At 35.8% G+C, this 61,598-nt stretch overlaps 1 long non-coding RNA gene across 1 annotated transcript; it reads left to right on the forward strand.

Moving 5' to 3' along the window:
* Positions 1 to 20,904: 20,904 nt before the first annotated feature.
* On the forward strand, positions 20,905 to 52,168 carry LOC131509898 (uncharacterized). The gene is made up of 3 exons (XR_009260766.1): positions 20,905 to 20,984; positions 27,475 to 27,555; positions 51,177 to 52,168. It is a non-coding gene; the product is annotated as an uncharacterized LOC131509898 (long non-coding RNA).
* The last annotated feature ends 9,430 nt before the right edge of the window (positions 52,169 to 61,598 follow it).

Raw genomic sequence — 61,598 nt, forward strand, 5'->3', positions numbered from 1 at the left:
AACTACTTGACTTGATGTACAAGCCATATAATAAACCTATTGTGTTCTGCAGTAAGTTTCTAAAATACATGATTGAGTAACTTATGTAAGGCAGATAAATAAAACTGTGGAGACAGAAATGAGCCATCAAGATAGGAGATTGTCATACTTAGTCACCTGTTCAGCCTACTCCCTAGTGTGGACTCAGGGAATTTGCCACAGTTCCCACTCCCACCAGTCATCCTGGGCTTCATCCCATTTCACTGAGTTTACGTGTGTGTGTGTGTGTGTGTGTGTGTGTGTGTGTGTATGTGTGTGTAGGTAGGGGGCTTAAGTCTAAGTTGGGAAAAAACTGAAAAAAGTCCTGGAGTGTGGAAAGCATGTCCTGCTTGTTGGTGCTTTAGCCAAGGGAGGAGCTGGATTTCTAGCTGGAAACTATAAATCTCACCAAAAGTTGATCCATGTTGTAGCAGCAACTTTGGGCAATGGATCTTGCGATGAGTGCACCAAACCAAGTGGAGATTAAATATTGTGTAGGCAGGGCTCAGATCTATGAAGCTCCAGGTTGTTTGAAAATACTGTTTATTCTGGACATCTACTTCAAAACCAGGATTTTTTCTGTAGTTTGAGATATAGTTGAGATACTGCACCATATAAGTTGAAGGTGTACAGCATAATGATTTATATATATTGTGAAATGGTTACCATGATGAGTTTAGTTAACCATTATCTTATATAGGTTCATAAAGAAAAAGAAAAAAAGTGTTCACAAGTTGGATTTTATTACTTAGGTGAAAGCATAGTATTTAAGATTTAGCATTTAGGCAGATGCCCTCCATCATTTGACTCATATTTTTGGGTTGTTGAAATTGTCAAACATGATATCTCAGTTCTATAAAATTATAATTTACAAAATCTTTGGGAAATTCAGTGAGGAATTTGTACAGTCATTTATTTCTAAAATATGAGTTCTTTGTTTTGAAAAAATAAATTTTAATGGGTTGGTATTTTCTTTTTTTTTTTCATTTCCTCATACCTAATGGTTGTCTCTGTTTTTTGCCCTAGATTATAAATGATCCCATGTATTCTAAAGTTTTTATTTTATTTTAAAAAGTGATATATGTATAATTCTTAATAGCACATTTTAATGTTGCTGCGTGCTATCTACATTTGTTACCTTTGGTGATTAAAACTTGAAGACAGTAGTAGAGGCCTGGATTTGGGTGCTGTGGGAGAATGGTATGTTCACTGGTGGTAGGAAGGCCAATGCCAGGAGCTTTCAGCCCTCTTTAGAGACAGATAATGAATTTTTAAATGAGTTTATATTGATGTTTGTTATTTTAACCTAAATTACAACATTCCCACCCCTTCCTGTTATAAAATTCAATCCATTTATCCTTTTTTTGAGGTACCAGCTCTCTCCTATTACTGATAATTTTCCTTTAAAAACTATAAGAGATCATGATCTTCTTTGTTTATTGAACTGCATTTTTCCAACAATAGTTCATGTTCCTGTGTTTATTCCATCAAGATTTAGATGCATAAACACGTTAACATGAAATATTGAGTACTGATTATTGAATTTCTAATATAATTTTGAAGTGTAGAAAATTACTTATTAGTCAACACTCTTTTTTTTAAGATCTATGCTAAAATGCAGTCTGAATGTAAGTCTTTGACTTACTGCTCAGACTTAAGTCCACTATGAGCACACACCTGCAGGGTAGCACTGTGACCTCAGCCAGCTCAGCTTTCTTGAAGGAGCAGGTTAATGATAGAGTTGGGCAGCTCTTGCTCTGTGGAATACATGGTTGAGTGGCAACTACCAGAAGCAGGTGGCTAGGGAAGTTCTATTTCAAGCAATGATGAATTGTCCATTTTCCCCCTAATCATATGGTGAAGAAAAGGAGCAGAAGCATGAAAAATAAATACATAAAATGAAGGACACTTGTGGAGTACGAGGACATTTGAAACAAATGAAATGGAGATGGGTTAAAAGTAATTCACGAGTTTGTGTGCAGATAGCTGTTGGTACAGGCATTCAGGAGCACTAGCAAGTGTCATAACCAACTAGATATTAAAGAACCAGAGAATAGTGCACACTGCCTACTAGGAAGATCCTCTCTCACCATTGATTCTGCCAAGAAAGAATGAATGAATGAATGATTCAATGAAGAAAGGGATGCTTTAATGAGTCACTGAAATGGTTTTAACTCACTTGAATACTGTCAAGATCTAAAATCATGGAGGTGTAGCTGAGAAGTCATGGGTGATTCAGTTATGGATATGCTAGACCTTATTATAATTACATTGTGTTTTATTTTAACCTGCACCCGTTTTGTCCAGTAACAAAAGTGACGGCAGGTGTGACATTGAAAGTGCAACACTATGTATGTTTCAAAAAAAGCACTTTTTTTCTTCTCTCCCCCCCCCCAATTCATGGTTATTAAAAAATAGAGCAATATATGATCTACATAATGTCAGGGATTAGACCTATGAGCTAAGACACTGAAGCTGCTTCTGCATAGTATACAAGATTAGTCTACGATATTTTTTGCAAAAATTTCTATTGTATTTTAGCAAATGCCAGGACACCGTGCTACGTGGTAGAAAGCACTGGCGAATATAGTAGACATGATGTTTACATTTTAGAATTTATATTTTAATGAGGATTATAGTCAGTACCTAAGTTAACACAAGAGAAAATGTAATAATTTGTAATCACTGATATTAGGAAGAACAGTTACCATGTTAGAAAACAACATGTGAGTGTTGTGTGTGTACATGATTTCTTTATTAGAGAGATTTACGGTAAACCAAGTTTAGACAGAAATGGTGTGTTCTCTGATCCATAGATACATGATCAAAATGAACTCATGAACATATATTCCAGAATAAATTTGCTGAAGAGAACATGGCATTTCTAGTTCAGTACCACGTGATCATAACATACTTAAATATCTTTCATATTATTGTTTGTGTCCAGACCAAACTGAGTAGTGATAACAATTCTTAGAAAACACAAAGTAATAAAACTAATAAATTATTATATGTTCAGTTTATCTAAAGGTTTGACATTCCATACATTTCAAGTAGAAAATCAGATATTTTAGTGCATGAGGACAATGGAAAGCACAGTATTTAATTTCCTGCATGAACACAAAAAATCTTTGCTTTTAAATGGCTTCCTTCCTTCCTTCCTTCCTCCCTTCCTTCCTTCCTTCCTTCCTTCTTTCCTTCCTTTAATTGTTTTGCACAGTGACTACTTTATTTTACAATGGTAGTGTGTAATTTTCTTAGTTGGATTTAGACCATTTCCCCAGGAAATGGTTTGAAATATTCCCATTAATTTTAAGCTTTGCATTTGCTTCATCAGTTTTCAATTCCATGTCAGCAATAACCTTGTCTCTGTGCTACAAGAAAGAAGGAAACAGCTATTAAAATACTTGCTTATGTCCCAGAATTGCTTCAAATACGGAAAAGTCTTGTACTGATTGATAGCAGGCTTTCTATCAATGCAAGAAGCTGTCATTTGTAGGATTAATATCATTATTGATAACAACATGCAGTTTGAGTTAAGTAAAAACGTCAGAAGTGATTCTAGATATATATGAAATGTTGGTAGCTTTGTAGGCTAAGGAAAATGACATCTTTGGAAACAGTTTGCAAAAAATGAAATAAACATGTTACCAAAAAGTAGAAGTTAGCAGCAAAAGCATAGGCCTAAAACACTGTTCATTTTTCACTATGAAATTACATAGACTTTAATGGGAAAAAGTGCCAACCTCAAGATCAGATAAAAATCACACTGGAGAACAAAACACAAAAAGTATCTTTCCTTAAAATTTGTTGTTAAGGAGATGGCATTTATGAAAAGAATCTTTAAATGCATTACAGTTATTAGTGGCAATAATATTTGTTATGCAGGAGCAACATGGCAAATGCATGCTAATCATTTTACATGTATCCTTTTCATGACCCAACTGATGCCTGGGAAGGATAGGTAAGTTGACTAATGTCACAAAGCCACTATGTGCTGATGTCACTGAGTAATGTTGGGAGCTTTCCATGTGTACATGAGTTTCATAAAATGTATTTGGTTTTGCTATTACAATGGCCAAAATTCATAATCTTTCCTCATACACACACAGATTTATTTAAGTACAGGGCTCTAATTATCTTACAGAATCTGCTTCTTTCCCTTATCTTCCTATGTTAAGAGCCATTGGTGAATCTTCTGGGATACACATTACTATCATTCATTATGCTTTCTACCTGGGAGGTACTATGCTTAATGCCAAATTTATTTATTTTTCTTGCAGCTTTACTGAGGTATAATTGAAATAAAACATTGTATAAATTTAAGGTGTACAACATAATGATTTGGTATACGTATATATTGTGAAATGAGTCCAATAAGGTTATTTAAAACACCTATCACTTCACATAAACCTCTGTCTTATGCCAGCATCTCATTCCCATCCCCATCTTTGAAGACTTCCTGTGTCCTTGCAGACAATGTTTAGTCTATACCCACATTTATGTGTTCAGAGCCTCTCCCTTCATTCTGTCTTGTCTCTCTACAACTGAGGTTATATGCAGAGCATTTGGGCATGCACACTACCATACCACTTAAAGATGTATTTTCATTTTTTCTGAGTATAATTTTTAGAAAAGAATCTTTAAATGCATTACAGTTATTAGTGGCAATAATATTTGTTATGCAGGAGCAACATGGCAGATGCATGCTAATTTTTAATTATTTAATTATTTAATTTTTTAATTTTTAAAATTAAAAAATTTTAAAATTAAAAAAAAATCATTTAATTTTTAATTTTTAAAATTTATCTATTTATTTTTAGAGAGAGAGAGAGCATGCAAGCAGGAGAGGGGCAGAGAGAGAGGGAGCGAGAGATAATCCCAAGCAGGCTCCGTGCTGTCAGCGCAGAGCCTGACATGGGGCTCGAACTCACGGACTGTGAAATCATGACCTAAACCAAAATCAAGAGTCAGCCACTTAACCATCTGAGCCTCCCAGGTGCCTCTGGAAAATTAATTTTGAAGTGCAAAATCAGCAATGGGAAAAAGTATTTTTTCCCACAAAATGAAATCCTATGGAGAACATTAGGTCCATTTTTTTGCCCTCCCCCCAAGCCCAATCCTCTGTCTCCTGAGTGGTCTATAGAAACATCACTTTGGCATACATCCTTTCAGACCTTTCTTTTCACATTTATATATTAAATACACACACACACATAATTTGTTACAGTTAAATATAAATACATACATATGCATTTGGTTACTTGCTTTTCACTCTGAGGTGTGCCTTAGAGCTCTTTCTTTCTGAGTGCCTAGCTTTGGATTGTTTTATGGGCTCACTCCTCTGGGGACATTTAGGTCAACATTTGCAATTATGACAGATACTGCTGAATTGCCTTTCAACATCTGTGTACTGATTAGCCCTGCAGTGTGTGATAGGACTAGTGTCCCTTTTCCCTCCTTTTGGATGGCTATATTGTACTCCATGGTATGCATATACCAAGATTTATCTAAACATTTCCCCATAGATGGGTATTTATAGAATTTTTGGTCTTTTCCTATAATAAACATTATGTAGTGAACATCTGAATTTTTAAAGTACCCTGATTTTCGCTGAGATGTGTGGATGTCTCACCATTCTGACAAGTGTTGTTGCTGAATCAAAGATTATTTGAGTCTGTAATTTAATAGCTCTTGGCAAATCCACTCCTACAGATTTTGAGAGTGCCGATTTCCTCCTATTCTCACTGGCAGGGTGTGTTATGGAACTTTAAAACTTTTTCCAATCTGATGGGTGAAAATATACTTTGTTACTGTAATGAATATCACTGCAAGTGTGGGTTAATTTGTATCCTTTTAACATGTTGGCCAGCCATGCACATTTCTTTTTCCGTAAATTGTCCATTTGCATAATTTGTCCTTTTTGCTTTAAGTTTTTTTCTTACTGATTTGTAAGAACTCTTCTAATATACAGAAAATTAGTCCTTTTTATTTTAAGCAAAAACTGTTCCCCAGATTCTTTTTATTCTGCCAGCTTTAATGCTAAATATTTTACATAAACTATTGTATCACATAAACTCTGCAGAGTTAACATAATTTCCAATTTGAAGTGAAGAAACTGAAGCTTAGAGAGCAAGTTACTTCCCCAAAGTTACAGAATAATTAGATGGTAGAGGTTGAAAAAGTGAAAATCAGCCATCACATTACAAAAGTTGATCTCATGTGCTGACATATAATAATGGTGGTGTTGCTGGTGACAAAACCAGTCCACTAGTATTCTTTCCACCTGGGAAAAATAAGCAATGTAGAAATAAAGTGCAATAATACACTTTCCTGAAACAAAGCCACATCTTGTCAAATATATAAAATTCACCAAGTGGCAACTGAGAGTACAATCATTACTTCAAGTAAGAATAATTTTGATGCTGTGACGGTGGGTGAATATTTAATGATAATGAAGTTGTATATATAATTGTAAAGTATCTCCCACCAATTACATATTAATTGAATAAAAAAAACCCCAATAACTTTACGGTGGGTAGATGGGGGAGCCACCAATCTTAGGACAAACCAACAAACCTACATGTCTCCTGGTAATATGTACCGATGAGGGTGCAACATTACTTCTCCGTTTTCCTGCCAAAGTGCATAATCTCAGTCTCAACAAGGGGCAATATCACTCACATCAAAGTTGAGGGACGCTTAATAAAAATATTAGTTTGTACTTTTAAAAAATATTAAGGTCATTAAAAAATGTTAAGAGATACAGGAGTTAAGATGGTGGAGTAGCAAGGGGACCTTGGATTTGTCTTGTGCCTGGAATACACCTAGATCAACGTCAAACCATTTTGAATACCTAGGAAATCAACCCATCTGAGAATTAACAGAACAATCTGCATAACTTGAGGGAGAGAATGGGCAGGTAAGTGATGTGAAGAGATGAATGGGGGGAGAGAAGAGCTGGTGCTGCAGAGGGGAGGGAGCTGTTTCCACAGAGAGGAGAAAAACAGAAGGGGAGAGCAGAGTGTCAGACTTACACAAGAAAGCACCCCCCTGCCCCCGAAAGCAGCTAGAGAGAAAGAATGAAAACATGCACACGGGACACCCCAAAACCATTGACAGGGGAGAAGGAGAATACTGCCAGTTTTTTATAATGGGAGCACAGAGTCTGACGTTTTAAAGATCATCCTTTGGTGGTGCTCTTGTGAGGAAAAAGGATGGAGCCCAGGGAGTAGGCAGCACAGTCTCAGAATCCCTTGGGTCCCTTGGGGAGAAGCTGTTCCCCTGCTTGGAGTGTGTTTGGCATATGCCCTCTCCTCAGGCAAAAGACACAGAAGACACTATTATGCTGCCTGTATAGGAACAAAGATTCCAGCTGTGGGCAGCAAACATGGGTACCGGTTGTGCTTTGTGATTTACCATAAACTCTGAGCGGCTACCGCTGCATGGGGTGTGACTATTTCCTGGGACAAGCCGGCCCTGGCCACAGCACAGTGAGACCCTCCCCAAGAAGATCACTGCAGGTCCCAACCACAGGGATCTCTGAAGTGTCAAGTTTTGAAATACAACCACACCTGAGATAAAATTCTGGAGAGCGGCACTGCCTGGTAGGTGTACAGCTTGGACATAGAAAGGGAAGGTAAGGAGCTGACAGAATTGGAGGACACAGGAGGGGTGACTGATGGCTCATCTGTGAGGTTGCGAATTTCCTGCTCTGAAGACTAGACGGTGAAGTGAAGTCATTTTCACCCTTACCCCACCAGCACTGATGGACCTCAGTGAGCTAAACAGCACCACCAAGTGGAGGACGGAACAGTTACACAAAACCCTGCCCACCTGCAGCCTCCAGCTCCTCCCCTACAAGACCAGCAAAAATCCGTTCCACAAGCTTGGTCTTCTGACCATAGACTGCTGCAAAGTCTCAGCTCTAGGGGACACTGGATCTAGCTTCATTTGGGTTTTTTGTTTGTTCTTTTGTTTTTTGTTGTTGCTTCTAGTTTTGTTGTTGTTGTCGTTTGTTTTCTTTTGTTTCTTGGATAAAGAGCAACATTTAAAAAAGTATTTTATTTTTAATTTTTTTCTCTCTTCTTTTCTCTTTTCTCTTTCTTTCTTTTTTTTTTTCTATAAAGTTTCTCTTAAGCAGAAAAAAACACCTAGGATCTAGCTTCTTTTATTTGATTTGCAATTTTTTAAAATTTTTATTTCATTCTATTATTATTATTATTATTATTATTATTTCTTCCTCCAAAATGACAGGATGGAAGAACTCACCTCAAAAGAAAAGAGGAATAAATGGTGGCCAGGGATTTAGTCAATGCAGATATAAGTAAGATGTCTGAACTAGAATTTAAAACAACAATTATAAGGATTCTAGCTGGGATTGAATAAAAGTATAGAAGACACAGAGAATTCCTTTCTGCCGAGGTAAGAAAACTAAAATCCAGTCAGTTGACATTAAAAATGCTATAACTGAGGTGCAAATCCAAACAGAGGCCATAAAAATGAGGATGGGTGAGACAGAGGAATGAATTAGCAGTACAGAAGATAAAATTATGGAAAATAATTAAGCTGAAAAGGAGAGGGAAACAAAGGTCAGGGATCATGAAGGCAGACTTATGGAATTCAGTGACTTATTAAAATCTGATAACATTTATATCATAAGAGTCCCAGAAGATGAAGAGAAAGAAAAAGGGGAAGAAGGTTTATGTGAGTAAATTATATGTGAAAAATTCACTAATCGGGGGAAGGACACAGATATGAAAATCCAAGAAGCACTGAGAACTCCCATTAATTCAACAAAAGCTGGCCATTGCCAAGACATATCTTGGTAAAATCCAGAAAATACACAGACAAGGAAGAAATCCTGAAAGCAACAAGGGAAAAAAAATCCTTAACCTAAAGGAAAGACAGATCAGGTTTACAGCAGATCTTCCCACAGACTCTTGGCAGGCCAGAAAGGAGTTGCAAGATATATTTAACATGCTGAATGGAAAAAAATATGCAGCCAAGAATTAATTATCCAGCAAGGCTGTCATTCAGTAAAGGAGGAGAGAGAAAGAGTTTCCCATACAAAAACTAAAGGAATTTGTGACCAGCTAAACCAGCTGTCCAAGAAATTTTAAGGGGGACTTTTGAGTGGAAAAAAAAAAAGACCAAAAGCAACAGAGACTAGAAAGGACCAGAAAGCATCACCAGAAACATTAACTCTACAGGTAACACAATGGCACTAAATTTGTATCATTCTATAATCACTGAATATAAATGGACTAAATGTTCCAGTCAAAAGACATAGGTATCAGAATGGAAAAACAAAAGACCTATCAATATGCTGCCTAGAAGAGATTCATTTCAGACCTAGAGATACCTGCAGATTGAAAGTGAGAGGATGGAGGACCATATATCATGTTAATGGATGTCAGAAGAAAGCTGGAGTAGCCATACTTACATCAGACAAACTAGATTTTAAAACAATGTAACAGATAAAGAAGAGCATTATATAATAATTAAGGGGTCTATCCATCAATAATATCTTACAATTATAAATAATTATCTCCCCTAACTTGGAGGCACCCAAATATATAAGTCAATCACAAGCATAAAGAAACTTACTGATAATAACACAATAATAGTAGAGGACTTTAACACCCCACTTAGAGCAGTGGACAGAAAATCAATACGAAAAAAATGGCTCTGAGTGACACACTGGACTGGATGGATTAACATATATATTCAGAACATTTTATCCTAAAGTTGCAGAATGCACATTCTTATCAAGTGCACATGGAACATTCTCCAGAATAGATCACATACTGGGTCACAAATCAGCTTTCAACAACTACAAAAACACCAAGACTATACCATGCATATTTCAGATCACACTGCTATGAAACTCAAAGTCAACCACAAGAAAAAAATTCAAAAGCACTTAAATACACAGAGTTTAAAGAACGTCCTAGTAAAGAATGAAAGGGTTAACCAGGAAATCAAGAAATTTAAAAAATACATGGATGCAAATGAAAACACAGCAGTTGAAAACCTTTGGGATATAGCAAAGGTAGTGTTAAGAGGAAAGTATATTACAATTCAGGCCTATCTCAAGGAGCAAGAAAGGTCCTAAATACACAGTCTAAACTTGCACCTAAAGGAACTAGAAAAGGAACAACAAATATAACCTAAAGCCAGCAAAAGGGCATAATAAAGATTGGAACAGAAATAAATGATATAGAAACAAAAGAATGGTAGAACAGATCAATGAAACTAACAGCTGGTTCTATGAAGGAATTAACAAAATTGACAATCCTCTAGCCAGACTCATCAAAAAGAAAAAAGAGGGGTGCCTGAGTGGCTCATCCAGTTAAGCCTCCAACTCGGCTCAGGTCATGATCTCACAGTTCGTGAATTTGAGCCTGCTTTGGATCTCTGTCTTGCTCTCTCTCTCTCTGCCTTTCCCCACTCTCTCTCCCCCTCAAAAATAAACACTAAAAAAAAAGGACCCAAATAGAATCACGAATGAAAGAGGAAAGATCACAACCAACAGCACAGAAATACAAACAATTATAAGAGAATACTATGAAAAATTATATGCCAACAAATTGGGCAATCTGGAAGAATTGGACAGTTTCCTAGAAACTCGCAAACTACCAAAGCCGAAACGGGAAGAAATAGAAAATTTGAACAGATTCATATCCAGCAAAGAAACTGAATCAGGAATCGAAAATCTCCCAACAAACAAGAGTCTTGGGCCAGATGGCTTTCCAGGGGAATTCTACCAGACATTTAAAGAAGAGTTAATAACCATTCTTCTCAAACTGTTCCAAAAAATAGAAAGACAACTTCTAAATTCATTCTATGAAACCAGCATTACCTTGATTCCAAGACCAGACAAAGACCCCATTAAAAAAGGAGAATTATAGGCCAATATCCCTGATGAACATGGATGCAAAAATTCTCAACCACATATTAGCAAATCAAATTCAACAGTACTTTAAAAGAATTACTCACCATGATCAAGTGGGATTTATTTCTGTGCTACAGGGCTGGTTCAATATTTGCAAATCAATCAATGTGATACACCACATTAATAAAAATAAGAATAAGAACCATATGATCCTCTCACTAGATGCAGAAAAAGCATTTGACAAAATACAGCATCCATTCTTGATAAAAACCCTCAACAAAGTAGGGACAGATAGAACATACCTCAACATCATAAAGGACATATACAGAAGATCCACAGCTAATATCATCCTTAATGTGAAAAAACTAAGAGCCTTTCTCCTATGATCAGGAAGGAGACAAGAATGTCCACTCTCACTTACTATTTAACACAGTACTGGAAATCTTAGCTTCAGCAATCAGACAATAAAAAGAAATAAAAGGCATCCAAATTGGCAAGGAAGAAATCAAACTTCTACTATTTGCAGACAACATGATACTCTGTGTAGAAAACCTGAAAGACTTCACCCAAAAATTGCTAGAACTAATACATGAATTCAGCAAACTCAAAGGACATAAAGTCAATGTGCAGAAATCTGTTGCATTTCTATACATCAATAACAAAGCAGCAGAAAAAGAAATTGAGGAATAAATTCCATTTGCAATTGCACCAAAAGCAATAAGATTCCAGCAGTAAACCTAAGTAAAGAGGAAAAGATCTATACTCTAAAAACAATATAAAACTTATAGAAAAAGTTAAAGATGACATAAAGAAATGGAAAAAATATTTCATGCTCATGGATTGGAAGAACAAACATTGTTAAAATGTCTATACTACCCAAAGCAATCTACACATTTAATGCAATCTCTAACAAAATACCACCAGAATTTTTTCACTGAGCTAGAACAAACAATCTTAAAATTTGTATGGAACCACAAAACACCCTAAATTGCCAAAGCAATCCTAAAAACAAACAAACAAACAAACAAAAAACTGGAGGCATTACAATTTTGTATTTCAAGCTATATTGTATTGGTACAAAAACAGACACATAGATCAGTGGAACAGAATAGAAAACCCAGAAATGGGTCCACAACTGTATGGTCAACTTATCTTCAACAAAGCAAGAAAGAATACCCAATTGGAAAAAGTCTTTTCAACAAATGGTGTTAGGAAAACTGGACAGCGATATGCAAAAGAATGAAACTGGATCACTTTCTTACAGCATACACAAAAATAAGTTCAAAATGGATGAAAAATCTAAATGTGACACAGGGAACCATCAAAATCCTAGAGGAGAACATGGGCAGCAACCTCTTTGACATCGATTGGAGCAACTTCTTACTAGACACATCACTTTAGGCAAGGGAAACAAAAGCAAACACAAACTATTGGGACTTCATCAACATAAAAAGCTACTGCACAGCGAAGGAAACAATAAAAAAAACCTAAAAGGCAGCCTATGGAATAGGAGAAGATAGTTGCAAATGACATGTCTGATAAAGGGTTAGTATCCAAAATCTGTAAAAAAAAAAACTTCTCAAATTCAACACCCCAAACCAAATAACCCAGTTAAGTAATGGGCAGAGACAGGAATGGACATTTTTGCAAAGAACACATCTAGATGGCTAACAGACACATGAAGTGATGTTCAACATCACTCATCATCAGGGAATTACAAATCACAACCACAATGCCACTCCTGTTAGAATGGCACAATTAACAAAACAAGAAACAGATATTGGCAAGAGTAAGGGGAAAGGGGAAACCTCTTGCACTGTTGGTGAGAATGCAAACTGGTGCAGCCACTCTGCAGAACAGTATGGAGGTTCCTCAAGGAATTAAAAATAGAACTGTGCTACCAACTAACAATTGTGCTATTAGGTATTTACCCAAAGGACACAAAAATACAGATTTGAACTGGTACATGTACCCCAGTGTTCATAGTATTATCAACAATGGCCAAACTATGGAGAGAGCCAAAATGATCACCAACTGATGAATGGATAAAGAACACACAGTATGCATATACAATGGAATATTAGCCATAAAAAATAATGAAATATCGCCACTTGCAATGATGTGGATGAGGCTAGAATGTATTATGCTAGGCAAAATAAGTCAATCAGAGAGGGACAAATACCATATGATTTCATTCACGTGTGGAATTTAAGAAACAAAAGAGATGAACATACGGGAATGGGGGGAAAGAGAAGAGAGGGAAACAAACCACAAAAGACTCTTAATGATAGGGAACAAACTATGGGTTGACATAAGGAGGTGGGTGGGAGATGGGCTAGATGGGTGATGGGTACTAAGGAGGGCACTTGTTTTGATGATCAGTGGGTGTTGTATGTAAGTGATGAGTCACTGAATTCTACTCCTGAAACCAATATTGCACTGTATGTTAAATAATTATAATTTAAATTAAAAAAGGAAAAAAAAAGTTAAGAAACTGCTCCACATACAACAGACTAATGAAACATGACAACTACATTTAATGCATAGTCCTGGATGGGATTTTATTTTATTTATTTTTTTTTTTTTAAATTTTTTTTAACGTTTATTTATTTTTGAGACAGAGAGAGACAGAGCATGAACGGGGGAGGGGCAGAGAGAGAGGGAGACACAGAATCGGAAACAGGCTCCAGGCTCCGAGCCATCAGCCCAGAGCCTGACGCGGGGCTCGAACTCACGGACCGCGAGATCGTGACCTGGCTGAAGTCGGACGCTTAACCGACTGAGCCACCCAGGCGCCCCCTGGATGGGATTTTAGATTGGAGAAAATAGTTACAGTACACATTTTGCAACAGTGTGTGAAATTTTTATATGGACTGTGGACTAGATAATTGCACTGCAACAATATTAAATTTTCTGATTTTGGTAATTGTACAATGGTTATGTAAAAGAATACCACCATTCTTAAGACACAGGAGTATTTTGGATAAAGTGATACAATATCTGCAATGTGTTCTTAAATAGTTACAAAAGTATATATGTAGTTAGCTTTCTATACATACATACTTGGGTACATTTACAGACACATACATAATACCTTGTGGCTAACCATTCACGTGATTAGATAAGAAATATCTACACTTGTTTATTTAATGATATTATATTTACTGGTTAAAATATACTTTTTACAATTATCTCAGTAAATATTTTTCTGTTTTTGGTTTCATATAAATGTGATAATATGCCATCCCCACATTGCTAATCATCTTTCAGGTTAATATGTTTCTATCTATATTCACATAAAGAACATTTTTTATATTACTATGCATGGATTTTGCTTCAATAGCTTTCTAGAAGATGGGGCTGACTTCACATCTGTATATTTTTTGGCTGGACGATTCAGTGTTTACTATGCATTAGAATCATTTAGGAATTTGTTAAAGTCAAGATTTTGATTGAGAAGGTCTGGGTTGGAGCCTAGGATTCCTCATTTCTTCCGAGTGTGCAGGTTATGCCCTTTGTGAAGACCACTCTCTTGAGACTTTATGTATTTCCTCATCCCCCTCACAATGAATTTCATGAGGAAGTATGAGCACAACATAGGCACAACTAGATTTACTTCAGAAAAGGTGAACTGGGGAGTTATTTCATTTTGAATATGTTTTGATGAGGAAAAAGATTGGAGTAGAATGGAAGAGCAAAGTGAAATTGCTGAATAGAATTGTAGCAAAGTTTGGAGAAACAATTTGTGCAATATAGCAACTGCAGTGATAAAATGTGTGCAGACATTTCTCAGGAAATGTGACCCAGACCGATGCACTCCATTATCCAGAATCTTAATTTCTTGCTTAGGAGAGGTTTTTGCAGGGTTCCATACCACGAAGAAATGTACCCAACATCCAGCAATTCCTGAGGCTCACCTACATAGAACAAGTTCAAGAATATTTTCTTGCGTAAAAATTGTCCTGGTTTAATTTGACTCTCTTTGTATTTACCAGCTGCATTTACAACTCTATAGTTATTACCATTTAAATGCAAATGACTCTTTGGTTTGCTTATTTTTGTTTTCTCTATCTTATATTTAAAAAAAAATGTGAACCCTGAGTTATCTGTGGTTTGTTGGTTAACTTGGAAATACAATAGTGGAATCTGTGCTCTAGCATATAGTGTGCAGAAGATAAAAGCTAAACACAGAAAAAGACATCTGATCTACTTCATAAATCCGTCTAAAGTATGTTTTGCATTATGGATGTTTCTGTCAGTCACTTGTGTTAGTTCCATAGAATTAGAATCTTGTCTCCTTTGTAATATCACTGATGACAGGTTACTCTTAAGAACAGAAAAGAATTGAATTCTGTTCTTCAGGTTTTCTTTTCTTCCCTTGGATATTTATAGGTGTGTTATTTACAGCATAATTTCATCTATTAGTTATTTATGTGGCTTCAGATCTCTATCAGACACAAGCAGTATATCACTAAAGCATCTAGATTACATCATGATACGTATCATTTGATACCTTAGAATGTTTCATCCTTTTTGTTTTGACAAGGCACATATATTTTATTGTGAATTCTTTTTAATAGTGAAAAGACTTCTAATGCGACTCTAGTGAAATTAGAGGGAAATATATGTATCCTGATACATCTAATAAAATAATGAATACAACTTCCACTCGTTCCTAAAAGCTGTATACCATAACGTCCTTATTAAAATGAGGGATTTTAAGTACTTTTGGAACTATCAAATTGATTGCTGATTTTAGGAGAGTGTGTTTTTAAGTCACATAAAATTTAGACATTAAAAATAGTATGTTTCATAGTAGTAAATTTCACCTCATTGATTTATCTCAAAATGTGCAGTTTAATTAAATTAAAGGTGCATGATTCCACTTCAGAGAATATAAACTAATGTCCTGCTTAATAAAAAAAAATTAATATAACATCTTCTCATCTCAGCTTTTTGTGACATGTATATAATGAGAAGAACAAAAGTTGTTGGGTGTGCTGCTAAGAATATCAAAAAGAACCGGGACATAATAATTACAAATTAATGTTAAGGTTAAGAGAGAAAACCAGGCACGGTTGACTGTAAGTTAGGCAAGAAATGTAAAATAATGTTGGTTCTTGACTACCAGTTCTAGAGGGTTCTGCATACTGCAGTGAGCTTTCTAGAACTCTGGGGAAGACTTGATTCTGACCCCATCCTGTTCTTTCTCATGCACCTTATGTGTGATATGGGAGAAACACATATTCATTCATCTTCTCAGAGATTTTTTCTGATTTATGATAACCCGTAAGTCAGTCTTTTGTGAGAATATCATGTTGAGTAAAAATTTCCCATGCAAATTGATAATATAGCTGATACAATTTCAGGGAAGAAAGGGAGAGAGGTATAGCAAGGAAGCAAGAAAAATTAACAATGAAATGAGAGAAAAATAGATAATTGGAAAGAGGAGTTTTTAACTATTACCAATAAATACTTGTTTGGGAAAATAATTTATTGACCTTAGAGGATAAATGAATTGAAAGAGAAAAAAAATCGGGGCACCTGGGTGGCGCAGTCGGTTAAGCGTCCGACTTCAGCCAGGTCACGATCTCGCGGTCCGTGAGTTCGAGCCCCGCGTCAGGCTCTGGGCTGATGGCTCGGAGCCTGGAGCCTGTTTCCGATTCTGTGTCTCCCTCTCTCTCTGCCCCTCCCCCGTTCATGCTCTGTCTCTCTCTGTCCCAAAAATAAATAAAAAACGTTGAAAAAAAAATTTAAAAAAAAAAAAAAGAAAGAGAAAAAAAATCATAATGTCATTAGCAAATTAGGGATCTCTTTTGATTCCTTCTGCTGCTACTTACACAATTTCTCTTTTCTCCTATACAGAAAAAGTTTTTTAAGACATTGCAGCAGCATCTTGTGTTCTAGGATTTGAAAACTTCTGTGGTTATAATTTTGTACATGATATTCAAATATCAAAATATGTAGCATCTTTATTTTCTACAGTTAGTTTGTCCCCTCCACTCCCTTTCCTCCCCCAACCCTCTCTGTCACTCTTGCTTGGTTTCTTTTTCCTTCCTTCTTTCCTTCCTTCCTTCCTTCCTTCCTTCCTTCCTTCCTTCCTTCCTTCCTCTCTCTCTTTCCTTCCTTCCTTCCTTCCTTCCTTCCTTCCTTCCTTCCTTCCTTCCTTCCTTCCTTCCTTCCTTTCTTCTTCCTTGCTTTCTTGCTTTCTTTCAAGATTTAACCTTGCTGAAAGCAGGTTGGTGGGGGGACTTGAAGGTAATAAACTTACCTTTATTTTAAAGAATGTCTTTTTGATTAATCAATTTCTGTTATAGCTTTTTGGTAAACATTTGAGTTACAGACTTTCTTCTCTCCACCGTTTTTCTAGCCAAAAGAAATCTTGACAAAGGAAAACTTTTTCGTCTCTATTCATGTTAATGACCATCTCAACTATTTCTAAACTATAAACTAAGGTATACTTTTGTGTGAGACTAGATGCTGAGATTCACAAATAGATTTGCAGATTTGGCAATCCTCTAGAAATATTTTCAGAATCTACTAGGAGTTCTCTCTAACCTATCTAGGTATTTCTCTACTCAACCACTTTCTGAAGATAGTGGGAATGAACAAATACTTGGTTTAACCTCTTTTCTCCTCTAATTTCCCTCACACTTCTTACTGGGTTGGGATTTTAATATTGTCATGGAAAATGAGTGTGATAGGTGAAATGATTATTTGAAACATGGCACTAATTAAACTCTGCTATTATGTGTGGTTACAGGTTCTGGTGGAGATGCCCATTTGTGATTATGCTTTTCTTCTGGTAGCCTAAAACCATGAGATGCCTCTGGCTATAATATTTATAATCTATGAGAGATTTATAGAGTAGTGTGAAATAAAGAGTGTTTATATAGTCTAACCTCTCCTTCTTAAGCAGTAAAATAAAATTATTTAAAAGTACCATGGTCTGGGGCACCTGGGTGGCTCAGTTGGTTAAGCTGATTTTGACTCAGGTTATGATCTCACTGTTCCTGGGATCCAGCCCCACATTGGGCTCTGTGCTGACAGTGTGGGGCCTGCTTTTGGGATTCTTTCCCTCCCTCTTTGCCCTCCCTGGATTGTGCACTTGTGCATGCATACATGCTCTCTCTCACAAAACAAATAAGCAAACATTTGTATTTTATTTATTAAAACTTTTTTTAATGTTTATTTACTTTTGAAAGACAGAGAGGACAGAGCACAAGTGGGGGAGGGGCAGAGAGAGAGAGAGGCACACACACACACACACACACACACACAGAATCTAAATCAGGCTCCAAGCCCTGAGCTGTCAGCACAGAGCCTGACGTTGGGCTTGAACTCATGAACTGTGAGATCATGACCTGAGCTGAGGTCAGATGCTTAACTGACTGAGCCACCCAGGTGCCCCTAAATCAGCAAACATTTAAAGAACTACCATGACTTGTTTGTATACTAAGGAAGAAAATGCATTTAATTAACTGCTAAAATTTTAAGAAAATGGCTCACTAAGACTACTACTACATTCTACATGTGACATTTTTGTAAAAAAAAAAAAAAGAGTTAACTATTTCAACAGCTTTTTATTTTTATTTTTATTTATTTATTTTTTTTTAATTTTTTTTTCAACTTTTATTTATTTATTTATTTTTGGGACAGAGAGACAGAGCACGAACGGGGGAGGGGCAGAGAGAGAGAGAGACACAGAATCGGAAACAGGCTCCAGGCTCCGAGCCATCAGCCCAGAGCCTGACGCGGGGCTCGAACTCACGGAGCGCGAGATCGTGACCTGGCTGAAGTCGGACGCTTAACCGACTGCGCCACCCAGGCGCCCCTCAACAGCTTTTTAAACACAAAGTATATTTCCACTTAGAAAAATGGTTTAATAGGATAAATGCTCGTGGAATTTATCAGTCAACATGCCCTAAAACAGCAACATCTTTATCATTGAATTGACATGTTTATTTTTACTTTTATATAACCTAAACAGTAAATATGCCTTTTCTTAAAATTTTAATATACAATTTTCTAAACTTGAAAAATGAATACACTATAAAATTAAATTTCATTTTTTGTTGTTACTTCAATAAATTGAGAAACTTTTTTCTCCTTTTTGATGCTTAAGGTGAATATTGCAAAACTCCAAATTGGTATATTTACTTAATAATGAAGATATTACTTTTTAAACGTTTATTTTGAGAGAGAGAGCCTGTGTGCATGAGGAGAGGAGGGGCAGAGAGAGAGAGAGAGAGAGAGAGAGAGAGAGAGAACCTTAAGCAGACCTCAACTTAGCCACCCAGGTGCCCCTCAAGATACTATTTCTGAAATTTATCTAGTATTTTTATCATTCTGTTATTTTAATAGCTTTATTGTTCTGTTTATCAGTTTACATATCCCTAAAGTCAATTGTTGAAAGTGTACAATTCAGTGATTTTAGTAAATTAACACCCCAGGTACCACATCCCAGGATACACTTCCATCTGAGGCAAATCCAAGTGGTTGGTCACTCTTTACATTTCAGTCATCCTGAGATGGCCTCCTCCTGTTTACAGTTAATCACTCCCATTCTCAGCCTGAGAAAATACTCCTTGGTATCTGTTTCTATAAATTTGTCTTTTCCAATCATTTCCGACAAAAAAGTATACATATTCTTTTGTATATTCTCAGCTCTTTCACTTAGAATAATATTTTTGAGGTTCACCCATGTTGTAGCATTTATCAGTACTTTTTTTTTAAATTATTGAATATTATCCCATTTTGTGGATATACTCTCTTTTATTTTTTTTCTCCAAATGATCACCTACAGGTAGATTATTTCCACTTCAGGCTCTTATAAGTGGTTAACATTTCTGTGAACAATTTGCATACATATTTTTGTGGACTTTGAAACACTTTTCTTGGCTAGATTCCTAGAGGTATAATTTTTGGGTTTATGTTTTGTTTATGGTGTGTATAAGGGTCTTTTCTCTTCCTCTTCCACCTTTGTTTTTTTTCCTTGCAAGTGTACAACCAACTGTTCCAAGACCATTTATAAAAGAATATTCCTTTATTTAAAAAAAATTTTTAATGTTTATTTATTTTTGAGAGAGAGACAGAGTGAGAGTGGGGGGGCAAGAGAGAGAGGGAGACATGACTTGAGCTGAAGTTAGACGTTCAACCGACTGAGCCACCCAGGCACCCCAACCATATTTTTCCCTTATTAAATTGTATTGGTATCTTTCTTGAAAATAAATGACTTTAAGGTAAGGGTCTGTTTATGAACTCCCAATTCTGGTCCGTTGATCTACTAATACTATGATTATACACTGTCTGCATTATTTTAAAGTAAGTTAAAATCAAATACTATAATTCTCCAATGTGTATTTCTTTCTTTCTTTTTTTTTTTTTTCAAATATGTTTTAGCTCTTCTAGTTCCTTTGTTTTCCCACATAAATTTTGGGATAAACTTTTCATTTTCTACAAATAAGCATGTTGAGATTTGATAGAGATTGCACTGAATTTATAGATCAATTTGGTGGTAATTGCCATTGCGACAATAGTAAGCCTTCCAATCAGTGAACATAAAATGTCTTTTTATTTGATCCTAATTGTCTTCTCAATGTTTTGTAATTTTCCGTATATACGTCTTACATTTCTTTTGTTAAATTCACTCCAAAGTAGTTTATTTTATTCTGATGTTATTGTGAATAGAACTGTTTTGTAATTTTATTTGAGATTGTTTGTTGCTAGTATATAGAGATAAATAGATTTTGAATATCGAACTTGTATCCTGTGACTTTGTAGAACTCATTTATTAGTTTTTGTCATTTTTTTCCCCTTACCATTTTTCTACATATAGGATCATATCCCCTGTAGGTGAAAACATATTACTTTTTCATTCTGATCTGCATGCCTTCAGTGTATTTCTTTCAAAAAAATTTTTTCCCACCAACTAAGACCTTTAGTACAATGTCTGATAGAAGTTGACACATGGATATCCTTGGTTTGTTCCAGAGACTAGTGGGAAAGCATTCCAGTGTCTTCTTGCCAACTTTGCCTCTTGTGGGATTTCAGCCATTTCTCATGCAAGGTCATTCATTTATCTTATTGATGTTCCATGAATTGGTCCATTAAATATATATTTTCAAATTTGTTGGCATCATGTTTTTCATATTTTCACAATACAAAAACTGAATACTGAAACAACTAGCTTGGTGTTGAAAATAATTAAGTTTAATATAAGATATAATGAATTAACATTCTAAGGGAAAGTATGATATGAGGGAGAAAGAGAAAAGTATTAATAGAAAAAATAGCAAGCTTAAGACAATATTATAATAACAAAATCCAGAGAGATCATATAAGAAGGCTGAGATGAAAAATAAAATTTAATCCTGAAGGTTGTAAATTTAATGATCAGGATAGGACCTTGAATTTGGCACATTAGGAAAAAGAAAAGTGTTCATATATTTTCTCTGAAAATATATGCCTTATAATTCCATAGAGATAACAGTAAGTAGGGGCTTGAATAAGAAAGACTGTGTGTATAAATTATAAATGAAGCCAAATATAATATTTTGGTCAAGGGCATACTTTGATAGAGAAGACATTAAAGTTAAAATAAAAGTTTTATTTTATTTTGCTTTAATACGTATTATGTCTTATGCATATAAAATATATAACATGTTTCTTATAAAATATGACATATAATGTATAATTATATAATATATATATTACATATTTGAATGTCTAAATGCCTACCATTTGATATATTCTAAAAGCCAGCATCTCAAAGTTAGGCTGAGGACCAGCAGCAGCAGCACCCCACCACATGAGCTCTTATTAAAAATGCAGAACCTAAGGGCACCTTGGTGGGTCAGTGAGTGGTGTCTGACTCTTGATTTGGGCTCAGGTCATGATCTCATGGTTGTAAGATCAGGCCCTGCATTTTTAAGAAATGCAGAACCTGAGGGGCGCCTGGGTGGCTCAATCGGCTAAGCGTCAGACTGGATCAGGTCATGATCTCTCAGTTTCTGGGTTTGAGCCTTGTGTAGGTCTCTGTGCTGACAGTTCAGAGTCTAGAGCCTGCTTCAGATTCTGTGTCTCCCTCTCTCTGCCCCTCCCCTGCTCATGCTCCATCTCAAAAATAAATAAATGTTAAAAAAAAAAAAAGAAAGAAATGCATAACCTCATTTCTAAGCAAGATGCAGAACCTTGGACCAACCAAGATAGCAGAATCTGCATTTTAAAAGATCCCTATGGGGGATACAGGAGTACTGATGCATAGGGGCACTTGTACCCCAATGTTTATAGCAGCACTCTCAACAATAGCCAAATAATGGAAAGAGCCTAAATGTCCATCAGTTGATGAATGGATAAAGAAATTGTGGTTTATATACACAATGGAGTACTACGTGGCAATGAGAAAGAATGAAATATGGCCCTTTGTAGCAACATGGATGGAACTGGAGAGTGTTATGCTAAGTGAAATAAGCCATACAGAGAAAGACAGATACCATATGGTTTCACTCTTATGTGGATCATGAGAAACTTAACAGAAGACCATGGGGGAGGGGAAGGAAAAAAAAAAAAAAAAAGAGGTTAGAGTGGGAGAGAGCCAAAGCATAAGAGACTCTTAAAAACTGAGAACAGGGGCGCCTGGGTGGCGCAGTCGGTTAAGCGTCCGACTTCAGCCAGGTCACGATCTCGCGGTCCGTGGGTTCGAGCCCCGCGTCGGGCTCTGGGCTGATGGCTCAGAGCCTGGAGCCTGTTTCCGATTCTGTGTCTCCCTCTCTCTCTGCCCCTCCCCTGTTCATGCTATGTCTCTCTCTGTCCCAAAAATAAATAAAAAAAAAAAAAAAAAAAAAAAAAAAAAAAAACTGAGAACAAACTGAGGGTTGATGGGGGGTGGGAGGGAGGGGAGGGTGGGTGATGGGTATTGAGGAGGGCACATTTTGGGATGAGCACTGGGTGTTGTATGGAAACCAATTTGACAATAAACTTCATATATTGAAATAAAAAAATAAAAGATCCCTATGGGATCTGTGTTTGCATTAGAGTTTGAGAAGTCGTGATTTAAAGTATTATGCTTTCACCTAGCAACTACAGTACCTTCTCGAGAGGAAGTATTTACCAAACCATATGGTACCCATTGTGGGTATTAAATTATCCTTCATGGAAGAGTCTCACAGTCTAGTAGGAAAGTCAGGCAGGCGGATATAGTGATAGTTGGACTAACACAGTGCTAAGGAAACATGGAGGGGACATTAGTTGGCTTCTTTGTGACTGCCAGAGAAGATAGATCAACATTTTAATTGGACCTTCAGAGATGGGGAGTATTCCCCAAGTCTTCAACTCTTCATCAACAAAAGGTAGGTGGAACTCACAGTCATAGCCATTGTCTACACAGCCTCTGACAACATCTTTACCCCTGCACAATGGAATCTTCACTGCTTCACATTCCACAAGGACCACCCTTTTGCTAAGACTATTTAACTTAATTCCACTAGGATTCAACTCATGATATTTCTGCAGTTGCCACAGAAAGCCTCAGACTTTCTCATACCTCCTGGGTGGTCTCCTGCTCGTCATCTAACCCTGAAAAATCCCTTTTCAATCCCCTTCTCACCATCCCCCTTTTGAGGGTCCTCTTGGTCCATCAGTAGCAAAACCTCGTCAACCTCCTTTTTGAGCATTTCCTTTAGCATTTTACTCTAAAAGGAACCTGATCTCCACTAATGATACTTTTGTTTACTTGTTTTTCTTTTACCCCTATATCCACTAGTCTTAAAGGTGGAGTACTTTTTCTTTGTTTCCTCATTGATAGTTCCATACCTCTCTCCTTCTATTTTCCTTGCAACCATCTTGATTCTTTTTTCTTTTCTTTTTTTTCCTGTCTTTTGTTTCATCACTTCAATTCTTCATAGTGTTAAAATCTAGAAGTATCTGAGCACTTGTTTCATCTCTCAGTGATTTTAAACATTATTTTATTGTTTTCTCCAAATCTACTCGTGTCTTCTTTTTTGGTGATTAGAATACATGTGGAGAGGATCCTGCCCACTCTGGCCTCCCAGTTTCTTTAATCCCCAGTTATTCCTTCGGTTAAACCCTAAACCATGTCAATTCCTAAACCTGTAACCTTTCCATAATCTCATTTTTATACATCTCATTATTGATTACTCTCCCTTCCTTCTAGTTCATTCCTCTAGAATTATATACCCAACAAACTTTTACCTAACTGTGACCTCCCATCCATGGAATCTACTAGTCTCATTGCTGGAGACTTTACATCAGCCCTTGTGCCTTTTTTTCCCCTCTTTCTACACTCACTCCCTTGGTGATTTCATTACATCTCATGCATTTAAATATTATCTGTATGCTGGGGCTCCTGGCCCAGCTGGAGCAACTGAATGATGCTCATTCAGTTAAGCATCAGACTGTTGTTTTCAGCTCAGGTCATGATCTCACAATTGTGAGATAGAGCCCCGTGTCAGGCTTCACTCTGAGTGTTGAGCCTACTTAACAGTCTCTCCCTCTCTCTCTGCCCCTCCCCCAATTTCTCTCTGTCTCTCAGTCAATCAACATGACCTCTATGCTGATGATACCCAAAATAACGTCAGCTTATATTTTTCTGTTGAACTCCTAAAGTGAAAGATGGAGGCAACTGTTTTTGCTTTCTATTTGTTGATTTGTATATTTCAGTTTTGAGAACAGTTTCTGGAACATGGTAGGCCTACAATAAATAAATGAATAGATTATTTGCCCCCCAAAACAAAGAAGTAAGAATACATGGTTTACTGAAATAATTTTGGGTAGTAGTATTGTGGTTGAAATGAAAAGTGCCTGTGTGTATATAGGGATGAGGATATTGGTTGAAGCTGATTTTAAGGAATTTGCACTTTATCATTATCATATACATATTCTAGACCATATCTATATTTTTAACAGTAATAAGAGTTCAATAAATCAAAAGATTAAGTCTTTAATAAAAGATACTTTGTTATTATAGTATTTTAGTGTTTTATAGAATTGTAGAGTCATACATCATCCTCAACAGGGAATTCATAGCCTGAACATTCATAGCATGAACTCAGTTATCTGTTATGTCACACTTATTTCTGTGAATTTAGTAAGCAAATAACCTGGCAAACTATCACTGTAGAAAAGTATTATAGTACGCAACAAATATAGGAAAAACATAAAATGTGCATGGGCAGATGTATTTAGAATGAATAATATAGAATGGATTATCTTGAAAATTTTAACTTGTCAGCATGAGAAAATCCACACTTATGTGTGCTTCAGTGAAGCACTTCATAAGATTTCAGAAAGTATATGATACTTTAAATTATGCAATTTTATTTCACAGTAAAAATATTCATGTGGCTCTAATGAATGACCCATCTTGTTATACAGTAGAGAAGAATGTGAAAAAAATTGGACAGACTTCATTGTCAGAACCCCATGTTTTCTGGTTTAGAATATCATTAAGCTCAATATCACTCTGAACTGTCATTTCCCTTCCTAACAGCGCATGCACAGAATAATGATTGCCAACAGGTGGGGGTTAATTAATCGGATTTCTTGCATGTGGGCTACAGGTGGAGAGCTGTGCTTCCCTGAAGCAGTCATACCTGTTTTTACATGTCCCAGAACTTGGTGTACAGTGTCGTAGAGAGAGCAGCGGAATTATATTAATCAAATTTTAGTTTTTATCTCGTTCCTCTTAAAAAATATGCCCAGATATTATTAACTACATAGTATCCTTGGAAAAGTAGTTTATGGTTACATCTGTGAATAAGGTGTTCATTTATACACAAACTTACTTGTGTTTATTACACGTGTGTACATGTTCTACTACCCAGACTACTTGAAAACTGCTTCTGTACTTTTTTTGTTTTATGTGATTTCAGTTAATATACTCCATGGGATTAATTATAATTCTCTGGTCCGTGTAGTAAAAGAATACCAACTTTGAAAATAGAGACAATAAATCCCCATAGTAATATCACCAGTATTATAAAGGGATATTCTCAATATGTTTACGCAAAAATATTGGCAATTTAGATGAAATGGACAGATATAAATTATTAATCTTCTATCAAGGGCTGGATCTGACTTCACCAGCCCTTGAATCTGGATTGGCCATGTGACTTTTTGAGCCAATGGGGCTTCAGTAAAAGTAGCAGATGCAGATGCTTGAAATATATTGGACATTGAGGTTGTTTTGTTGTTTTTATTGAAAGTGGAAATCTTAGCCACCAGGTGAATAATATAGGGGTTTGTGAGAGGATGAGAAGGCATGTGGAGCGAAACCAGCATAAGTGGGAAAACAGTTTGCCAAACACCATACATGTGAGGGAGGACTTCATCAATCATCCAGCTTCTCACTGCAGAGCAGCTGACAACAGAAACGTGAGAAGGTGCAAGAGAACCTACCCACCCAAGACCATCTAGATTGTAAAACCACCCAGTTAAATGCAGAATTACAAGATAATTTAAATGTTATTTTAAACCACTAAGGTTTGGGATTATTTGGTATGAAGAAATAGCTAACTGACAAAGTAATGTGTTTCTTAATTGATACTCTCTTTACTATAAAAATAAGCAAAAATAACAAAAGCTGTCCTTTGCTTATAAATTATGGCTTGTCATAGTCTGATTAAGTTAATATACTACATACAATGTCCTATCCCCATTTCAGCTGGAAGTCGAGAGAGCTGAAATAGAGATGGAAGGAGATTCTAGATTTAGGGGTAAGGATTAAAAGATGAAACATGTCAAACCACATTTAACCAATTCAGCAAGAAATAAAAAGACATCACAGATCTTTATGTACAAAATGACCCATTTGGAAATATGTTTCAGAAAGAGTTTAGGATGAATGGTAGAATTTGCCAAACAAGTATACTCAGAACCATAAAAACATCATTATTTTGTTTTATTTCATTTTGTAAGCATCACACCAAAAAGACAATTAAAAACTAACATTCATTTAAAATTCTACCATTGTACCTCTTCATTTAAGAGATTAGTGGAGGAGGGAGGAAGGGAGAGAGTATGTATAGGGATGTGGTAAAGGGGAAATAAAGGCAGGAGAACACGTGGTAAGGCTCTTACACTGATGTGAGCAAGAAACAAGAGTCTGTGTTATAACGTGGCAATGAGAATTAGAAGCCCATGATTGGTTCAAAAGAATTGTGTATGGATCCTTAGCTGCAGTACAAAATCTGGTGTTAACAGTGCTGAGCTAAATGAAGTAAATTTTTTTTTTCTGAAAGAAACAAGATCAAAGCTTAAATTAAATCTAGAAAAAAGAAAATCTTTAGTACCTATTAAAAGACCTAAATTGTCCATTTTGTATTAGTTTATATTATTTATATTGTGTTAAAACTCCATTAAAATCATACTTTGAAATAGTTTTAATAGTATTTCTGTCTTCTCAATCTATTTTTTTCTTTACCTCTTGGATCTCCTGTCACTCCTCCTCCTTTGCCTCTCCTACCCTTTTCTTCCACCTCCTTAATTTTCTTTAGCATAATTTTTGGTTCTAATGCGGATTTATATCCCTCTGTTTGCAGTAAGCTATGGGATACAGCCTATGTGGTGGTGAAGAGAAGGGACCAAGTGGTCATGCCTACATCCCAGCACCTACGAATTTGGTAAGCTTGGGCTTGTGATGGAAGTTTTCTGTAGCTTTCCTATTCATACGAACAGAGTAATAATGGAGCTCACCTTACTAGGTTGTATTAAATATTAAGCAAGTTAGTACATTTAAGGTGTTACATTTAAAGTTCTTAGGACAGTAATCACTCAGTAAATGTTACTGGTTAATTGGTTCTATCCCTATACTTAATAGAAAATGCTGGTGTAATTGATAGAATTTGCATCAGTGTATGCCGAACAAATATACTCAGAACCATAAAAACATTATTATTTTATATTTCATTTTGTAAGCATCACACCAAAAAGACAATTAAAAACTAAACTTCATTTAAAATTCTACCATCCTAACTCATCATATACCTTCAGTTTTTCTGAATTTCTTTTCATTTTTTCCCATATCCATGCAATTACATATTTTGCTTAATTTCAACTTTTTCACTCTAAATTAATTCTATACTTCCAATTAATATTTCATGATTATTATTATAATATCTGAATAGGGTTTTTCTATAGTCACAATTTACCTGACTCAATTTATTTTTTTTCATAATTTTAATGTGTAAATGAGGATATTTATAGTGAAATTTTTCTTTCTATTACTTTATACTCAGATTTCTTTTTACTAAATTTAGATTTGTAATAAGAATTATCCCACAAAAATTACAAAATAGACAGCAAGAAATTTAGATGAACAACCTATATTTGAAATAGCAAATTCAAATAGAAATATAAGACAATAATATAATTTTATCATAATTTGTTTCATAAAAGAAGACCTACTACTTAGACTGAAAAATGGATGCATCATTAAAATGCAACAACTAAAATTTGAGTATTTGAATTTGGTTAAATATTTTTAAGACAGAGAATGGTAATTCGTCACCTAAAATATAATAGAATTACCTTTAATATTATGCAGTGGTGAACACTAGTACTCACTAACATCTAATTTTCCTCTCTTTCTGGATCTATAGGGAAGACTATATTTTTCTGCTCCTTGATGTTAAGCTGGTGATAGATTCTTAATTCTGTCCAACGGGCTGTGAGAAGTGATTGGGTTTGCTTCTGGGATAAAGCTTTTACTTAGAGGATTCTTTCTTTTTTGTTGCAATGTACAAGGTGGACTCATGGTCCAGATGAAAAATGCTAACAAAAGGCAGCATAGCTTCCACTAGGTCTCTGTGTGCAGGGCAGAGTCACTCAGGACACGCACTGGAATGGGAAGGGCACATGCAAAATAAACATTTGTTGCCAATTCCTCTGTTATTTGGAATTTTTTGGAACTTTTATAGACTCTGGTCACTCATTAGTTGACCAATACAATACTTAACAAGGCCTCACGTGTTTGGCAATTTAATCAAATAATTCTTTCTAAAAAATTTCCCTATTTTCCTTCAAACATAAATTACTTAATGTGATCCTCTTTGAATTCATAACCTGTAGTAACATTTTACTTTCTCTTTTCTGGTTCTCTTGAATAGATGATCTTTTGTCAGTTCTTTTAGTTTTTTTTAACATTTTTGAAAATATGTTTTAAGTTTATTCATTTTTGAGAGAGAGAGAGAGAGTGTGTGTGTGTTTGCAAGGGAGGGGAAGAGAAAGAGAGAGAGAAAGAATCCCAAGTAGGCACTGCACTGCCAGCACAGAGTCTGATGGGGGCTCCAACTCCTGAACCATGAGATCATGACCTGACCCGAAACCAAGAGTCAAATGTTTAACTGACTGAGCCACCCAGGTGCCCCTAGTGGTTTTTTTTTTGTTTGTTTGTTTGTTTGTTTTTTGTTTTTTAATATTTTCATACTTGAAAATGTCAAAAATAAAAATTACAGCTTTATAAAAAAAATAACACAAGAGTTTCAATAATGACTTTACACAGTATTATGATTTCAGATTGACAGTTAACAGGCCCCCGTTTTTAAACATTTCTGAATATTTATATATTTTATTTTTTAATGTTTATTTATTCTTGAGAGAGAGAGAGACAGAGACAGAGTGCGAGCAGGGGAGGGGCAGTAAGAGAGGCAGACACAGAATCAGAAGCAGGCTCCGGGCTCACAGCTGGCAGCACAGGGCCCAACATGGGGCTTGAACTCACAAATGGTGAGATCATGACCTGAGCTGACGTCAGTCGCTTAACCTACTGAGCCATCCAGGCGCCCCATCTGAATATTTATATCAATGGTATAATAAAAAGGATTGTATCCATGAGAAAGTGTGATAAAATATTTTATTAGTTTATCCATAAAGTATTCTTTTTTAGTAAAAATATTTTCTTGCAGCTAAGTAATGGGTTAAAAGTGTAACACATTATGAAGTCTGAAATGAAGAAGTTGTTGGAATATGGATTATGAAAATACTTCAGAGCAAGAATATATTCCAATAACTTGATAAAAATTGCAAGCCAATTACCTGCCAAAATAAAAAAAACAATTATGTTTGATAATTTAGAAATATAAATGTCACGAAATGTGCAATTGTTTTCAATTTCATCTCTCATAACCATATAGACTCAATTATAGTTTTCCATTATACAAGACTAATTAGTTTCACAAAAACTGGCATCTTTGCAATGCAAGGTATCATAATTAGGATTTCATGTTTTAATTTGTAAGTGTGTTCCCTTTGATTTACTGCCATATGCTTTATTATTTTAGATACATCTTTTGAACAGATATTTCTGAAATAATCAGTTTACTCTTTCCTTTGAACTACATTTGTGTTTAATCAGAAAACAAAGGCTGTCCTTTTTACAAGAACATTTAAAACTAAGAAAAAAATGATAAAGAAAAGTAATCTTCTAAGATCTAGAACAATTAAAAAGACTTTCCATCCTATATGATTTCAGTCATCTTTGCTGCTTTTTGTCCTGGAAACCTTCCTACTAAGTTATAATTTTATCTCCATTTTGAAGAAAGATTATTAGATAGTAAAACATATAAAACAAAAGAAATGAATGAAATAAAACACACAGCAGAGCAGAATGAGTGAGGAGTAAGATAATATGTTGATGAATGTTTCATTAGGCAATATCTTACCTCCCAAATTGCTACATTGCTAAATTGGATATTATTAATGTGAACAAAGTGTATTTCACGGGATGATAAAGCATACAGATACTTTCTTGAATTCACACAGGTTTAAATCTAGTTTGATTGAGGAGACAAGAAAACAGCTAGTAAATATGAGCAATACTGGTAAGGCCACAATAAAACTATAAGAAACGAGTAATCAGTGGAGAGGGAAAAAATTGTGATATGACCTGGGTTAGTTCATGTATGCCCTTTTCCTACAGCTGATGATAAAATCAACCCTTTCATAAATAATTTTAATTATGAATTTAGGTGTCAATATAGATATCCTCTTTATATTTGATATGTGAACCCAACTATTTGCTGCTAATATAGGCATAAAGACTTGTATATAGGAAGAGTCGATATATGCACATGGTAAATGGATGATATTTGTTTTTATTTATTTATTTATTTATTTATTTATTTATTTTTTAATATATGAAATTTACTGTCAAATTGGTTTCCATAGGATGATATTTGAATTAAGATAGGTTCACCTTTCTAACATAGTATAAATCTGAAAATACTGTTGTATGTTGTAATTAAATCTCTGGGAATATTCCTTTCTGAATAAATAATCAATTCAACTGACTAGAACACTTACATGTAAGCATTGGTAGAATAAATACTACCGGAGCTTAACTTTTTGCTAATTAAACTAAACTTAGTGTTTGAGTTTTCTTGTCATTTGAACCTCAGAAATTTAAGTTTAGGTGCAAGTATCACATTCTCCCAGAGTGAAAATTGAATATCAAAACCAGTAATCCTAACGGTAAGGAAGTAAAACTCTGAGATTAAAAAGATTGATAGCAAATGTTTGAATATTTTTTTTTAATTTTTTTAATGTTTATTTATTTATTTATTTATTTTTAATTTTTTTTTTCAACGTTTTTTTTATTTATTTTTGGGACAGAGAGAGACAGAGCATGAACGGGGGAGGGGCAGAGAGAGAGGGAGACACAGAATCGGAAACAGGCTCCAGGCTCTGAGCCATCAGCCCAGAGCCCGACGCGGGGCTCGAACTCACGGACCGCGAGATGGTGACCTGGCTGAAGTCGGACGCTCAACCGACTGCGCCACCCAGGCGCCCCTATGTTTATTTATTTTTAAGAGAGAGATAGAGAGACAGAGTGTGAGCAGGGGAGGGGCAGAAAGAAAGAGAGAGAGACACACACACACAGAATCCAAAGCAGGATCCAGGCTCTGCGCTGTCAGCACAGACCCAGACACGGGACTCAAACCCATGAACCATGAGATCATGACCTGAGCCAAAGTCAGGCGCTTAAGAGACTGAGCCACCCAGGTGCCCTGAATATTTATAGTTTCTAATACGTTGGAAGATATATCTTGGATTTTAAATAGTACTCTGCTATATTCACACTGCAACAGTGGTTTATTTGTTTTAAAAATTTTAAATTATAATGGAAAATGACAAGAAAATAGGCCATTGTTGAGATTTCCTAGTGCATTATTTTTGTGGAAACTAAAATATGATTAACATAGATAAAAATAGATTGAGTTCTTTAACTTGAAAAATGTATAAAATAAAGAGGTCCCTGAATGGTTTTTAAAGTTCAGCATATCCATTCATCAGTTGATGGACATTTAGGCTCTTTCCATAATTTGGCTATTGTTTAAAGTGCTGGTATAAACATTGGGGTACAAGTGCCCCTATGCATCAGTACTCCTGTATCCCTTGGGTAAATTCCTAGCAGTGCTATTGCTGGGTCATAGGGTAGGTCTATTTTTAATTTTTTGAGGAACCTCCACACTGTTTTCCAGAGCAGCTGCACCAGTTTGCATTCCCACCAACAGTGCAAGAGAGTTGCCGTTTCTCCACATCCTCTCCAGCATCTAGAGTCTCCTGATTTGTTCATTTTGGCCACTCTGACTGGCATGAGTTGGTATCTCATTGTGGTTTATATACACAATGGAGTACTACTTGGCAAGGAGAAAGAATGAAATATGGCCTTTTGTAGCAACGTGGATGGAACTGGAGAGTGTTATGCTAAGTGAAATAAGTCATATAGAGAAAGACAGAGACCATATGTTTTCACTCTTATGTGGATCCTGAGAAACTTAACAGAAGACTGTGGGGGAGGGTAAGGGAAAAAAAAAAAGTTAGAGAGGAAGGGAGCCAAATCATAAGAGACTCTTAAAAACTGAGAATAAACTGAGGGTTGATGGGGGGTGGGAGGGAGGGGAAAGTGGATGATGGGCATTGAGGAGGGCACCTCTTGGGATGAACACCGGGTGTCATATGGAAACCAATTTGACAATTAAAAAACTAATAAAAAAATAAAAGGTAATCATGAAGGATCCTTGTGGTGACATAAATATTCTGTATCTTGGCTGTCATTGTCAATATCCTGGCAATGATATTGTACCATAGTTTTCCAAATGAAAAATTAGAACTTTTCTGAAGAAATACAATGTATAGAAAAAAACCAAATAGAAATTATAGAACAGATACTGTACTATAGATTTGCAGTGTGTTTCCATTGGGGGAAACTGGGTGAAGCATACATTGAATCTCTCTTTTGATTCCTTACAACTGCATGTAAATCTACAATTATGTCAAAATAAAAATTCTAATGAAAAAATAAAGCTAAGCATATATTTAATATTGATCATCTTTTTAACAAGACTATTTGTTAAACCTGAACACTCCTTTCCACATAGCTGGCTATATAATACAACGTTTACTGTACAAAAGCTAATACTTTATTTTTTCCATACAATTTGAAATAAAATACAAATTTGAACTTTTCTTTGCTTCTGGCTACCATTTTCAGAACTTCAAAAGAAGGTATTCAAAAGAACAGGGGAAAAACTCTGGTCACGTATTTTGATCTGATGAAGATCAGTTCAGTCTGGTTACTCAGCCAAATGTGGAAGGAAATAACACCAGATATTTTATTTGATTGTCTTGACCACATAATTGTTTTGAAAGGCTTAATCCAGAGATCCCACAAGTAAAAAGGAAAAAAAAGTATGTTTCCATAATAAAATTTTCTTAATCATATATCTGAGTTGACTTAATTCGTTTTAGAACTTAAGAGAATTTCAGTTTCTAGTCTTCCGTTGTCTGAAGTCTAGTCTTGAGTTTTCTTCCATTGTTAACCTTCTTTAGAAAGTATCCTTCCCTTGATTATCTTTCAAAAAATGCATAATGAATATATTTCTAAAGATGGATGATAAACTATTCCTCTCATAACAGTTAGAAATGTATTTTTTCAGTATAGTAGTGTTCATTTGGACAGTAGATCATCATTTCTGTTGATAGTCTTGAACCATGTGTTTTATAAATTATACTTATATAAAATAACCTTGGGAAATTAATCTTTCCTTGTTATTCATATGTACACTTCACCTGAAAAGGACTTTGATTTCACTTCTTGGGAATTACTGGAAAATGGATTTCCCACCTAGAATTCTAGCACATTTATAAACATGACCTAGTAGTGGAATTTATGGCATGTAGTCCTTCTGTTGAGGATTTCTGTGTACATAAAATTGCAACTGGGTTGCTTTCTTCTGTGTAAAATAAAGTGATTGGGAAAGACTACTAATTTGACATTTTAATTTTAGCACAATATATTTTTATGAAAATAAAAGCCTCCCTTTTCTTTCCATGATGTAGAGTCACATCTGCCAACTCCGAGGATGAAAATCACGCAACTGGTAGACCAGGGGAATCAGTGAACTCCCAAGTCTTTCCCAGCTAAGCAATCTATGATAATTTATAATTTAAGTTAATGGAAAATATCTCTAGCTTTTCAGCATGTTGCCCCTGGTTTCTTTTCTGGAATGCCCTCTTCAGTGACATGGAAGTTTCTCCAGAACCCATCCTCCAAAACCAAGCTCAATTCCCTTCTCCCAGAAAATTTCCTCATCCTCCAATTAGTTTCTCCAGACCTTATACTTCTCTAGTCTATAATCCGAGTTGACTCTCAGGAAATGTTTGCATAATTGAGTTGTGGAGAGGAGAAACAAGAAAAACATCAAAACCAAAATTTTAATTAAAGTCCTTGTTACTAGAAAAGTCAGGTGACCGGAAAAGTACAGAAAGAAGGCTTCCACAGCCACTAAATTTACTGTGCCACAAATTTTGATCACCAAATCTTTCATTAACAGCTGGTCGTCAAAACCTCTATGTTGTTAATGATTTCTGCTTGATGTTATACCATTCATTTTATACTTTGTTTTGTTGTTGTTGTTTGGTAGTGGTAAAAATACATCAGTTGGCATTTTAATTTAATACTTCAAGTTTCACACATCGGGTCCAGTTAGATAATATCTTAGCTCTCAAAAAGAGAAACAGCAAAGTTTTCACTGCAGAGAGTCCAATGGGTCCCGTTCTACATTAGGCCATCAACTTTGTCAAGAAAACAAATGACTCAGAAATGTGACCTGGAATGAAAGTCAGTCTTCACAACATCCTTGGACATTTGAACATGCTTTAATTCCTTGAGTTTATTTGTCTAAAATCCATCTCATAAATAGGTTCTGCCTGTAGGAAACCCAGAACTCGCCTCCGGACTCTATGAGAGGGTAGAGAAAAGATATTCGAGGAAAGACCAGAAATGCAGTTTTGATTTAGCTGCATTACAGTAAGGAAAGGGAAAAAAACTATTAACATAAGGTAACAAAAATAATGTGAAAAAATCATGAAACAGGCATGATACCACAGTTACATCTATCTTAAACACTCATTGTGCTGGAGGATGGTAAGTATCAATACAGTGTGGATATAAGACTTCCAAATGTTGAGCAGAGAAATGCCAACCTGATTTATCCTCAGGAAATCTAATGATGCTAGTAAGTAAGTAATGGAAATATTCATTAAAGATAATGAAGGACTTGGTGATTCAGTACAAAAAAGAGTATTTTTTCTTATTAGAGAAAAAGCAATATGTATTGCATTCACAGGTTTACATTATTTTATAGATTTATCAAGATTCAAAGAGAAATGGTTTTGATCGGGGAACAGAATTCAATGTTTGAAAATAAAACCTCTCTAAATTATTCTTCCACGCATGCTGAAACAAACAAGAAATGTCTGACTCATTCACATCATATAAGAAACACTTACTATAAAGCTTAAACCTATAAAAACCTGTAACAAAATATGAAAACAAATCTTGTGACATTGAATTATCAAGATTCCTCAAATACAACTCCAAAAGCACAATTCATAAAGAAAATCTTCATAAACTGAGCTATAGCAAAATTAAAAACTTCTGTTCTTTAAAAGACACTGTAAAGCAAGTAAAGGCAAGTGAAAGAAAATAGTTGCAAAACACATACCTAGTCAAGGACGTGTTTTCAGAATAGAACACTAAACATAATCTCTCCAGAAGCTCTCACAATGCAATAATAAACAGAACACCAAATCAAAATTGGGCAAAAGATTTGAACACATGATAACAAGAAGTTTTAATTTGCATTTCCCTAATGCCTAGTGATGTGGAACACCTTTTCATGTGCTTATTACTCATCTGTATACCCTCTTTGGTGAAACATCTGTTCACATCTTTTGCTCATTTTCTAATTGAATTGATTGTTTTTTAAATGTGAGTTTTGAGAGTTCTTTATATATCCCAGATGCTAGTTCTTTGTAGGATATGTGGTTTATAAACTTTTTCTACCAGTTTGTAGCTTGTCTTTTCATCTTCTTCAGAGAGTTCTTCATCAAGCTAAAGTTTTAACTTTTGTAAGTCCACTGTATCATTTTTTTCCCATTAATGGACTGTGCTTTTTTGCCTGGTCCTAGATCTTGAAGATTTTCTGTTGTCAGAGACAGGGACTGTTGGTATTTGGCTGGAGTAGGGTGGGCATTGACAAAAAGGTTCTTTGGTTTTGTTTCTTTTTTGGCCTGTGGGAACAGGCTTTTCCTGGGGGCTTTCTTTCTGCACCTGTTACCTCTTTCAGGTTGGATGTCATGCAAATGCTCTGTCTGGCTCAAATGGGAGACAATATGAAAAGCGAAGGAATTCAGTGACGCCAAGTCTTTACTTAAGTCAAGCAATCTTCAGGCAGCCCACCTCCTTCTTCCCAAGTTTGAGGGACTTTCTATGGTAATCTTTGAGTCCTAGCATGACCTTATATGACATTTTCCTGGAGCAGTCTTTGGTCATTCCATTGGAAAGTCTGGATCTAAAACTTTCCCCTCATTCTCAATAGATTTATTAATAGTAGTACAATTTGTATTCTCCTTAAAGCATCATGTGTCAAAGATCTGTGAGTATGTAATATATGGGTTTCAGTATTTCAAGGGTGGATTGATGCCAGATATACCATAATATAGCTTGGGCTGTCGAATTGTATTTTTCACATAACATCACAAGAGAAATAGGTATTTTAATTTCTAAAACCTCTACTTGTTGCAAGACATCATGACTACCTCCACTCATTCCTTAATTAATATATTTCAGCCAAATTTCCTTTCAAACTCCTGTAGTCTCCTTATTAGTTTTATTGTTATTCTGAATTCCCTTCAGTTTGTCTCTGACCTAATGTACAGACACACTCAAATAATAATCTAATACACCTTACTTGCACTTGGCGGGATAGGACACTTTTTACAGTGCTCTGTAGAGAAGACATGCCAGTTGGCTACCTCACAATTCAAGGTTCTCAGAGAATACCCAAACGTGCCATGCTAGGACTGCTCTAAAAACAATAAAGCGCCATTTAATGATTATATATAGTGATGTAATTAATATAGCAATGACTAAGCACACTTGAGTATTTCTTGAATGTTAAAAAAGGTAGCAAGTGATATATCATTTTAAAATAAGTATCAGAGGGTAGGAGTTCTGGCTATGACCAAGTGATGAATATTCTCTCAGTAAATACTCTCTGTAAAAGCAGCTATCAGCCTATACCAAGTGGACAGGAACCATTATTTCAGCACACTGGAATTTGATCAAAGGCATAGAAAAGCCTGAGAAGTATTTACCTTTAAAGATAGCCTGAACATCAGACAAAGTATAATAGGGAGCCAGCGACAAAGCAGAACTGTGGTTTACAGAGTATGGCAAAAACAGGGCAAATTTGTGGCTTAAAGGCAATATCTAAGTATATATGTATTGAGCTACCCAATAATAATAGCAACTGAAAAGCACGATCCAATTATGGCAACATTGATGGCAAAGTTTTTCTTCCTCCTAAATTAAGGGGAACCCAGTTATCTGTATGTTCATGTGCATTAGGCACAGGGTTAGGAACATGATAGAAATGCATATATAGGAAGCAAAAAAGGCTCAGAAGAAAGAAGGGTCTATTTTCTCCCTAAGCTTCAAGAACAGGAAGAAAGACTTCCTGGACATGATACTGCCCAAAATCCCAAAGTGGAGAAGACGAATGCCTATGGTGAAAAGTGTGGGCTATTTCAAGTAAACGGCCACAAGGGCAAGAGGGAGAGGTATACAAGTATTTGGCATACCCTTCTGTGTAGCATGAGAGGAAGTGAATTTTAGAGGTAATTTGGCACTAGATCAAGATGACCTTTTATACCTTGTTATAGAGTTGGAGTTTTTCACTATAAGAATAGAGAGCCATTATTGAAAGGTTGCTTACTGGTGAGTATTGTATCAGATGTGTGCATTAGAAATGCCAATGTGAGAAGCTCCTGGGTGGCTCAGTTGGTTAAGTGTCCAACTTCAGCTCAGGTCATGATCTCACAGTTTGTAGGTTCGAGCCCCACATCGGGCTGTGTGCTGACAGCTCAGAGCCTGGGGCCCCCTTCAGATTCTGTGTCTCCTTCTCTGCCACTCCCCTGCTCACGCTCTGTCTCTCTGTCTCTCAAAAATAAATAAACATTAATTTTTTTTAAAGAAATGCCAATCTGAACCCTGTTTGGCTGGGTTAGAATTAGGGAGACCCCTTGAGGAGGTTGTTAGCATGAACCAATAGTGTAGGAGGAAAGTAGATTCTTAGAGCAACTCTTCTTTAAAGCTGTTTGGTCTTGAGCCCCATTACACTATTAAAAATGATTGTTGGTGCAAAGAACTTTTGCTTTTATTCCCTTAAAATTTTCCATAGTAGAAATTAATACAGATTTTTAAATTATTAATTTTAATTAAATTATTGAATATAAAGCTATTTACAGAAATGTCATAGTTTTATGAAAACATAAAACATTATGAAATAAATTTTCCAAATTAAAAATCAATGCAAAAAGTGACATTATTTTATAATTTTGTAAATCTCTTTAGTGTCTGACTTAGGATAGCTGGATCCTTATATCTGTTTCTGTATTTAGAACAATCTTGTTTTAGTTGATAGATCTGAAAAAACTCTGGTCTTACACAGACAAGAGTTGGAAAAGGAAGGAATGCTTTAATAACTCTCTAACATAACTTTGGATATTCTTCTTAAATACCCCACTAAAACTTAGGGGTAGTTTATTAAACTTTAGCTCCAGTTGAAATTGAACACTATATCAATAAATTTACACGTTGTTACATTAAAATCCATTGTGCTTTGAATGGATCTTCTCCCCATGAATTATAACTCAGGAAGTTTTTTTGGAAAATACTGGTTCAAATGACATTATTTTCAACTTTCAAATATGGATACATTTTATTATGTGATATTTTAAGAAATTATATTTATTACCTCTGATCTCATCAGAATAGCCTTTAAGTATCTAGAAGCAGTCAAGCTAATAGTGGTAAATATTAGTTTTCCAAAATTATAATTTTTACTTGAAAGAAAGCTCAAATATTATCAATGGCAGTATAGATTCTCAGTTGGTTTACTTGAAGACACATGCTCACATTGTATATTTTTGAGAAAATGACTGACAAATACCCAGGTCTGAATAACTATAGTTTTCTGTCATTCTGTCAAGTAAACATTATGTTCTGTGAAAAGTGATCTCAAAACTCACACAGTGGTTTTCTTCTAGATCATCATTGTACTGCAGTATACAACAGAAGTGTTTCATGTGTGCTTCCCATTTCTCTCAGGCAGACTATTGAAAAAAGAAGTACTTATTGGTAAGATTTAATTAAATTTTAATTTTTCATCAAGGACATTCCTAAGTAAAACTGGCTTTGTCTTTTTTCTGTGAATTCAGGAAAGTGAAGAATAAAATGACTTATAATGTACTTTGGTGCTACCATCTTCATTGCTCATAAGCAGCCAGCATTTTCCCTACCACTGCTTTTACACCATTAGTTACAAATACCAATATGATGGAGAAAACAATAAAATTATTTTGAACTCCATAATCCGCGGAAACGTATCAGAGATTATTGGAGACCATAGACCATACTTTGAAAACCACTGACTTAAAAAAGAGCAGAAAAGAATCAGGGAAGAATGGATGTAAGAGATTTGGAAATACAAACTTTATAAGAACTGTCTTTTTTGAAAAAAAATCTCTCTCAAGTTGCCTACGTAGGTGTATTAGAATAACATTAGTGCAGACTTTTATTGCGTGTGGTTTTGTCTTTTTTTCTTCTTTTCAAATGGCTTCTATCATTTGCCTAACAGATCTACCTAAAGGTTTGTGAAACCATCCCTATCTTTTTCTGTACTTACTCAGAATCTCCTGCAGTACTGACCGTGTCATAATTAACTACACAACCAATAAGACCCGATTAGTTCGTAGCTCTTGAAACAGACTGAAAAAAAAAAAGGGATAATAGATTTGCACTCTTATGCAACCTAACATTATTATATTAGGCACAACTTTTTATTATTTTTAAATTACTCTGAAATTGAGACATATTCAAATATTAAAATTAAAGCTATTGGCATACTAATTACTTTCCCACTTAATTATAATAGCACAGAACAAATGGTAGGGTTTGCACAGTAAACAAAAGCCTGGAAGGATAATATCTGCCAGTTAATTATTACTTTAAACATGTGTCTCTCTGTTTGTGACCTATTAGGGTTGTGAGTTTTGCATATTACTATATTTTGAGCCAAGTTTGAAGATGGTAAGAATATAACAAAAGACACAATTATTTAGACATAGGGCTTTATTTTACCACAAATTATTTAAAAAAAGAAAGGCCTCTTATCTCTATTCTAGGAATAGTTTTGTTCTAATCTCAAGCCCATGACCTTGGACGCACATCATTTAGTTGCCATGTACTTTATCAGACTCATCTATAAAAAAGAGGTAAAACTAGATGATTTGTCAACTCCAGTCTTTTTCTTTTTTTAAATAAGGTACAATCATCAATCCATGACCATGGTGACCAAAATGATTATTATATGTTAACAGTCTGTGATCTATTAAAAAGTGGATAAATGAATCGGTTTGGTCACCATTGCAATGCTGTGGTGATTTTTTAATCTCTTCTGGGCAGATCTTTCAATCTCTTCTGGGCAGATTTTTGCAATTCATTCATACAGATAACTATTAGATGCAACTAGTTTTCTTTTTTCTTAGCAAATGTAAATATTCAGACCATATTTCTATATCCATATTAGAAAATGGCGGCTTAATTTCTACACTTTTCCCCATTTTGCTATTGATTTAGCAGCTGTGTAAATCCAAAACTGATTTTGTAAAGGAATAGACTAAGCTTATTGAGTCAATGTATGATGTTTTGGAACCTGAGAACGTTCTCCAAACTGAATTCTTTGATTTCTACTTATACACTGTTGATTAACATTAGAACTGGTGGCACCTGGGTGGTTCAGTTGGTTAAGCTTCTGACTTTGGCTCAGGTCATGATCTCACAGTTCATGGGTTTGAGCCCCACGTTGGGCTTTGTGCTGACAGCTCAGAGCATGGAGCCTGCTTCAGATTCTGTGTCTCCCTCTTTCTCTGCCCCTCAGCTGCTCGCACTATGTCTATATATGTCAAAAATAAATAAATATTAATAAATAAATAAAATTTAGTGTTGAAATATAAGAAGAAAATAACAGGTAAGTACCAATAACTAAGAAAATAAAAAGTAAAATAATCTCTGTATGAGGAAGGGTCTACTTTAGTGGTTTTGGATCATAAATAGATAAATCTAATTCTCCTTCTAGAGTGGTAAAGTGTTTTAAGAAATCACATCTTATGGGGGAATTGAGAATAACTTTTAAAATAGGATGGCAGACCTGCTATGAGTTCCTTGACAATTTCATTCAGTCTTATAATCTCCTTACTAAGTACATAATGCATGACCAAAAAACCATGAGAGTGGTGAGCATAGAGGATGTGTCTCTTTCTCTCTCTCTTTCCTGTCTTCCCCTTTCCCCATGCCCCCCACCTTCTTCCACCTATCCTTTAACATTTGGCTTCCATTATAATAGGCAGCTGTGCATGCTTGAGTAAAAATTGGACCCTCGTTCCAAACTTAAACCAGAACAATGCTAAAGGCATTCAAAATTGACATTTCTCACCCTTATCAAAATGGAACTTGAGAACTACTCTGTTATCCCTACATGTAGACAATAAAGCTTACCCTGCACTTGCTTCTATAGTTACCCTATGAAGTCATTTTATCACTAATAGTATAGGAATTGAATGTACAGCAGTTTTTGAAATAGCAACTAGTAGTTACTATTTCCCTTTGTCACTCAAAGAAATTCTGATTTTGTTTTAAATGAACCACCTTTTCTGTCTGAGCCCAGTGTCCCTGGCAGAGTTGACTTTATACCCAGCATCAGTGTGTGACTGCCATTAGAACTAAGCCAACCGGCACATCTAGGCGGAGTGTTTCAAAGAAAGTTTCTGACCTATTTTGGACCAGCTTCTCCCAAAGCTCTACTTTTATTGGAACTTATTGTGAAGACAGTATCTCTCTCTTCTGCTGTGGTTATAACTAAGTAAGATAGAACCCTACAGCTATATAGCAGACATCTTTCCCTGTAAGAGGAGAAAGCGTATAATCTCTGATGGTGGTGTGAATGGTATAAAATGGTTGTCATAACTGAATTCACAATGAAAAGTAAAATTTTCCTTGAGCCACTTTAAGTAGGGCATCTTATTTTATATTTGAAATTTCCACTCTAATAAATATAACATCACATAAACTCTCTGCTTTATTTACTTTTATATTTCATTTGTACATTATCTTAATGGGATTGTTTTTTACTTCTGTTAAAATTTGTCCAGTGTCCCTATGAACTGAAGACACACACAGAAAATATTTGTATACATAAAACATATCATAAAAAAATAATTGGGGATCTCTCAAACAACTCATTTAGTTATTAACACAACCAAAAGAAATATAGTAGTTTACTTTTAGTCTTTGTTAGAAACATGGTTTCTTGGAGGATTTTAGTTTTATGTTATCAAATTCAAATTTTACTATTCAGTTTCAAGGAATATTCTGTATGTAATTATTTTTGAATTTTTTTCTGTATAGACCCTACTCTAAATGAAGTAATATTTTTAAAAAATTGAATACAAAATAAATGGTAAAGACGTAGTATGCACACAGAAGTTTCTTGAGAAGTTTATTTGGTCCTTTTTCCTGTCTTGAAAAATTATTTTTAATTATAATAAATGTAGCTTACGTGAAGTTAGAGCTAGCTATTTTTTTAAATTTTTATTAATGTTTATTTTGAGAGAGAGAGAGAGCAAGCACAAATGGGGGAGAGGCAGAGACAGAGGGGAGAGGATCCCAAACAGGCTCTGGGCTATCAGCTCAGAGCCCTACATGGGGCTCAGTCCCACAGACCCTGAGATCATGACCTGAGCTGAAATCAAGAGCCGGGCGCTCAATCGACTGAGCCACCCAGGTGCTCCATGTTACAGCTAATTATATCAAAACTTCTAGCTATGTATAACCTTTAACATTGACCTTGAAGTAGTTTTTCTAGGTTTTGCCAAGAGAATATCTACCCATACTTTAAATATTGTAGCTTTCTCAACCTTGAAGAAAATACATCCTCTGAAACCTCCATTATTGTATTTTCCTTGGGATGGAGCAATTTTTTCTGACAGAGTACTTGAAGTGGTAGTTATATGTTGATACTGAATAGCCTGAGGCTTAGAAGTCAGTGCTAGACAAATTCTTATTATCTGCACTCACCAAAAATAGTTATGGCAGCAAAAAATTAATCATATGCCTCATTTCAGGAAGATGAAGGGCAAAACTGAGGAAGTGAAGCTCCTCATTTAAGATTTTGGAGCAGAAGTTAAAGGTAGGGAAATAATGCATGGAGAAAAAGTCTATATCTCTAAAACATGAGATTGATTAATAATCATATGAGCATATAATACCACGATACTTTTCTTCATTTAGACAAACATTTCTCAGAGTGTAGTTCTCACACTGGTTACACCAGAATCACCTGAGGTGCTTGTTAAAGATACTATTTCTTGAGCTATTTTCAAGCTGTTGATTCAGATTATCTTGGTTGGCCCTGAGGGGTCTGAATTTTTAATAGGAACCTCCAGGCGATTCAATAAACGTTGAAGTTTGAAAACTGCTGACTGAGAGCTTGGGAATGACTGGGCCACAGTCTACCTTTTTTATCCTGATGGGAGCTACATTCCTCCACTTAAGATGGAATTTTATACAGTTTACAGTTGCATACACTGTTTCTACAAAACTTCCCTTGTACACCAGACTTCGACTTCTGTATGTCACTTGATGAAATAGATTAAAAGCAATTGTATGATAGAAATGTCTTCCAGATGAGGTGGCTGGGTGTCTCAGTCAGTTGGTTAGGTGTCTGAGTCTTGATTTCAGTTTTGGTCATGATCTCAGGATTCATGAGATGGAGCCCCGCATCAGGCTATATGCTGACAGCATGAAGCCTGTTTGGGATTCTCTCTCTCCCTCTTTCTCTGCACCCCCCACCCTCTCAAAAATAAATAAATAAACTTAAAAAAAATTGCCTTTTGGCTAACAGTTCTGCTTCACCAGAGTCACTTTATTTGTCTTCACAGCATTGCTGTTGTGCTCACGGGAATGTTACTGCCTTCATCCCATATGTAGTAAAAAGAATGTAAAACAAAGGGATTAAAAGTGATGATTCTCAGAGGAGTAATGCATATGAGAAAGAAGAGATTACTATAACTACTTTAAATAATTACTTTTAATATTATCCTTACATAAATGTTATTAAATTTGCAGGACAAAATAAAATAAATAAAATGAAGTGTGTATATGACATGTTAGAAGTACATTTTTCGAAAGTGTCCTCAAAACATCTTGTAATTAGAAATTTAAAAAAAACACATTTTTTTTTCTCTCTGGGATTGGAATCTATCTACCTATCCACACATATATATGTATATATATATAATTCTAACTCTGCATCTCTTCCAGGAATTCATTGTGCATGAAATTAAGAGATCGCCTCTATAAATATTGGGGTTTTATTCATTCAGCAAATATTTATTGAGCACCTACTACATTGCAGGCAATATTTTAGAAGCAGTATATGTTGTAAGAACAAAACAGAAATAATAAAGCCCAAGGCCTTCTAAGACCTTGATTCTAGTGGAGGAGGTGAAATAGTCAACAAATCATCAGTAAATCTCTGTCAGGTAACAATAAATGGTGTGAATAAAAATAAAGCAGAATGGCATGTTGTATAGTGTTGTCAGGGAAAATTTCTCTGATAACTTGACATTTGAATGGGAACCTGAAAGATATGAAGGAGTAACCCAAAAGCTGGTCATGGCACTTTTTAAAACTGGATTACGAGAGGATGGTTTGGTAAAACATTCCTGAAAAATAAAATACGAATCCTATCTATCACTTCCTTGATGCACACAAAATATTTTAATTCCACATGCCAGTGTAATGTAACAAAGATGATAGTCACAGTTTACACAAAACAAATGACTGAAAACTCAAATATCAAGACAGTAACGATTTGTGATGTAATTTATGAGAGCTTTTAGTTATAGTTTGTAGGGCAGACAGATCATAAGTAGTAGTATGTTTGTTAATACCGTCAAGCTACTTTTTTCTGTTTTAGAGAATCAAGTACTCTTGCTTTCCATCTCATTGTCTGGCCTTCTCATTTTTGTATACTTTTATACAAAGGTAAGTAAGGTTATTATTGTTTTTCCATTCCAAGTTGGAATGCTCTTTGTACAAGTTGTTATACGGATAAAAGAAGCTGAAATGAAGTAAATATTAAAAAATTTTAATAAGGTTATTTAAAGGATAAAACACATCTATAATTTTTTAAAATATTTATTTAATTTATTTTTTTAATTCACATCCAAGTTAGTTAGCATATAGTGCAACAATGATTTCATCAGTAGATTCCTTAATGCCCCTTACCCATTTAGCCCATCTCCTCTCCCCCACCCCCTCCAGTAACCCTGTTTGTTCTCCATATTTAAGAGTCTCTTATGTTTTCCCCTCCCTGTTTTTATATTATTTTTGTTTCCCTTCTCTTATATTAACCTATTTTGTATCTTAAAGTACTCATATGAGTGAAGTCATATGATTTTGTTTTTCTTGAGTAATTTCGCTTAGCATAATACACACTAGTTCCATCCATGTAGTTGCAAATGGCAATATTTCATTCTTTTTGATTGCCTAGTAATTCTCTCTCTCTCTCTCTCTCTATACACACACACACACACACACACACACACACACATCTTCTTCATCCATTCTATTGATGGACATTTGGGCTCTTTACATACCTTGGCTATTGTTGATAGTGCTGCTATGATCATTGGAGTGCCTGTGCCCCTTCTAAACAGCATACCTGTATCCCTTGGATAAATACCTATTAGTGTAATTGCTGGGTTTTAGGGTAGTTCTATTTTTAATTTTTTGAGGAATCTCTATACTGTTTTCCAGAGTGGCTGCACCAGTTTGCATTCCCACCAGCAGTGCAAAAGAGATCCTCTTTTGCCACATCCTCACCAACATCTGTTGTTGCCTGAGTTGTTAATGTGGGCTATTCTGACAGGTGTGAGGTGGTATCTCATGTGGTTTTGATTTATATTTCCCTGATGATGAGTGATGTTGAGCATTTTTTCATGTGTCGTTTGGCCATCTGGATGTCTTCTTTGGAGAAGTGTCTATTCATGTCTTTTGCCCATTTCTTCATTGGATGATTTGTTTTTTGGGTGTTGAGTTTGATAAGCTCTTTATACGTTTTGGCTACTAACCCTTTATCTGATACGTCATATGCAAAATATCTTCTGCCATTCCGTCGGTTACTTTTTTAGTTTTGCCAATTGTTTCCTTCACTGTGCAGAAGTTTTTTACTTTGATGAGGTCCCAGTAGTGTATTTTTGTTTTTGCTTCCCTTGCCTCCAGAGACATGTTGAGTAAGAAGTTTCTGTGGCCAAGATCAAAGAGGTTTTTTCCTGCTTTCTCCTCTAGGATTTTTATGGCTTGCTGTCTTACATTTAGGTCTTTTATCCATTTTGAGTTTATTTTTGTGTAAAGTGTAAGAAAGTGGTCCAGGTTCATTTTTCTGCATGTCACTGTCCAGCTTTCCCAGCACCACTTGCTGAAGAGACTGTCTTTATTCTTTATAGGATATTCTTTCCTGCTTTGTCAAAGATTAGTTGGCCATATGTTTGTGGGTCCATTTCCGGGTTCTCTATTCTGTTCCATTGATCTGAGTGTCTGTTCTTATGCCAGAACCGTACTGTCTTAATGATTATAGCTTTTAATACAGCTTAAAATCCATGATTGTGATGCCTCCATCTTTGGTTTTGTTTTACAAGATTGCTTTGGCTATTCGGGTTTTTTTTCTGGTTCCATACAAACTTGAGGATTGTTTGTTCTAGCTCTGTGAAGAATGCTGGTGTTCTTTTGATAGGGATTGCATTGAATATGTAGATTGCTTTGGGTAGTATTGACATTTTAACAGTATTTTTCTTCCTATCCAGGAACATGGAATATTTTTTTCCATTTTTTTGTGTTTTCTTCAATTTCTTTCATAAGCTTTCTGTAGTTTTCAGTGTATAGATTTTTTTCCCTCTTTGGTTAGATTTATTCCTAGGTATTTTATGGGTTTTGGTGCAATTGTAAATGGGATTGATTCCTTGATTTCTCTTTCTGTTGCTTTATTGTTGGTGAATAGGAATGCAACCGATTTCTGTGCATTGATTTTATATCCTGCAGCTTTGCTGAATTCATGGATCAGTTCTAGCATTTTCTTGGTGGAATCTTTTGGGTTTTCCATATAGAGTATCATGTCATCTGCGAACAGTGACAGTTTGACCTCCCCATGGCCAATTTGGATGCCTTTCATCTCTTTGTATTGTCTGATTGCTGAGGTTAAGACTTCCAACACTATGTTGAATAACAGTGGGAGAGTGGACATCCCTGTGTTGTTCCTGACCTTAGGGGGAAAGCTCTCAGTTTTTCCCCATTGAGGATGATATGAGCATTGGCTCTTTCATATATGGCTTTTATGATCTCGAGGTATGATCCTTCTATCCCTACTATCTTGAGGATTTTTATCAAGAAAGGATGTTGTAATTTGTCAAATGCTTTCTCTGCATCTATTGAGAGGATCATGTGGTTATTATCCTTTCTTTTATTGATATGATTAATTACATTGATTTGCAGATATTGAACTAGCCCTGCATCCCAGGTATAAATCTCCCTGGGTTGTGGTGAATAATTTTTTAATGTATTATTGGATCCGGTTGGCTAATGCCTTGTTGAGGATTTTTGCATCCATGCTCATCAGGGAAATTGGTTTGTAGTTCTGCTTTTTAGTGGGGCGTTTGTCTGGTTTTGGAATCAAGGTAATGGTGGCTTCATAGAAAGAGTTTGAAAGTTTTCCTTCCATTTCTATTTTTGGAACAGCTTCAAGACAATAGGTGTTAACTCTTCCTTAAATATTTGGTAAAATTCCCCTGGAAAGCCATCTGGCCCTGGACTCTTGTTTTTTGGGAGATTTTTGATTACTAATTCGATTTCTTTACTGGTTGTAGGTCTGATCAAATTTTCTATTTCTTCCTGTTTCAGTTATGGTAGTGTATATGTTTCTAGGAATTTGTCCATTTCTTCCAGATTCCCCATTTTATTGGCATACAATTGCTCATAATATTCTCTTATTATTGTTTGTGTTTCTGCTGTGTTGGTTGTGATCTCTCCTCTTTAATTCTTGATTTTATTTATTTTGGGTTCTTTCCTTTTTCTTTTTGATCAAACTGGCTAGGGATTTATCAATTTTTTAAATTTTTTCAAAGAACCAGCTTCTGGGTTCATTGATCTGTTCTACTGTTTTTTTGTTTTTTTGTCTTTTGTTTTGATAGCATTGATTTCTGCTCTAATCTTTATTATTTCCTGTCTTCTGCTGTTCTTTTTCCAGCTTTTTAGGGTGTAAGGATAGGTTGTATATCTAAGACCTTTCTTCCTTCTTTAGGAAGGCCTGGATTGCTATATACTTCCCTCTTATGACCACCTTGCTGCATCCCAGAGGTTTTGGGCTGTGGTGTTATTATTTTCATTGGCTTCCATGTACTTTTCAATTTCCCTTTTAACTTTCTGGTTAGCCCATTCATTCTTTAGTAGGATGTTCTTTAGTATCCAAGAATTTGTTTCCATATTTTTTCTTGTGGTTGCTTTCGAGTTTCAGAGCGTTGTGGTCTGAAAATATGCAGGGTGTGATCTCAATATTTTTGTACTTGGTGAGGGCTGATTTGTGTCCCAGTATGTAATCTGTTCTGGAGAACGTTCAATTTGCAGTAGAGACGAATGTATATTCCAGTGCTTTAGGATGAAATGTTCTGAATATATCTGTTAAGTCCATCTGGTCCAGGGTGTCATTCAAAGCCATTGTTTCCTTGTTAATTTTCTGCTTGCATGATTTGTCCATTGTTGTATGTGTGGTGTGGAAGTCCCCTACTATTATGGTATTATTATCAATGAATTCCTTTATGTTTGTGATTAATCGATTTATATATTTTGGTTCTACCACATTGAGGGCATAAATTTTTACATCATTAGGTCTTCTTGGTGGATAGACCCCTTAATTATGATATAATACCCTTCTTCATCTGTTACAGTCTTTATTTTAAAGTCTGATTGTCTAATGTAAGTATGGCTACTCCAGCCCTCTTTTGTCGACCATTAGCATGATAGATGGTTCTCCATCCCCTTACTTTCAATCTGAAGGTATCTTTAGGTCTAAAGTGGGTCTCTTTTAAACAGCATATAGATGGGTCTTGTTTTCTTATCCATTCTGTTACCCAATGTTTTTTGATTGCACCATTTAGTCCATTGAAGTTTAGAGTGAGTACTGAAATATATGAATTTATTGCCATTATGTTGCTTGCAGAGTTAGAGTTTCTCGTGGTGTTCTCTGGTCCTTTCTAGTCTTTGTTGCTTTTGGTCTCTCTTTTTTTTTTTTTCTTTTTCGTCTTTTCTCCCCTCAGAGAGTCCCCCTTTAAATTTCTTGCAGGGCTGGTTTAGTGGTCACAAACTCCTTTAATTTTTGTTTGTCTGGGAAACTTTTAATCTCTCCTTTTATTTTGAATGACAGCCTTGCTGGATAAAGAATTCTTGGCTGCATATTTTTCTAATTCAGCACATTGAATATATCCTGCCACTCTTTTCTGGCCTGCCAAGTTTCTGTGGATAGGTCTGCTGCAAACCTGGTATCTCTTCCCTTATAGGTTCAGGACTTTTTTCCCCTTGCTGCTTTCATGATTCTCTCCTTGCCTGAGTATTTGGTGAATTTGATTATGATATGCCTTGTTGATGGTCAGTTTTTGTTGAATTTTATGGGAGTCCTCTGTGCTCCTGGATTTTGATGTCTGTGTCTTTCCCCAGGTTAGGAAAGTTTTCTGCTATGGTTTGCTCACATCTACCCTTTGTTTCTGTCTTAATCTTTTGGGACCCCTATGATTCTGAGGTTGTTTCTTTTTAATGAATCACTGGTTTCTCTAATTCTTAAATAGTGCTCTTTTGCCTTAGTCTCCCTCTTTTTTTCTGTTTCATTATTCTCTATCAGTTTGTCCTCTATGTCGCTGATTTGTGCTCTGACTCATCCATCTTTGCCTCCATGGCATCCATTCGAGATTGCAGCTCAGTTATAGCTTTTTTTATTTAATCCTGAGTAGCTTTCATTTTTTTTTATCTCCACAGAAAGGGACTGGATTTTAATTTGTTTTTGACCCCAGCTAATATTCTTATTATCGTGACTCCATATCTGGTTCAGACATCTTGCTTGTATCTGTTTTGATTAAGTCCTTGGTTGTTGTTTCTTCCTGCTCTTTCTTTTGGGGTGAATTCTTTTGTTTCATCATTTTGAAGGAAGAAAAGGAATTAATAAGGTAAAAAAACCCCTAAAATTAAAAATATTAAAAACAACACACACACACCCAAATCAAATAAATGATGCTAGACCCTAGGTGTGCTTTAGTCTAGTTATTGAAAGGTGCTTGATAGATTAGAGAAAAAATAACAAGAAAAAAGAAAAATAAGAAATAAATAAAAAGGAAAACATTTGAAAATATGAGAAAATGAATACAATGAAATAGAATAAAATTAAATGATGGAAGTAAAATAGATTTTGAAAAATGTTCTAAAAAGAAAAAAATATATAGTAGAGAAAAATAAAGGAAAATATTTTTAATAAAAATTGAAAATAAAAATAATTTTTTTTCTCTTTCTGTATTGAAGAAAAAGAAAAGAAACGAAAAAGAAAGAAAAAAAGAAAGAAAATTGATTAGATCGACCAGCAAACAGACTGAAAAAGGATTGAAATTACATCCTTTTCGCCTAGAAGTCAAGCTATGAAGCACTTTATAGTCTGTAAACAAGCTGCAGGAGTGATCGGTGCTCCTGAAGAGCTAGGTTGGCCCCATTGGGTGGGGCTTAGTGTCATGGCTCCTTTCTCCACTAGATGGCGCTGCTTAGCTTACTAGAGTGGATTGTTGTGGTGCTTGCAGGTGTGTATGCACATGTGCCAGAGTTGCGAAAATGGCGTCACCCAGCTATCCAGTCTGTAGTATCCGGATTCTGTGCTCTCCCCAACCAGCAAATATGCACCCATCCTTTGTCTCCAGCCTCCGTCCACTCCCTGCTTTTACATTGTGACCAAGCCGTGGGGTTGCCAGGCAGCACCTCCCTCCTGAGTTTTATATCAGATGCGGCTGTGTTTCCCTCACTTCTGAGGGACTGCGGCTTTGACCCACTGAGATCCTGTGGGTCTCACTGAGCAACGGCCAGGTGCAGGCTGCACCCAGAAATGTTTGTGGGACCATGCTGCTGCCGATGCCCAGAGACTGCGGCTGAGTGCCAGCCTGCCCCAGAAAAAGTTTGCGTGATCATGTAGCAGCAACGTTTCAGGGATTTTGGAAAATCACAACACACATCTGGCACCCGGCTTCACTTTTAAGGACCTTGTTTCAGCACCCGCGAATGTGGTTGTTCTCTGGGGTTCGCTGGGACCAGGTGGATACACAGCTTCTACCAAATGCATTTCAGCAGTGGAACTGCTTCTCTCGTGTGGCCCGAGGACCTTCTGGACCCCATTCTGCTCCTGGGGATTCACCCTTCTCACCAGAGCACTGCCAGGTATTGAGCTGTGGCGTTTAACACTCTGTGCTCCCCGTTTATAGAATCTTAATGGAATTGAAACCCTTTCCTTCCTCCTTTCTCCCTTTCTAGTTCAGTCCCTGCAGCTGTTTCCACTTTTCCATTTTCTCTCCAGCTGCTTTTTTTTTTGGTGGGGGGGTGCTTTTCTCGTACTCTCTTCCCATCTCAGTCCTCTCTCTGCAAGCAAAAATAGCTCCCTGCCTTCTGCGGCTTCTTACTCCCCCAGTTCACCTCTCCTCACTGCGTACCTGCCGAGTTCTGTGGTTCAGGTTGTGCAGATTGTTGTGTTAATCCTCACATCAGTTCTCTAGGTATGCAGGATGGTTTAGTGTTGGTCTGGCTGTATTTCATGGACACGAGACACACAAACAACTTCCATGCTGTTCTGCTACCTTGGCTCCTCCCCCCATCTATAAATTTTTAATACATGCTTTGAAATGTATTTGAAACAGAGGATGGTGACTTTTATTTATAGCCAACTTACATGCTGCACCATTGTCTAGCAGACTATCACCGGTCTTAGGAATATTAAGTTCTGTCCCACTCTAGTATATAATATTAACATTTTGAGAAGAGTAAATTTAGATTATGAAGTCTCTGGATAAAGATGTCATGCTCCCCTGAATTTTCTCCTCATAAACACAGAACAGGAGGGATTTTCAAAATTTTCATTTAGCATATATAAAAATATGCCTTCATAAAAATTTCCAAATTTATAAGGATTTCATTTAGGATGATCAGGCTTTGTGTTTTCCACAGAGGAATAAGAATTCTCCCTAAGAATACCAAAGTTAGAATTCCTAAATCTTCCTTTGCTAGGGAGGCATTTTCAGCAAACCATGCCTCTGAGAGTTGTTGAATACCAAGCATTTCCAAAACACATGGTAGTGATTTCTAGATTAACATGTTAATTGAAGCTTGGGAAAGCAGTATAATTAATGAGCTCTTTAATTATGTAGGCTTCTTTAAAAAATTATCCATTTGTTCTTGGCCTCAACATGCAGTAAATACACAATAAATTAATTGGATTGCATGGATTTTTTTTGTGGACAGAGTAGGAATGTGATAGTTCCAAAAGCTTCCTGAAAATCTTAGAACCATGAGAATGTAGTGATAAATATATCATTGTAGTTGTATAAAACGCACAATGTTTTTATGATAATTATTCATATATTTTTGTGTTATTGGGTATTTTTTTTCTTTTTGGAATAAATTCATCATTATGCAATGCCAGAAGAAAGTAGGTAGATATTTTTATGGGAAATAAATGCTATAGTTTCTTTTCTTTTTCTTACTTTCTTTTTTTTCTTAATTACGCTTATTTCTATATCATTCTTCAAGATTTACATTCAAAGCTAAATCAGCAATTTTAGCATAAGGAATATAAAATTTTAATATGATATTAAGACCATTTACCTGGATATAACTGGGTCATAACTTTTAATGTGGCTTTTGGTGTAGTAGTTTTCCCATTATGTTTCTATGTAAGAATCTCATCTTATCAAGTGGAATTTTTCCATTTCATAGCATAGGTGATGAAAGCCATGAAATCAGTGACCTTATCATTTAAGAAACTGGGACAGCATTCCCTGATTACCTGGGAAATAGCAAAAAGGTGTTTTTTTTTTATTTTTAGATACAATTTATATTATTTCACCCAGAAAATAAATTCTGAATAGATATCCCACAGTTGGTTTTGCTCTTAAAGGCATGTGTGTCACTTTATGTGTTCATGTATCTTCCTTCCCCAAATACTTTGTACAGATATAAGAAACAGTGACTTAGGGAAATACATCTCTGTATATGCTATCATGTTGTTTATTCACTGCAGATACATTAATATTGACAAGGGAGGAAGAATACGTTTGGTCTAAGCAGGGATGAAAAAGGTGGCAATACACACATGGCTTCTGGCTGGAGCAGAGTTACCATGAGCCTCAGCCTGTGAGATGATGAAATGTTCAGAGAGGACGCGACTGCAGCAGCCTGTGGTGTATGTTTCCTTGGTAGAAGGTCACTCAGTCCCTAACTGCCCCAGAAGAGAGGAAACACACCCCTAAACCATTTCTGGTTCGTCTTCCTCTCATACATCCATATACATTTTCTTTTATTCTGTTGGGTTAGTTTTCAAGGGTGAACTGCTAAAGCCACTGAAATTTGCAAGGATGTTAAAAGATGTAGATTCCAATAAATAATTATAGTGCCTCCTGAGTATCAGTGTAAATGCTTCCTTATCACCTTAAATTATGACAATAGAAGGTGAATCTGGTTAGCAAACCTGGAGAAATAAATATTTAAAGAAAATGAAAACTCAGTTTAGGCTTAAATATTTTTCAAACCTTCATTTTCAGACTCAGAAATCTTTGTGGCTGTGAATTCCTTGTGGAAATTCACTATGTGTCACACAACAGGGCATGTGGGGGGAGCCCACCCAACATTCTTGTTCCTTCATGAGGCTATTTTGTATGTCTATAGTATCCAAGGACTCTGCTACACAATTTAAAAAGCAATGGCTTATAACGTTACATTTTTATTAAATACCAGTTTTGACAATGATGGTGATGATGATTCAATCTTTGTAACACAAGAAACAATTTTGTTTAAATTTAACAGATGTTATTGATTACTTACTATGTTTTAGTCATGTTGCTGTGGGCATAAGAGTATCCTTTAGTTTTAACATATTTTTACAAAAGTGTTACATTTTATGGAATTTTCCTGCTATAGAAGCTTTTAATTACACTTCTTGGTTTACTCCTTGAGAACAGTTAGTTGTTTCATCTGTTATTTTTCTTGTAATTTTTGTGTTGGCTTCTAAATGAGATGACAATAGTCTTAGCTCAGGCTGCTATAACAAATTATCAGACACTGGGTGGCTTAAGCAACAAATTTTTATTTCTCACAGTTCTGGAAGCTTGAAGTTTGAGATGATGGGGCCAGCATAGTTGGGTTCTTGGTGAGTGCCCTCTTCCTGGTCTACAGCTGGCTGTCTTAATTGCTGTGTCCTCAGATGGTAGACAGAGAACTAGCTAGCTCTCTAGCCTCTTCTTTAAGAGAGCCTTGATCCCATTCACCAAGGTTCCATCTTCATGACCTAATTATCTCTCAAAGGTCCTGCCTCCAAATAAATGCCATTTATTTCTCACTTTGGGATTAGGGTTTTAATGTATGAATTGTGGCAGGACACAAACATTCAATTCATTGCAATAATATTTTGTGTACCTTGAATAAATTGAATGATTAACTGGATGCAGACAGGAGAAGAAAAGGTCTACACAACACTGATGTGTGCAAATATTCCCCAAATTTACCTACATATGGAAATATAATCTCTTCAGTAGCCTGTTAATTAGTGGTGTGAATTCTGGTGTTAGAAGATTAAGAGTTCAGGTCTCAGCTATAAGATGTACTTTGAGTCCCTAGGTTCACTCTCTTCCTAGTTTTAACAACTCAGTAGGCATACCCAACTACCCATTGCTCAGGCCTCAGTTTCCAGTAGCATCCTTAATTACTCTTCCTTGTGCTTCCCCCTCTGTGTGCCATCCTTCTGACAGAGTCCAAAGCATATCTGCATTGCCCGTCTTCATTTCCGCCACTGTCATCCAAGACTTGAGCACATTTCTGTGCATCTCTTTTTCCATTTTGCATTTGCATCCTTGCTCTTGTACTATCTGTTCTTTATAATGCAGCGATTTTTTTTAGGTTTTTAATTATTATTTTATTTATTTATTTATTTATTTATTTACTTATTTATTTATTTGAGAGAGAGAGTGCTTGCGCATGAGCAGGGGAGGGGCAGAGAGAGTGAGAGAATCCTAAGCACACGGAGCCCGACCTAGGGCTCAAACTCACGAATTGTGAGATCTTCACCTGAGCTGAAATCAAGAGTCAGATGCTTAACTGATTAACCCAGGTGCCACTATAATGCAGTGATTTTTAAAAGTCATGTGTCAAACCAATTTGACAGTAAATTTCATATATTAAAAAAAAAAAAAAAGTCATGTGTCACAACCACTCTATAGCATCCCTTAACTTTTACAATTCACATGAAATCTGAGCCTTTACCTCAATGACTGGTCTGTTGCTCTGTTCTCTTGTCATTCCTTTCTTCCTCCAAGCCAAACTGGCCTTTCTTCCCACACAGTCCCTCCTCACGACCTTTTCATTTGCTCTTTTCTCCCTGCAAAGTGAAATTTCTCTTCATCTCTGCAGGTCTTACTTTGTCTAGTCAATTACATACCACTTAAAAGGCCACTTTCTCAAAGAAATCTAACTCTTTGGTCAATTAGGTTAATTGCATATTTTGATTCTTTGTATAGTACTTGCACTATGACTTTGTTCAATTAACCTTGTTAAGTAGAGCCCCAGGGTGCCAGAGGGGGAGGCCACAGTTCAACAAAAGACCACAAGAGATATTGAGATAGAGAGGTTTGTTACTCACAAGTCCTGGAGGAAGTTACCTCAAGGGGCCATGCAGGGACATCAAGGCAAGGTGCAAGCAGAGAGAGGCAGGTCCTGGGGCACATGTGTTTATTACCATCCTGGATGCAATGTTTTGGGGGTCCTGGGCTAAGGCCAGATTGGTCAACTCAAACCAAAAACAGTAGGGTTTTGGTAAGCTCTGTGGGGGTCTTATCTAAGCAGCCCACAAGTGGAAAGCCCTGGGAGGCAGGGGAAACTTTTTATCATGAGGGCCATTGGGGAAGTCACATTAGAAATTTACATTTACTTGTGACTATGCACTGTTATCTAGAACAAGTGTTGCATGAGGGGGCTAGTGTTGGTTTAAAGGTTCTGCAAGCCAAAAGAAATGGATATTGAGTAATAATAGTACCATGTGTCGCGACCGGCGTGACAAACACCGAGGTCAGGGTCCTGAGGGTAGGGGAATGCAAGAAAAAAGAGAGAAGAGAAAGTTTGGGAACAGGAGGGTCCCCTGGGCTGATGGCCCAAGTGATGGCTTTATTGTTGCTGTACACAATCTTTTATATCCAGACTCTTATGGGTCAGGCCATTCTAAGAATCAACAGGTTTCACATAATCGCTGCCCACCAAAACATTTAGTTCTGTGTTTCTTGTGCATTTTCTAGACGGGTCACAAGACCTTGTTGATAAGATTGCTAGCAAAACACAATTCCCATGTTTGTTTCTACCTGACTCGGGGTAGAAAAAGGGAGGTAGCATTACTGCCAACACCTGCAGACCACAGGCTTCAGGAATTAACTTTCTCAGCCTTGACAAGGCTTTCGTATGCTCTTGAAAGTGGGGGAATGGGAGGGGGAACCACCGGGTTGGCTTGAGTCAACAGGGAACATTGCTCATTTTCTTGGCTTGCATATTTGCTTATTTATATTGTTTGTCCTCCCCTACTAAAAAATAAACTCCATGCAAGAAAGTTACAAATCTTAATCATTGCAAAATCTCTAGTCCTCTAAAAAGAGCAAATAGTAGTCTCTCAATTATTATTTACTATGAAAAGAAAGAAATCCTTACATATAAAAGGCCATCATAATGTACTCATACTTTTAGGGATATTATTAGTATTATATGATAGCCATATAGAGTTTAGCAAAATCTGGCAAGTGTTAGGGGCTCAGGAAATGTTAACATTGTTATTGTGTCATTATTCAATAGATCAAGAGAGCTAGGCCTAGTTAGCCCCTGATTGGAACCAGTTTTCTCTAGGTTAGTCCTTTCTAAAATGACCTGATGGCTATATAGAATTTCTAATGCTCTGAAAAACCAGGTTCTGTACACCATTTACATCTTTAACAAAGATCTTAATCTCAGTGGTCCCTCAAATTTCAGTGGAAATTTCATAGTATTTTGTAATATTTCAAAGGGCTTGTGCTTCTGTTACTTTGTCTTGTTTCACAAACCCCCAATTCCATTTCTTGAGTCAATGAAGAAATAGATGGCCATAAGTTTAAAGTGATTTGCTTTATCATCCTGTTTTCTTCTCAATGTTTAAAAATCAGTTTTCTAGGACTCTGTTTCTTAAGGTCATGGCTCTTTGAATTCCATCACTCTTGATCAGTGGAGCTAACTATTTCTTTACTTTGGATTGCATTTTGAGTTAATGGCTCCAGGAGATAGTTGTTGAACAGTCCATAATATATGCCTGCTAATCATTTTACTGAGCTCTGAGCACAGTTCCTAATGTCAGGACTTTTAAGGATATGGGGTTAGTGGGTGGGTGTGGTCATAATTTACCAAATAAATATAAAATTGAGTCCTTGTTCTTAAGAAGCTGAAACCAATTAGGTTAAACAAGGCTGATATCCACAAGGAAGTAAACACTGTGAGATCAAGGAACATCTCCGCAGAATACTAATATCCTTTGTGGTAAAGAAGATATGCCATGAAGAAAAAAACATGCTTAATATAGTTTAGGAAACTGTCACTTAGGAATATATAAAAACTGTTAGTCTGATGTCCTTAAGTTTCAAAAGTAGCATAACGTAGCCATATCTATGCAAATGTCAAGTGAACAGGCATCGTAGTAAAGTGAAGCAGTGCTGAATTTCATGTTCATGTTCCTATCAGAAAGCTTTACTAAAAATGTCTCATTCTGAACATTTTGTTCCTCATATTTGGTTCCCCAAATGCTGGTAAGGTGATGACTATTGCATCTGTAGTCCAGTCCTTTATGACAGATGATCATATTTTTAAACTACAGAAAGCACATTTTAATCACAAATCACTCAAATATGCATTTTGTACATGCACATAAAGCAGATTCTGACTCTGTTATTGAAACCCTAAAATATGTATTTCATAACGAATATTGCATCTTACCAAAAGCTCATTTTTTTATTGGAGATTGAGCAGGAGTGTGGACTGTTTGAAGTTGAAATAAAACCACTAGATGGTGCTCTGTATCACAAATAACAGAGAAATGTCAGGCTCTCTTAAAGAACATGAACCTAGTGTCACCAAGGCAACCTGAGTAGCTTGGTCTAGTTGCTTTTCCTCATGCTCCCCCTTTTTTTTTTCCATCTACCCCTTCTATCCAAAGAACTGCTTTTCCTTTTTTATGCACATGAATTTACATTATGTCTATGGGGAGGGGGGGGAGGCGGAATGGGGAAAAGAAAAGAAAAATACCATTTTGGAGTAACCAGTATGTGCTAGTTACTTTGAGGGTAATACAATGGAAGTTCTATGCATGGTCTGAAGTAGCTTACACACTCACTTAGGATACAAATCATAAAGGAAAAAAATATTACAGAACCATGAAATATCCTGATTAATACTACATATGAGCTATTCTTTGTTAAGTACAGTTTGACCAAGAAGGGACATTATCATGAGTTAGAAGATAATCTAGATGGGCCACTAATAAATGGGTTACAGGGGACAATTTATTTTTTCTCCCTAGTGTTAATTTTGTCAGATGTTTGGGTTAAACTAAGTGATCCCTGTGAGTCCATGCAAGGTGATATGATAGTTCTCATCTCTAGAATTCTAGGGTTGCATGAAAGGTTATGTTAGGCCACAGTAGTCAGAAAAGCTGTGTAAATGAATAGGAAGTCATAATGCATATTTGAAAAGGCAAAGTCTGAAGAAGAGACTTAGGAGAGGAATCTGATATGGACTACCACCCAGGCATGTGCAGACCTGAAATGTGTTTATTTCAGGTGCTTCCATAGGAAATTCACTGTGTACACTTGGAGATTCATGGTCCCTCCCAAGTAATTGAAGAGGAAGCATGGCCTTAAACACATAAAGGTTTAGATTGTAATAAACATAACAGTCAGTTAGCCCCTGACTGGAACCAGTTTTCTCTAGGTTAGTTCTTTCTAAAATGACCTGATGGCTATATAGAATTTCTAATGCTCTGAAAAACCAGGTTCTGTACACCATTTACATCTTTAACAAAGATCTTAATCTCAGTGGTCCCTCAAATTTCAGTGGAAATTTCATAGTATTTTGTAATATTTCAAAGGGCTTGTGTCTCTGTTACTTTGTCTTGTTTCACAAACCCCCGATTCCATTTCTTGAGTCAATGAAGAAATAGATGGCCATAAGTAACAAAATAAACACATAAAGGTTTAGATTGACTTTCCACCAAGTTCTTTGAAATTGTGGTGTCTGCTAAAGTAAAATGACAAAAGAATAACAATGGCATATATTCATGCAAAAAAATGGTGTAACTCATTTTTATCAATGTAGCTTCTGAGGACACCCTGCGTCATCACCTGTGGTGTTTATTGAAACTGTATCTTCTTGGGCTATACTCAAAACCTACTAAATTAGAATCTCTTGGTGAGTTTTGAAAATTCTCGTTTTTGACAAGGTCCTTAGAAGATTCTGAGGGGCAACATGAGTTGAGAACACCTGCTATTACCTACAAAAGGGCATTAATAATTTGAATAAATAATGTACAATGGACAGGAGGAGTGTCTGAAAATAATATTCTGTCTCTTTCTAAAGAGGAGAGAAAGCCTGGAAAAGACTATCCACTGAGACAATGAAACAAAGGACTTATAGTTCATTTGTTTCTCTAGGTCATTAAGTTTCAAAAAAAAACTAGCATTGTTTTAAAATTTCTTTATTTATTTTGAAAGAGAGGGAGAACGAGTACGCATGTGCGCACATGAGCAGGGGAGAGGTAAAAAGACAGGGAAAGAATCTCAAGCAGTACATTTTTCCTCCTTCAGTAATTCACTTAAATATCTATTAACTAGTACCCTATGTAGGATACAATATTGATTTGGGCCACATACAAGAGGATGGGAATTTAAACAAATGGTTTAAAAGTACAAAGGGCATTAATTTAGAGCTCTCCCTTGACTCAACTCTGAGTTTCCTATCACACTTACAATAGACCTCACCGTGGAGTCACCAGTAATGGGCCCTGCTTTAAAAATACCTGGGAGAATTTTTTTTTAAATGTTTCTAGTTCTATTTAGTTCTGTAATAGTATGATGCTCTTATCAATTTATATGTCATTAGCTATTAAAAACAAAGTGTAATTACTAGATAATGAAAAAGTAAAATTTCTGGGGAAATGTTACCATATAGTAAGGGAAATATAACTGGCCAAATATTTGGAAAAGTGCGATTTTCACCCTGACAGTAATTAAAAATATTCTTCTTGAGTGGGTAGATTTATGACTATATGTTAAATAAATCCTGAGGGAATTGGTGGTTGTAACCCTTATTAAGCTTGTGCCTCAGGAGAGATATTTTCCAAATTATTCCATGAGGCTAACATTATTTTGATACCAAAACCTGTCAAAGATTATGAGAATACTTTAGTAAATCTATGAACACAGATGCAAAAATTCTAATAAAATTTTAGCAAATTAAATTAAACAAAAGATAAAAAAGATTAATACATGGAGGCCAATGGGATTTGTCCTGGGAAAGCAAGGTTGTTGTAACACTTGAAAAATCAATGTAAATTGCTATGTCAAAATACCAAAAAAGAAAAATCATATGATTAACTCAGTAGAATTAAAAAGCACTTGACCAAATAAAACACACATTCTTGAAAAA

This window comes from Neofelis nebulosa, chromosome 1 (assembly GCF_028018385.1).
Source record: "Neofelis nebulosa isolate mNeoNeb1 chromosome 1, mNeoNeb1.pri, whole genome shotgun sequence".
Taxonomy (NCBI): domain Eukaryota; kingdom Metazoa; phylum Chordata; class Mammalia; order Carnivora; family Felidae; genus Neofelis; species Neofelis nebulosa.